Raw genomic sequence first — 51,358 nt, 5'->3', positions numbered from 1 at the left:
ATTGCCTCCAATTTACCAGCATTTTTGTTTTGCAGTCTCTCTCAAAGCTATTAGGATAGATGGGAAATGTAAAATTTCCATTCTTTCAAAAGAAAGCTTATGATGTGGGATTGTAGTATACTGTTCTGAAGTTGAAGCTGAGACAATTGTGTAATCTTTCATATGTAATATCCAGTACCTTCCACTCATTTGTAAAATGCGTTTGACAAATGTCACACGGCACAAAAAGACAAAAGGGCCCCATTTGCCAATATTAGCATCCATTTCCCTTTAGCACGCCAAGGTTCGGAGAAAATATTGCATTTGTATTTTTAAATATCTCAAAACAGACTCCAATATTATGCAATGAGCCTATCCAGTAATATTTTCCAACAGTACAATTTTTATTTTAAACATGCTTTTACATTTTTCAGATGATATTATTCAACTTAATAAGAGGGAAACTGTCTCTACGGCAACTCCATTAAGCCGGGCAAGAGAACAACAGCAAAGGCAACAGAATTTAGGTTTTCGGTGGCCGCAAAATCATTTTGGAAGAGGAGCGCAGCAAAATGTACAAGGTGACCTCAACTTCATCAAAGCTATTAAACGGTAGCACATGCTGACAACTGCAAGCCCAGGAAATATCTAGTCATGCATTTTTATTGCCAGATTTATGTTATCCCACTGAACATTTGATCTCTATTGTAGGTTAGTGACTAAAGGTATTATCAGAAAGGCAGAAGGGGAGAATTTCTTTCTGCTTTAACTGAAGCCAAGTTGCAATCCCATTTATGAAGAACATATTTATGATCAGGCTACAGCGAGCATACTTTCCCCCCCACTATCCATGGAATGAAGGCGAATGAATGAAGTGGTGCAATAGGGAGAAAGATTTGACAGATAATTTTTTTAAAAATCCAACAGAATTGGACCTAGTTTGTTTCTGCTTAAGTTTTCAAAATAGTGCAAAGTACATTTTCAACTTGAAAGCTTCAGCTTGTTTATTAATTCAGTGCACAGAGGAAATTCTCTGTTCGATGGCACAAAAATGTAACCCAGAGGGTGGGACGTTTTAACGCGATATAGACTGAAAAGTTAGGTATAGAACAAAGTAAAATAAGTGAATAAAATTAAAAATATTATAATGTTTATAGGAAGATACCGAAAAGGGAAAATATAAAAAACAAGCAGATGGTAAATAAAAATACAACTTGCAGAGTGGAGATGTGCATTAATATGATCTTTTTTAAGTACTTCGAATTTGACTGAGTATCACTCCAAACTGTTTAACTGTGGATATTGTAAATGTTGTTAACGCTCAACAGTTTTGACTATCATGTATTTACTAACTGTGTGCATGATATCCATTTCTATACAGAGGTCATATTCATGAGTCTCGCTCCTCAAGAAGCCCATTGTGGTACAAGTCGTGTTTGGGCAACAATGCTCCATTCTCTGATACGTGCTCCTATCTAATGTGGTTCCATCCTTTTCTCAGTCGGTCCACGCATTAACCCCAATGCTGAATTGCAGAGGCACCAATTTAGTCAGGTTATTAATAAATTGGCCAAGTGTGCTCAGCAGATTATTTGTTTGTATCAATTTAATTAGGATCCTTTAGGCTGAGGAGAAACACCTCTGAATTCCAAGGGTACGGCAGGACTAATCAACGTTGGCAGACCCAGGTTAGAAATATCAGAACGAGATCAGATGGAAGAAAACCTACTGCAGCAGCCAAAGGAGTGAGCCCGTTAAATCGTAAAGCCATTGTTCGCATGGTAATACAAGCCAATCGGCTGACAATATTAGCCCTTGTTTTTTTTTCTTGATAAGTTACATGATTTTGAAAAGAAATTGATTTCAAATGTTCCTTTATAGGATTTGCAACAAATTGCACCCATTAGGAAAGGAGCTCAATGGATCACCAGGGGAAGACCACAGCAGGCCCAAAAGAGGTTCAGGCTAACAAGACAGTGGCCTCAAATTCCAAAAAGGTAACAAACAATAACTAAATTAATTGACACACAATCCACAATCTCTCCCCCCTAATCCCACCAAGTCCTGCTCTGCAGCAGTGATCTCTCTCTCTCTCTCTCTCTCTTTTCTTTCAACCTCACCAGAAAGCGACAATCTCCGTTCTCCCTCACCACCACAACCCTACCCCGCCCATATGTCTCCAGATTGATATGGTCTTCAGTTACGTAACTTACTTCTATGGTTTTCATGTCCAACAGCCAGCAGATCAATCTAGCTGTCTGACGGATGGGAAAATGAAGAAAAAAAGATACCGAGTCTTTCCTAACTGAGGTGCTCACCAAATCTCAGTTTGAGTTCCACCAGGACCATCTAGTTCCAGACCTCTTTGCAGCCACTTTGATCCACACGTGGACAAACAAGTTGAATTCCTGAAGTTTAGGTGTGAGAGATTCCCCTTCGCAACAAGGCACCATTTGACCAAATGTGGCATCATAGAGCCAAAGCAAAACCAAAGTCAATGGGAATCAAGGGAAAACTTTCCACTGGTTGGAGTCATACCTAGCACAAAGAAATATAGGTGTGATTGTTGGAGGCTAATTATCTCAGCCCCAGGACATCGCTGCAAGAATTTCATCAGCTGCTTTAACCTAGGGTCAGAAGTGGAGATGTTTGCTAATACTCGGAGAGTGTTCAGTTCTATTCACAATTCCTGTGGTGAAGCAGTCTGTGTCTATGTGGTAGGCTATATTAGGGGTATTGCGGTACCTAGGTGGGATGTACCTTAATCTGTAGTATGAGTGGTAGAACCTGCCTGCTGGTTCCGCCCAGCAGGCGGAGCATAAGAGTCTGTGTTTCACCCACAGCAGTCATTCTGTACCGGAGCTGCTGGGGTAACTACTTGTTCATTAAAGCCTTCAATTGGACTACAATCTCGCATCAGTAGTGATTGATCGTGCATCAGTCTACATGCAGCAAGCTTCATGTATGGTTTATTAAGTGGCAAGTAAAATTTACACTACACGCAACTGCCCATCTTCAAGAAGAGATAATCTTATTATCTCCCCATTACCAATGTCAATTCCTTCTTTATGCATCATCAACATCATTGTCCAGAAGATTAAATCAGCCAGCCACATAAATGCTGTGGCAACAAGATCAAGATCTACTGATTCCCCAAAGCTTATTCACCATCTCTAAGTCTTGAGTGTGATGGAATGCTCTCCACTTGCATGTATGTATACAGCTCCAATAGCTCTCAAGAAGCTTTACACCTACCAGGACAAAGCATTCCACTTGGTTGACACACTATTCACCATCTTAAACATTCAATTCCTCCACCACTGTACACAGTGGCTGCAGTGTGTACTGTCTACAGGATGTACTGCAGCAACTCAGGAAGGCTGTTTCAACAATACCTTCCAAGCCTTCGACCTCTACCACCTAAAAGAACAAGTGGAACAGGTACATGCTAGTCCCCCTCCAAGCCACATACCATCCTGACTTGGAAATGTATTTTCGTTTCTTCGTTCTCAATGGGCCCAAATCCTGGAACTCCCTTCCTAACAGCACTGTGGATGTACCTACATCATCCAGACTGCAGTGGTTCAGGCCTGCAGCTCACCACCACATTCTCAAGAGAAATTATGGATGGGCACTAAATGCTTGTACCGATGCCCACATCCCAAGGATGAATTAAAAAATGCAGCACCGCAACCGTGTCCCTGGCCTTCGCAGGATTTTGCTGTCTTTCCGTGGTCCACAGTACTCCTCTCTGAATATATTGAAGCCAGAATTCCTTTCACTTTTATTTTAAAAAGTGCCTGTCCCTCTTATGCAATGCCTGAAATGTTTTGGGTTGATCCAAAGCCAATTTTGAAAGAGATGGATTGTATCATTTTATCGTGGCAAAAGTCTGGTTTTGACCAGAAATCAGCGACTCCTGTGGTGAAGCAGTCTGTGTCTACATGCAGCAAGCTTTATGTAGAGGGACTTCTTTCCCTCTAATAAGGAAATAAAGAGCCTCATAGTGCAGCAATAAGATTGTTGGGGGTAAATTGCTGTATTTTCTGCCTGGGTGATAGCTGGTGAAGTGGGTTTTCTGTCAAGTGTGGAACCTAATTTTAATTTAATTGATGTAGTTACCAAGACGACAGCACAATGGCAACAAGTTACAGGTCAGGGAGAGGAACGAAGAAAACAAGTGTAGGAATGAAGAGTGGTTGGCAGTGTTAGGGGCAGTGTGTCAGTTTGGCGGTGAGACTTCTCTTGTTCCAGGTGCCATGGAGCAGCTATATAGGTCAAATTCCTCCTTCACACCGAGGAGAAAGAGAGACCTTTAAATTAAAATGGTATTGCTGGAAAGTAAAGTCTGAACAATATAAATTAATTGTGGCCTACTTTTATTTCTTTGTGAATATTAGTTGGTATGTTTTTGAAAACAAAAATGGAAGAATGTTAAAATTCAGAAATATATACAACTTCTTATAACATTCAACTTAACACAATAATACATCGTGCCTGCTGAACTTCATACCATTTACATATTACCAGATAAATTGAACTGATAAAACCATTATCTTGTTTTTTTTTAAAAAAATAATTTTTATTGAAAGAGTTTTTCCATACAGACATTTACCCCTACTAATTTTTAAATTATTTACAACACAATCCCTCTAGGCAAATATCCCTCCCTCGCCCGCCCTCTCGCGCGCACCAGTCCTCCCCCCCACCCCCCCCCAAGCAACAACTTAACAAACAAGGCAGCCTACAGTTTCAGACATGAGCAGCGAGCAGACTTGCCCGCGTTACAGTCGTGCATGTCCCCCCACGACCATTGCTGCCCCCCCTCCCCTCCCCCCCTCCCCTCCCCCCCCTCCCCCCCCCTTCCCCCCCCTCCCCCCTTCCCCTCCCCCCCTCCCCTCCCCCCCCCCCCCCCCCCGGGTTGCTGCTGCCACGACCCCGAACGCCTATCTCTGATCTAAAAAGTCAAGGAAAGGTTGCCACCGCCTGGAGAATCCCTGTACCGACCCTCTCAGGGCAAATTTGATCCTTTCTAGCTGAATATAGCTAGCCATATCGTTAATCCAAGTTTCAACGCTTGGAGGCCTCGCGTCCTTCCATTGAATTAATATCCTTCGTCGAGCCACTAGGGACGCAAAGGCCAGTATTCCGGCCTCCCTAGCCTCCTGTACCCCCGGTTCTACCCCGACCCCAAAGATCGCAAGCCCCCATCCTGGTTTGGCCCTGGACCCCACCACCTTCGACACCGTCCTTGCCACCCCCTTCCAGAACCCTTCCAGCACCGGACATGCCCAGAACATATGCACATGGTTCGCTGGGCTTCCCCGACATCTGACACACCTGTCCTCACCCCCAAAGAACCGGCTCATCCTTGTCCCCGTCATGTGAGCTCTATGCAGCACCTTAAATTGAATGAGGCTCAGCCTCGCACACGAGGAGGAAGAATTGACCTTCTCCAGTGCATCCGCCCACGTCCCGTCTTCTATCTGCTCTCCCAGCTCCCCTTCCCACTTGGCTTTCAGCTCCTCCCCCGATGCTTCCTCCGCCTCCTGCATTATTTTGTAGATGTCCGATATCCTCCCCCCTCCGACCCAGACCCCCGAGAGCACCCTATCACTCGCCCCCTTACTGGGGAGCAGGGGGAACCCCTCCACCTGCCGCCTAGCAAATGCCTTCACTTGTAAATATCTGAACATGTTTCCCGGGGGGAGCTCAAACTTCTCCTCCAGCCCTCCCAGGCTCGCAAACCTCCCCTCTATAAACAGGTCCTTCAGCTGCCGTATGCCCACCCTGTACCAGCTCTGAAATCCCCCGTCGATGTTCCCCGGGATGAATCTATGGTTCCCTCTTATTGGCGCCGCCAACAGACCTCCCTTTTCCCCCCTGTGTCGCCTCCACTGCCCCCATATCTTGAGGGTGGCCGCCACCACCGGGCTCGTGGTGTACCTCGTGGGGGGGAGCGGCCATGGTGCCGTTACTAGGGCCCCCAGGCTTGTGTTGCCACAGGACGCCCTCTCCATTCGTTTCCAAGCTGCCCCCTCCCCTTCCATCATCCACTTGCGCACCATCGACACATTTGCCGCCCAGTAGTACCCCGAGAGATTGGGTAGTGCCAGCCCTCCACTGCCCCTACTCCGCTCCAAAAAGACCCTCCTCACCCTTGGGGTGCCGCGCGCCCACACGTAGCTCATGATGCTACTCGTCACCTTTTTGAAGAAGGCCCTAGGGAGGAAGATGGGCAAGCACTGAAATAAAAACAAGAACCTTGGGAGGACCGTCATTTTGATTGACTGCACCCTCCCCGCCAGCGACAGCGGTACCATGTCCCACCTCTTAAATTCCTCCTCCATCTGTTCCACCAGCCTGGAAAAGTTCAACTTGTGGAGGGTCCCCCAGTTCCTTGCCACCTGCACCCCTAAGTACCTAAAGCTCTTTCCTGCTCGCTTGAAGGGGAGTCCCCCAATTCCCTCTCCCTGGTCCCCCGGGTGTATCACAAAAACCTCACTTTTGCCCAAATTTAGTTTGTACCCCGAAAAGTCCCCAAACTCTGCTAATAGTTCCATTATCTCCGGCATTCCCCCTTCTGGGTCTGCCACGTACAGCAGTAGATCATCCGCATACAGCGATACCCGATGTTCCTCCCCTCCCCTAGTCAGTCCTCTCCACCCCCCTGAACCCCTCAGTGCCATCGCCAACGGTTCAATCGCCAGTGCGAAAAGTAAGGGGGATAGGGGACATCCCTGCCTGGTCCCTCGGTGGAGCCCGAAATACTCCGACCTCCTCCCGTTTGTCACTACACTCGCCGTCGGGGCCGAGTAGAGCAACTTCACCCACTTAATAAACCCTTCCCCAAACCCAAACCGTTCCAACGTCTCCCACAGGTACTCCCACTCCACCCTATCGAATGCCTTCTCCGCGTCCAGCGCTACCACTATCTCAGCCTCCCCCTCCACTGCCGGCATCATAATTACATTCAGCAATCTCCGCACGTTCGTGTTGAGCTGCCGCCCCTTCACGAACCCCGTCTGGTCCTCATGGATTACCCCTGGCACACAATCCTCTATTCTAGCTGCCAGGATCTTTGCCAGCAACTTGGCATCCACGTTCAGAAGCGAGATAGGCCTGTAGGACCCGCACTGCAAGGGGTCTTTATCGCGCTTCAATATCAGGGAGATCAGAGCCTGCGACATTGTCGGGGGCAGAACCCCCCCCTCTCGCGCCTCATTAAAGGCTCGTACCAGTACCGGTCCCACCAAGTCCACATTTAACCATTATCTTGTTGTGAATGCATGAACAATCAACAGTTCCACCATGACCTCATTAAGTACACCATCTTAAATGACCGCAAGCAAATCAACAGTTTTTTGACAATACAGGCCTTTCTATATTTCATTTTTTGAATTTGTTTATTTCCTCTTAATTGTCAGACGGCTTGTCTAATATCCAGTTTCACCCACTGACTCCATCCCTTTCCCATTTTAAGCCAAACCAGATCATTTACAGACTTGGTGTTGTTTTTGACATCAAGTTGAGCTTTCATGTACACATCTGTTCCATCACCTGACCTGCCTACTTCCACCTCCATAATGTTGTCCGACCCTGCCCCGTCTCATCTCATCTATTGCTGAAACTCTCATCCATTCCTTAGTTGCCTTTAGGCTTGACCATTCCAAGTGCCCTTTCTGGCTGGCTTCCCACCTTCCACCCTACATAAACCGGAGTTCATTCAACACTCCTGTTGCCAGTATGCCCACTGGCACCGAGGACGGATCACCCATTTTCCTCGCTTTCCTTCACTGATGTCCAGTCTGGCATCATCTCAGTTTTAAAGTTCCCATCCTTGTTTTCACCCCTCACCCCTCCCTATCTTTGTAGTCACCTCCAGCCTTAAAAACTTTCGAGATCTCTGCATTTCTCCAAATTCTTACCTCTTGCACGTACCTGATTTTAATTGCTCCAAAATTGATAGCTATGACTTGAGGCTAGGCTGGAAGCTCTGAAATTTTTACCCTAAAACTTCCACCCTGACAACCTCCATCTCGTCTTTTAATATGCACCTAAAAACCCACCTCTGTCCAAACTTTTGGTCAGCGCCCTAGTATTTCTTCATGTAGCTCCCTGCCAAATTTTGTTTGATGACAGTCCTGTGAAGCATCCTTTGATGCTTCACTATGTTAAAGGCCCTTTGTGATGTCAAATAGTTAATGATGCCTTGCAAAAAAGTGAAGGAGGTGGGAGCGGGAAATAGTGTCCGTAGTTTTGGAAATAAATGTGCTTGTGAAGTGTACATTGTTTGACCTCCCTATTCATCCAATTCAGTACCTGAATGGGGTCACATTGCTCCAATGCCATTCTCAGATAGCCATGCTGCAGCTACAGTCCCCCGTTATACCGCGGTTCGCGATATACCGCGGGGGGGCTTATGGACCCCAACTGTCAATTGTGTCAATTTCAGCGGCCGGCTCACTTTGATCCGGAGAGGGAAGCTGCTCTCTCACTGAAGCAATCAGCCGGCCGCTGAAATTGACACTGCCGGCTGCTCTCTCCCTCCAATCAGAACCCCAGCAGCCACAGCCTGTACCTCAGCAGCCACAGCCTGTACCTCAGCAGCCACAGCCTGAACCCCAGCAGCCACAGTACCCCAGCAGCCACAGCCTGAAGCCCAGCAGCCACGGCCTGTACCCCAGGAGCCACAGCCTGTACCCCAGCAGCCACAGCCTGAACCCCAGCTACAGAGGGGAGGGGCGATGTGAGACAATGCTGGTCTTGTAGAGGCCCGTATGACCTCCTCCTGTGTTCACTGCTCTCTCCCTCCAATCAGCCGGCAGTGTCAATTTCAGCGGCCGGCTCACTTTGATCCGGAGAGGGAAGCTGCTCTCTCACTGAAACAATCAGCCGGCCGCTGAAATTGACACTGCCGGCTGCTCTCTCCCTCCAATCAGAAACATTAAAACTTAAAAGTTGGATTGGAGGGAGAGAGCAGCGGGCAGTGTCAATTTCAGCGGCCGGCTGATTGTTTCAGTGAGAGAGCAGCTTCCCTCTCCGGATCAAAGTGAGCCGGCCGCTGAAATTGACACTGTTTTAATTAGATCCACGATGGGGGTTTTAAATTTATTTACAAATCTATGCTAGCGCTTCCCATTGTGAGTCCTTGAGGGTCTGACCTCTTCCCCCCCCCCCCCCCCCCCCCCCCCCAGACTCTCAATGGGAAGCGCTAGCATAGATTTTTAAATAAATTTAAAACCCCCATCGTGGATATCCGCGGCTCGGATGCAACGCGGGTGGCTGTCTTGGACCCCAACACCCGCGTTATAAAGGGGGACTACTGTATTAAAAATGTAGCTGTGAAAATCCTGCTTAACATTTTTCTTCTGCAATTTTAATTCATCTTTTGCTGTTACAGGATTATGTTCCTGAATAGAGGGGCAAGTCAGCAGAAGAAACAACAAACACCGAGGCAAAGACAACAAACCAGAGTCAACATTAACAGAGGGGTATGTTGCTTGCTGCATTTTTGGAAAATGATTTGGAGATATGCATTTGATTACAGAGACCACCAGTTGGATCCTCATCTCCTGTAAAGCAGAAATAACCTAAATAGATAAACTACATTCTTATTATATTTCTGGAATAGCTCCATCCCACTGAGTGCCATTACGCAAAGATGAGCAGGTGTAGGTTGGTCAGCTCCAGTTCTTACACCGCTCAATTAGCTCTATTTCACTAGCTTTCATCAAGGCTAGAAAAAAAGGAAACCAAAATATGTAAATATACGCTTAGTGGACTCGGCAGGATAAAATCACAAATCCTGCCCACTCTATTACAAGCCATGCTTAAAGGCAGCATTACGGGCAGTCGGTGGCAGAGCAGTATGGGCCTAGCAATCCAAAGGCGCTGGAAAATGTTCTCGGGACCTGGGTTTGAATTCAAGAAAAATATCTGAATTCAAAGCCTAAAGGTGACCATGACACCATTTGCAGATGTCCTAAAAACCCATCTGGTTTGCTAATGCCCTTTAGGGAAGGAAATCTGCCATCTTTACCTGGCCTACATGTGACTCCCAACTCACGGAAATGTGGTTGACTCTTAAATGTCCCTGAACAAGTGCAACAAAGGATAGGCAATAAATGCAGGCCTAGCCAGTGATGCCACATCTCATGAACAATTTTTTTTTAAAGTTCAAAAAACAGCATTATAATGCAGTAGCTCATATCCATGCTCTCTTCGACCACCTTCGATAGTTCCTGGTATAAATAAACATTAATCGTGTTCATATTTACAAATCTGGTGACTGATTATTGGGCAGCCACGGGCCAAAGACTTTGGGTATTGTTATAAGATTTATTGGTTAATTCACTTGTGTTGGGACTCCGGGCCACGTGGGGGTTGGAATTGACCACTCACTACCCCAGGTTGTAACATTAGAGCAACAAGGATAAAGAGTGACGCTTGAGGGCTTTTCAAACGGGAAGGGAATGATGAGTGGGGAGTTGTTCGTGCCCATAAATTTCCCATTTGTAAACTGTACCACTTATGTCTTTAAACTATTATTAATGCTGAAAGAAAAGTGGATCGGGAAGAGCAAGCATTTATCACTGCACGTTAGCGGCAATTTTGCTTTATATGGGGGAGATGAAATGAAAATCGCTTATTGTCACGAGTAGACTTCAATGAAGTTACTGTGAAAAGCCCCTAGTCGCCACATTCCGCCGCCTGTTCGGGGAGGCTGTTATGGGAATGAAACCGTGCTGCTGGCCTGCTTGGTCTGCTTTCAAAGCCAGCGATTTAGCCCAGTGTGCTAAACAGCCCCTGTTGATGGTGGTGGTGATGGAGATGGTGGTGTAGTGGAAATGTCAGAGGAGCAGTCACCCGGAGGCTCAAGCTAATGTTCTGGGAATATTTGTTGTGATCCACCACAGCAGAGAGTGGAATTTAAATTTGATTAATAAAAATCTTCAGTTGAAAGCTGGTCTCAGTAATGGTGACCATGGAACTAGCGGCAGTTGTTGTAAAAAAAACATTTGGTTCATTAATGTCCTTTGGAAAATTTTGCCTTCCTCACCTACATGTGACTCCAGATCCAGAGTAATGTGGTTGATTTCTAACTGCCCTCTGAAATGGCCCAGCAAGCCACTTAATTCAAGGTAAGTTGGGATGGGCAACAAATGTTGGCTTTTCCAACAGCATCCACATCCCAAGAAAGAGTAAGTAAAACAAAAAATACTGAAATTTGGATAGAAGTAGTCTATAGGATAGACCAGGGGTGGGCAAACTACGGCCCGCGGGCCGCATGCGGCCCGCCAAAGGTCTTTATGCGGCCCACCAAGATCAAGTCATAAAAAAAAATTTTTTTTTTAATTAAAAAAAAATTTTTTTTTTATAAGGTTAATGTGGGGGGCTGTTGGGTTACTGGTATAGGTGGATACGTTGACTTGAGTAGGGTGATCATTGCTCGGCACAACATCGAGGGCCGAAGGGCCTGTTCTGTGCTGTACTGTTCTATGTTCTATATGAGGCGCCCAGAATCATAACCGGGTGAAGCGCCATTTTTGAAAAGTAGAGATAAAGAGGGCTAAAGGCAGGATGCCGCCGGGGGAAGCGCTGAGGTATATGCCGCACGCTAATTGGTTACAAACGGGACTATTAATACTATGCGGCCCTTTAAAATTGTGAATTTCTGAATGTGGCCCTTGCACGGAAAAGTTTGCCCACCCCTGGGATAGTCGTTTCCCTGATAGATCAGTTGGTAAGTGGATCTTTTGGCATGCGCAAGGAACTGAGGCAAAATGACTATGAGAGATGTCAGCTTAATTCCTGCAATTATGGTGATATGAGTTGGAATAGCAGAAATATTATAATTGAATTCAATAGAAAAAAATATTCCTTCCCCTGATGAAACTATGGCCTCTTAACTGTTGTGGGGGAGATATCAGAAGATGGCAAAATCAGGCTTGTCAGCGATACCCTGAATAGCCAAATAACTAGACAGAGTATACTCTCCTCACTCAAAGTAACATTTGAGCTGTCAAATGCACAGCATGCTGGATGACTGATGACTGTTATTACCCACAGTGAAAGATGGGTGCGGTTTTGTGGTACTGGCTATATTAAAAAAAAAGACATTGGGATTTGGGTGCCAAACAGGTGTTCCAGTGCAACTCACTGGATTAAGCTGCGCTATCGATTCAATTAAAAATATTGAACCACGAGGGGAGTGTGGGGTGAAAGGGTTGGCAGTAGTTGTGAGGAAGGAGGAACAGAATCATGAAAGGACCCCACAAAAATAATTTTAAGTCTCCCTTTTCCCTCCTTTTTAAATTATAACCAGCTGGATTTCCAGGGTTAATGGGGCAGGAGAGCTATCAACTCGATTTTCAAGGTTCTGACTACTCATTGTGTATTCTTGGCTGAGAGCACAGAAGTTCATTACAGTAGTAAAACACCTGAGCACGAGGAAAAACATTGACAGCTCTGGTTCTCTGACCTTTTCTGTCGATTACACAGTGTTTATTTACACAAGATGAAGGGTTTCAGGTACGTGTAAGTTTCCACTATTGACATGTAAGGGATCGGATGATTGCCACTTCTATTGGCCTATGTAAAAAAGAGGGTTTTCTTTTTGAAGAAAATGGAAAATTATCAACGAATGACTTTTCCCCCACGTCTTATTATCACTAAATGGTTCATTGGTTCTATATAGTGTATTGTGAGTAAAGGGGCATAGAACTGCCATAGTTTGGAATAGGGGACATGAGTAGCCATGAGGAAACATACCTTGAAATGGGGGGCATGAGGGATCATTGGGAATGGACAAGGGTGCACACCTTGGCATGGGGGCGTGAGGAGTACCTTTTGAACTTGCCATTCAAAAGGTTACGCTATGTAGTCTGGTCCATGACACCTCTGAGGTGACTTTTGAAAACTGGTCTGACTCCATAAAAATTGTGGAGGATGAGAGCATAGCTATCCTCATTGCAGCTGGCCAGGTCAGAGAGCAACCCTGATCACCGTACCCGTACCAGCCTCCCTGAACAGGCGCTGGAATGTGGCGACTAGGGGCTTTTCACAGTAACTTCATTGAAGCCTACTTGTGACAATACGTGATTATTATTATTATCAGACCACACCCTTAAAAGGTTCTACTGAATATCTGAAGGCCAGAAATGGAAATCAGGTCTCAGCTGCCTTTCTCACATCTCCATGGAGACAGCCCAACTCCATGTAAATCCATCCCATAAAGTTTTATTTATCCAAATTTTTCAAATTTTTAGTTTCCACCAATGGGAGCAAGAACTGGGCAGCAGAAACAAAGGACTAGAATGTAAGTAACTGCATGTTCAAAAATGTATCCAATGTGTGTATATATGCGTGTGTACTTAAGTGCTCTCTGGGCCCAGGCATGTGACCATCCCACTGAAGACCCAGTCCTTGTCTCATCCATGTCCTACCAACAACCCAATGGCAAAGCCACCATTTCCCTGAATTTCTAGGCTTCTAATTTTCCCACCAAACCTGTGATACAAACTACCCTTCATTGCCAAGTCTTTGAAACCCTCATACCCAGGCCCCCAACACCTTTCTGTAGATCAGCATCCAAAAGCTCACTGAGGCATAGACTTCCCTGGTCCTGCAGTCTTCCCTGGCCTGCTCCTGACCTAACTGAAAGCTAAGCTTGTTTGTTGATCAGGCTGACTTATGGGCAGGGAACCTATTGGTGATATGATATATGTGCTATGGAGTTAAAATTTCACCGCCCTTGGAGTTATAGAATCATGGTAATAGATGTTTACAGCATGGAAACAGGCCCTTCGGCCCAGCTTGTCCATGCCGCCCAGTTTCTATCAGTAAGCTAGTCCCTTGCATTTGGCCCATATCCCTCTATACCCACCCTGCCCATGTAACTGTCTAATTGTTTTTTAAAGGAAAAATTGTACTCCCCTCTACCACTGCCTCTGGCAGCCTATTCCACCTGCTGACCACCCTCTGTGTGAAAAAATTTCCCCTTTGCCCTCTTTTGTATCTCTCCCCTTTCACCTATGCCCTCTAGTTCTAGACTCCGCTACTTTTGGGAAAAGATGTCGACTTATCTATGCTCCTCGTTATTTTATAGACCTCTATAAGATCACCCCTAAGCCTCCTACACTCCAGGGGGAAAAAGTCTGGGCCTATCCAGCCTCATCTTATAACTCAGACCATCAAGTCCTGGTAGCATCCTAATAAATCTCTTCTGCACTTTTCTAGTTTAACAATATCCTTCCTATAATAGGGTGACCAGAACTGAACACAGTATTCCACGTGTGGTCTTACCAATGTCTTGTACAACATCAAGATGCCCCAACGCCTGTATTCAATATTCTGACCAATAAAACCGAGCATGCTGAATGACTTCTTCACCGCCCTGTCCACCTGTGACTCCACCTTCAAGGATCTATGAACCTATATCCCTAGATCTCTTGCTCTGTAACTCTCCCCAACTCCCTACCATTAACTGAATAGGTCCTACCCTGATTTGATCTACCAAAATGCATCACCTCACATTTATCCAAATTAAACTCCACCTGCCATTCATCAGCCCACTGGCCCAATTGGTTAAGATCCTGTTGCAATCTTATGTAACCTTCTTCACTATCAGCTATGCCACCAACCTTGGTGTCAACTGCAAACTGTGGAGGATCCTGGCATTTGGAGAATTACAGAGGTGAAACTCTTCACTGGAGGTAAAAAAAAAAATGACAACTTGAGATATAATTGTGGGAGCCTTTTTATCTTTTTCATTAATTATGTAAAATTAAACCTACACTGGAGTGCACTTCAAAGATGAAATGTTGCTGGTAAGTCAGTCAAGCTTTGCCGTTGTGGTTTGCAATATTATCTGAATCTTTCAACACACTCCAGTTGACGTGCTAATCCTAAATTTGTTTCTCTTTCATCACTGTACTGTCAAAACAGCCGTGCAATATCCTGCCATTACATGATGCCTGCCTGCCGCCGTCTTCTACCTGTGGAATATGATATGCAGTCAGCAACCTCATAACCAGCCAATTGTTCACGTTGCTGGCTTTAGCCTCAGAGTCGTTTTCTGCATGTTTGCACTCAGCATTCAGAGTCACATTGTATTCATTTTGTCATACGTTGGGTAACTGTGGGTGGGAGCAATGGCTTTCTTAAAGCATTTCTTACAATGTTTTAGAAGTTCCCAAAATCAACATAACAGCTATTTTCCACTGCTACATAATAGTAACATGAGTTAAGGCGTGCACCTCAACTAGATGCAAACTCTATAAAGTGTGAATCAGGTTCCTAGAGTGCAATGTAGAATGGGAACTTGGCATTACTTGTCTTAACAATATGCACCTAAAATCACTTCTTACTGAGGCAATAGCAGCCAGTGCCAGTCTGGCAGTGTCAGGGTGTCTATTTGGCACCAGCAATGCCAGGTTGCCACTCTGCCCAGTGGGCAAGCACCTGCGGACCTCCGATCCCCTGAGAGACCCCATGAGTGCCGTTCCGCCTGGTCTCTGTAGGGACCGGCATTAAATGGCGCGTGCCTGAGGTTTCCAAGTGCGTTAGATCGCATGTCTTGGTTCGAGCTAAGGAGCGTATATTAGAATGAGACTAGCCATCTTACTCTAATGTGCAGATTTGCCAGAAAGTGATCCCGCACACAATGGGCAGAATTCACATGGAGATGTCTTGCGGCATCACATTAGATCTTACGAGGTGTGGCTAGCCGTGTAGATCCCGAAAGTGGGATCTCCCGGCATCTACCAGTCGCGTTGTGCCACGCTGCTTTTCGGGTGCAATGTGACCGGTACATCTCGCCCAATATCTCCAGAAGGAGCACTTTTCTATCCAAGGCTTAAAATCATGTCAGAGTTATTTATGATATACTGTAGGGTTATCATCACTCTAAAGGTTAATGTGGGATTGAGGAAAGAGTATATTGTGATGTAGATAGTCCCCTGGGAGCAGTAGTGTGTATTAGTATGTAGCGGTGAGTCTGGTAGAAATCATCACAAAGATAGCACCTAATCAGGACTATATCCTGTGTGCATAATATATATGTGTATTACATACATATACATAATTACATATTATTAATAAGCAGTTATTGTTCGACCATACAAATCTCAGCTTCATGAGACAAAAGGTAACCATATAACGTGGTGGCAGCAGGTGAAGGACCCAAAATCCCCAAGAATGAAGAAAGTAAGAAACTGCAGTCTGACCTGAGAGAAGTGTGCCTTACTTGAAGACCTTATATACATGACTGCAGATTGTCTACGAAGCTACATTACAGGCATGAAGTCTGAGGGCAGGTAAAAGAACCATCGTGCAGTGTAACAGGACTCCATAAGAACATGTGGAGGTCCGTTGCGAGACCCAAACGAAAGCTGAGTCAAAGGACCTAGCCAGGCCGCAAAACAAAAAAAAGCCTGAAACAGCCTTTAAAATCAGGCAGCATTGGCAAACCAATTGTTTTACAAGCACAGCATGAAGGACACTGCAGCCAAGATCCATAACAAATGCCATTACGCACGTTGACCCCACACAAACAAAATATACAAATTTTAAAAACAAATCAGCAAAAAAACCAGTTTCAATTTTATTCTCCAACCTCTCTTCGTTCAAAAGATCTTCTGCAGAATTGCTGAAGCTTTTAAAATGGCTCTGTAACCACATCGGGAGCCCACCAAATCCTGATAATGCAGAAGAAAGAAAATTATAAAGAAGAAAGAAAGAAAAGAAAATTCCCGCACCAGCTGAGAACTCTGAATTCTCCCTCTGTGTACCTGAACAGGCGCAGGAATGTGGCAACTAGGGGCTTTTCACAGTAACTTCATTGCAGTGTTAATGTAAGACTACTTGTGACAATAAAGATTATTTCTTTAAAACAGTACTTCCTGTGCTGAAAACAGCCATGGTTGGTAAACCAACACTGAGACGAATTAAGACATAGGGAAAGGCCAGGCGAGGTGAAAAATTGACCATTATGGAAAAGAAGATTTTTAAGGAAAAGAGCTAACGTTTCGACTCCAGATGACCCTTTGTCAAAGACATGGAAGAGCTATGAAACTTGAAGACTTGTTTGAATCTATAAATTCGGAGACTGAGGGCAGGGGTATTATTGTAGATGCATTTGGGTAAAGATGCATTGTGTGGGCAGGTGCAGTATTAGGGTGTTTAAGACTAAGGATTAATGTGGGACTGGGAAAACAGTTCCGCCACATTATAATGTAGAGCAGTGTTGTTCAAACTTTTTTTCCGGGGACCCATTTTTACCAACCGGCCAACCTTCAGGACCCAACCCGGCCGACCTTCGCCACCCACGCCGGCCGACCTTCGCCACCCACCATTTTCTCTTTCCTTGTTTGCTGCTGACAAAAATGGAGGAAAGGGTTTGGGTCCCTTTGGCCCTCGTACACACTCCTCCAATGGAACCTGGTGGATGAAGGTGAAGCGATTCGGTGTCGGAAAGTATAGAGTCTCCACCTGTCCAAAGTTCTGCATTTTGTTTCCTGTAAAATTTTATCAAATAAAACCCCCCCCCCCGAACTCGTAAAATAAAAATAAAATGATAAAAATAAAAATTAAATGAATAAAAATAAAATCCCCCCGAACTTGTAAAACAAAAAGCTGCAGCTGGTCTTTTTTTAAAAAGTGGCTGCACTGCGCGTGAGTGCCCGATCGTCGGCGCAGTGCAGCCGCATTTTTTTTTTACATGTTCGTGGCCATTTTGAAGGCCGCTTGCAGCTGTTGCACGCAAATTTGCGCGATCTGGAGCACCACGACGGACGGCTCCGCGACCCTCCCAACACCCACCCGCGACCCATCCACAATGCCTGGTGTGGAGAATCCCATGGGAGTAGTAGAGTGTAGTCAGAACATTCTCTTGTCAATTTTTAAAAGTTGTGTGTTATTAATAAACAGTTATTGTTTAGCCATACATGCCTCTAGACCTCTTCAAGAGATAACATACAACCTTACAACAATTTATGATTTCCTGTTAGTGTAACAGAATCTTGAGAATGGTGAAAAGAACAACATTAAGGCACATTTCTAAAGCTAGGAAATACACTGATGGTGGCTGCTGTATTTTCGCATATGTTTTTAAAAAAGTAGAATTGAGAAAAAAAACTACCTGAATCTGATGCCACGATCCATTCATTTGAGATGCAAATCATTAAAGAACTTGCCCTGATATAACACTTTTCATATCTTCACAGTACTTCACAGATAATTAATTTTGAAGTCTAGTCGCTGTTATAATGTTGGTAAACACAACAGGCAATTAGTACATATTAAGGTCCCACAATCAATCTGTGGGATAAGCAACTAGATGATCTGAATTAATGGTGTTAACTGAGGGATTGATATTGGCCAGAATACTTGAAGGCCTTCATGTCTCTTTGTCAAGTACTGACATGGGCAGTAGAACCCACGCCCGTGGGTTTCCTGACAGCACAACGGGACACCCAATGGAAAACCCCAACAGCGAATCCCGCTGCCGCCACGCTGGAAAACGCGGCTGGCGGAACAGAGAATCCAGCCCGTGGTCTTTCACATTCACATCAGAACAGGAGTAGGCTGTTCAACCCTTTGAGCCTGCTCAGCTGTTACGTCATCTGTAACTCATCTCCATAAACATATTTTCATCATATCCCTTGATGCATTAACCTAATAAAAATATATTCATCTCCGTTTTGAAAATCATAGTAAAGGAAAATCTTCATTCTTGTGGGGCAATGGGAGCTCCAGGTTTCCACTACACCTTGTTTTGAGAAAGTGCTCATGACTTTCACTTCTAAATGTTTAGCTCTCATTTTAATATTATGCTTCTTGTTCTTGATTCCCCAAGCAGAGGAAATGGTTTTGCAATTGTATGAATTACTTTATAATTGTAAATCCCAGTTAGCTCACCACCCTCCCCAACTCCAGGGGAATAAAAAAATATATTTTACAACCTGTCATCATAATTTAATCCTTTCAGTCTTCATTTCATTCTGGTGAATCTTCATTGTAAGTTTTCCAAGATCATGGGTGGGATTTACCACTCAGCCCACCATTGGCTGGTGACGGGAACTCCTGGTCCTGCTGGGATTTTCCATTGAATGCACCCCTTGCAGCTGGGCAATCATCGACGGGGGCCCGGTCCCACCGATATGAACAGCCAGGAACGTCTGGCTCCATGTCTTTGCTCATGTCCACTGCCCAAAACTGAATGCATCCAGATGGAGCCTGACCCAATGGTGGAAACAAATGTATCCAAAGCTACTTTAGATAAAGGCCGACATTCCATAGGATTTTGCATCTCATCTGAAAGAGGGCACCGTGATTTGTGCAGAATTGAAATGTCAACCGAGATAATGTCTCCAAGTTTGTGAATTGGAGCGTTGTAGCCACCTGGGTTGGCCACTTCCTCACACAAAATGGAAGAACGCAAAGATTACAGGGTAAAATGGACATTTGCAAAAAAACAAGCAGTTTGCAGAATCCCCTGTATTCTAGCTGCTACAGAAACCAGACAGAATTGTAACTAACGAGCTGTGCATATTAAGTGAGCGATTCACGGTGATTCCCAGGCACAATGGACACAACAGTTAACTGCAATTGAAACATTCAATGGAAGGCCAGACATTCCGGCGCCTGTGGAGTCTAAGACAAAGGACACCAATAAGGTGTAAGGAACCGCCCGGTGACCGAGGAACAGCCCCGTTATTGGGGAAATTCAATCAATCAATTGGGAAGAGACCCAATCGATTGCAGGTTTAGAGAGGGTCCGCCCAGAAGGAAGCGAAGCCCCTGGGACCTATAAAAGTCAGGTCCCAGGACTGATTCTTTCTTCTTGACCAGCCGGCCCTCCCAGCAGAACACCTTTGCAGCAGAAGACCTTGAGAAGGAGAGGCCTGGTCAGCAGCCGCCATCAAATAAGTGTCATACAATGCACGCTACGAGAGCAGACACTCCTGACCCCTTTAGTCCACACCAACTGGAACCCTGCGGATCCAGGACAAAGCTAGAGGCCGTTGTTCCCTGATCCGGCAGTTCCCTTATTCCAGATAAGTATTGGCCTGTTAGTGGTAGGAATAGCCTAGTCTTAGTTTTAGTAGCATAATTAATAGATAACTATTATAATAAACGTGTCTTGTTTGAACTTACTAACTGGTGTATTGAGTTATTGGTTTGAACTTGAATCTTGTGGCGGTATCATAATGATACCTGGCGACTCTAGAGCTAAGGAATAAAACAGAGCCAAATTGAGTGTAAAGCACACTCACCCAGAACGAGCAACAGCGTGAACTAGTAACTTTCAGATGCAGGGATTCTACCAATGAGCCAAAACTGACATTATGCATCCAGTATCCCATAGAAAATGAATTTACTTGGCAAGGCTCAGATAGACCTTGGAAAACAAGATGGTTCCAAGATGCTAGAAAATGATCTTTGGTTATGCAACCATGTACGTTTTGGAAATATAATTCATGTGAGAATCTTGTTATTATATTCCGCTAATCATTTCATACATACATTGATATGGCATTACACTGTACTGATTCTAGATTGATCACTGCATATCTTATTTTGATTTTCTAGGTGGCGGAAGCAGTCAACTTCTAGCTCCATCTTAACAGTATCTGTACCCAATCCACAGGCCACCCAGCAAGCAGTGTAAGTTAACAATACAGAGAATTTGTCCTTGTTAGTAAAATCTTTAAACCTAAAAATATACTTATACCAGCAGCTATTCTGTGTGGGACGTCTGGTGACACAATGGGTAATGTCCCTACATCTGAGCCATAAGCTCTGGGTTTGAGCCCCACTCCAGGACTTGATGGTCATGGAAGGTGCATTCATAATGTGGTCAAACAGGTTGAGTGTCATCCTGAAAATCCTTCCAACTCGCCAGTGGCTGGTAGTAACTGCGGGAGAGACCCCTGGCCAGCCTTGCTTGATGCAAAGTGGAGCCCCTCAAGCTATAAGCGCCTGGTGAGAGTTTGGGATTACTAGCTATGGAAACAGATGAAAGTCAGCCTTGGGTGCACCACTAGGTGAAGAAACAGAATTGGAATATATTCTGAGCCAGTTCTCATGATGAGTCATAGCATACATTGTGTAAAAAAGGATATTACCAGCAAAGTGTCATTGAGAACCTAATACAGCTTCGCTCTATGTGGCAACAGGACTTAAATATAACTACATGTATATTTAGGTCTCTACTAGCTCTACACCAACCTGCAGCAGAAAGTCAGCAGACATTCATAATACTGCAGCAAAATACTGTGGCAGGACTGGCAGCATCTATGGAGAGGGGCACAGAGTTTAATGGCCCAGATCTTCGATCAATGAGGTGCAGTTTGCCGCCGTGCCCGCAGATTTCCCTGACTTGACAGTGTTGAATATTTCTTTCGGAACCTTTCAATCTCAGCTGTCAAAGGAAGGAACAACTCGCCGTCCCTCGGGGAACTCTCAGGGCGGAGTAGAGTCGGGGGAAGTCAGGACACAGCCTTTTATATGCTGTATGATCAGTTTAAAAGGTCCAATCTTTGAATGTTGTTGAATGGGTGTACGAGTTGGTGAGTGGGGTAGATGGGGAGTCGGAACGGGGGTGGAGGTAGTGTGGTGGTCAGGGGAATTTTGGTTCAATTCAGGGGTAGTCGGGTGGTAACGAATAGTGGGGTCAGGCAGACCTGGGTATTGGGGTGCTTGAATGATCAGGAGTGGTGGTCAGGGTGGGTAGTCAGGTCGGGTGGTTGGTAGGTTAGTATGGGATTCAGAGGGTTCGATTGAGGGGGCCGGGGGGCCAGTTTGGAGTTGCTAGGTGTTCGATAGGTTTTAATCTGGCTGGAGTTTTCCGGCCATAGGGACTCTCTGTTCCTGCCAGCAGCACACCCTTGCTTGTGGGTTTCCTGATGGCGTGGAGTGGCTTCATTGAGAAATCCCAATGGCAAGTGGCAGGAGAAGAGAATCCCAGCAGATGGCGTCCTGCCGAGAAACAGGGGGCTGGTGACCGGGGAATCCGGCCCTCTGTCTATTATTTCCAGGGTAACATTCTAGGTAAATGCTGCAGGTGTGTTGTAAATCTCCAACTCCAGCTCAGATTTGGAGACATTCATGAAGCATCTCAAGAAGCAAGGGAATTGTCCATCGACGATAAAACTTCCACAGTTTCCCAGTGCACATCTTCAGTTATACATCGGGTTTCTGACGATCCGGAGATCGGAAGGTTTGGCCAAGTCTCTCAGGTCAATGAAACACCAGAACACTAGAATCATAGAATTTACAGTGCAGAAGGAGGCCATTCGGCTGATTGAGTCTGTACCGGCTCTTGGAAAGAGCACCCTACTTAAGCCCACACCTCCACCCTATCCCCATAACCCCACCTAACCTAAGGGCAATATAGCATGGCTAATCCACCTAGCCTGCACATCTTTGGACTGGGGGAGGAAACCGGAGTACCCGGAGGAAACCCACGCAGGTACGGGAGAATGTGTAGACACCGCACAGACAGTGACCCAAGTTGGGAATCGAACCTGGAGCTGTGAAGCAACTGTGCTACCTACTGTGCCATCCACTAATTCTGTTTCTCTCTGCACTGATGCTATCAGAACTGCTGAGTCTCTGCATTTTCTGTTTTTGATTCACAATAAAGCCCTCTCATTATAGAGAGAGGAACATTCTGCTTGTTTATTTTTTTCTTCCTCATCCTGCATAGGGCAGTATCCCCTTTTTATTCAGTTCTTCCCTCCTATCAAATTCAAATGCAAATGGATTTACACCCTGCAATACCAAGGCACAATATGTTTGCACCTGTATGGTTTATGATTAATGTAACTACAAAAGTTCCTTACTGTTGGCTTCTGGATCAACAGAGCTGAGAGTGGGCCCTGTTAAATATCAGCAAGGCAATGGGATATGGAGCTACAAACACCACTCTGTTTCCTTCTCTTACAAAATCCATTATTGCTTTTCTGGTTGAAACTGACCTTGAATTAGGTATGGCTTTGAGTAGCTTTTGTACTGGTTCAGCAACCCCGAGTCTGAGAGATTAAATTGCGGAATGTAAGTTGTCAAATTCAATACGTTTGGTCACTTGTGAGCGAGCGGCAGAAAATATCTGCAGAAGCTGTTTGAGTGTTGTTAAAATCTGTTGCCAATTCGCACTGGAGACGCCAATAATGTTGCTCTTTTAACTAGATACAGATATGACCGTTATTATGGTGGCACAGTGGTTAGCACTGCTGCCTCACAGCTCCAGGCACCCGGGTTCAATTCCGGCCTCGGGTGACTGCCATTGCGGAGTCTGCACGTTCTCCTCGTGTCTGCGTGGGCTTCCCCTGGGTGCTCCGGTTTCCTCCCACAGTCCAAAAATGTGCAGATTAGGTGGATTGCTGTGCTAAATTGCCTCTTAGTTTCCAAAGGTTAGGTGGGGTTCCTGGGTTATGGGGATAGGGTGGAGGTGTGGGCTTAAGTAGGGTACACTTTCCAAGGACTGGTGCAGACTCGATGGGCTGAATGGCCTCCTTCTGCACTGCAAATTCGATCATTCTATGACGATAACGTAATTTTATCATGCTGTAGGATATGCAATCCTACATATAAACAAATTAATTGAATTAGGTAATGCAGAGATTTAACTTGAGCATTTGCTACCTTCACAGTCAAAGACAAAGAATCCAACGGCCACCTTTAAATGGAAGAAAAAGGATGACAACAACAAAAGCAGTAAGAAATCAACCAAAAGGAGTTTATCTTGGGTTCAACTTTAAGAGCATAGCCAATCAGGTATTAGATTATCTTTGGATCTTCGTTTTCTTTGCTAATGGGATAACTATCGCTGGCAAGACCAGCATTTAGAGTCATGGAGGTCTACAGCACAGAAAAGTCCCCAGTCAAAAACAATCATCTAAATATTCTAATCCCATTTTCCAGCCTTGTATGCCTTGGCATTGCAAGTGCACGTCTAAATACTTCTTAAATGTTTTGAGGGCCTCTGTTTTCACTAGTTTAAGGCAGTGAGGTTCAGACTTCCAACCCTCTAGGTGAAAAGGTTTTTCTCATATCCCCTCTAAACCTCCTGCCCCTTACTTTAAATCTATTCCCCTTGATCATTGATCCCTCCACCAAGGGAAAAGGTTTCTTCCTGTCTACTCTCAATTTTATACATTTCAATCATGTCCCCCCTCCGTCTCCTCTGCTCCAAGGAAAACAATCCCAGTCCATCACTAAAACTCTCCAGCCCAGGCAACATTCTGGTAAATCTCCCCCACCCTTTCCAGTGCTGTCACATCCATCTTATAATGTGGATTCCAGAACTGCACACAATACTCTAGCTGTGACCTAACTAACGTTTTATACGGTTGCAGCAGAACCTTCCTGCTCTTAAACTCTAAAATAAAGTCACCATTGGCTGCTTTCCCCTTTGAGGGGTAGAGCTGACTGGTGGTGATTTAACCTGAGGATCACCATACCTCATGCGAGGTGCAAGGTTGAGAAGATGGGCCTTAATCAATAAGCTCAGCTGGTACGGGAATTGAACCCATGCTATTGACATGCTTTGCATCACGAACCAGCTGTTCAGCCAACTAGTTTACAACGACCCTCCGAAAGAGCACTCTACCTAGGCCCAATCCCCTACCCTGTCCCTGTGAGCCCCACCTAACCTTTTTGAACACTAAGGGCAATTTAGAATGACCAATCCACCTAACCTGCACATCTTTGGATTGTGGGAGGAAACCGGAGCACCTGGAGGAAACCCACACAGTCACGGGGAGAATGTGCAAACTTGGCACAGTCACCCAAGGCCGGAATTGAACCTGGGTCCCTGGCAACCACTATGCTGCCATGAAATATTCCCTTGCCTTGTTTGTCCTGCCCAACTGCATCACCTCACATTTTTACAGATTGAATTCCAATTGCCACTGATCAGCCCATCTGATCAGCCCATCTATATCCTCCTGTAATCTAAGGCTATCCTCCTAACTATTTACCACCCCACCAATTTTCTGCAAACTTACTGATGTTCTCTCCTACATTTATGTCTGTCATTTATCTAAACCATAAACAGCCAGGGCCCCAACACTGTTCCCTGCGGGACCCCACTAGACACAAACGTCCAGTCAGAAAACACCCCTCGACCATCACCCTCTGCTTCCTGCCACTCAGCCAATCCTGGATCCAATTTGCCTAATTTCCTTGGATCCCATGGACTCTTACTTTCACTATCAGTCTGCCAGGTGGAAGAAGTCTTGCAGCAGTCTACTTCTAAGTAGACTATGCCAAATGCATTTGCCTCATCTATACACCTGGACACCTCTTCGAAAAAGTAAATCAAGTTGGTCAGACATGACCTTCCCTTAACAAAACCGTGCTGACTGTTCTTGTTTAAACCCTGCCTCTCCAAATGCAAATTAATTCTGTCTCTCAGAATTGCTTCCAATAGTTTCCTCACCTGTGAGATTATACTGACTGGCTTGTAATTTCCTGGTTTATCCCTGCCTCCCTTCTTGTATAATCGTACCACATTGGCTATCTTCCAGTCCTCTGGTGCCTCTCCTGTGGCCAGTGAGGAATTGAGGCTTATTGACAGTGCCCTTGCTATTTCCTACCTTGCCTCACTCAGCAGCCTAGGATGCATTTCATCTGGCCCTGGAAATTTGTCTACTTTTAAGCACATTTGTCTACTTATAAGCACATCAGCCCACCCAGAACATCCTCTCTGTTTATGTTATTTATTGCCATTCCTGATGGCTCGTGAGAAGTTGGAACTGAACCACCTCCTTGAACCATTCCAGTAGTGAAAGTAAATCTAGAGTGTTGTTAGGAAGGGAATTCAAGGACTTTGACCCAGTGACAGTGAAGCACTGATGATATTGTTCTAAATTAGGATGATGGATGGCTTGGGGAGGAATCTGGAGTTGGTAATCTGCAGAAGCATCTGCTGCCCTTGTCCTCTTAGGTGGCAGAGGATGTGGGTTTGAATGATGCTGGTCATGGAGCCTTGGAGGTTGACGGTTTACGTCCCTTATGTTTGTACGTTCCTCACCTTTGAGCTCAACCTGCAATTTGGCTTCTAATGCTGCACTCCATTTCTTCATATGCACCTGTGCCTCACTGAGTTCTCGGTGAGTTGGTGGTTGCTCCTCCTGCTTCAGAATCGACTTTGCTTTGTGTGTGTGTGAGCCTAAAACTCCAGTTTCATTGCTATACATTTTCCAGGTTCTGTGACAGCAGCTGTTTGACTCTGACGTTCAGGCTCAACCTTCTGCTGCTTTGCAGCTGGTTAGAAGGCACACACTCCTTCAGCTGTTCATCAGTGATGGAGGGAGCGATGTTAAAGTTGGGTGTTGGCATACCAATCAAGCTTTGTCCTGGATGGTATCAAACTTCTAGAATATTGTTGAAGCTGGACTCATCCAGGCAAGTGGAGAGTATTCCATCACATTCCTAACCTATCCCTTGTGGTTGGTGACTAGGCTTCGGTTAGCTCTTTAGCTATATGGATAGGGTGTGGGCCAGAATTACATCAACTGCAAATTCAATCCCCATAGCAGCTGCCGTAGTTCATGTTCATGCTTCATATAGAGAGGTGCCCCTAAAGATTTCTAAGCACTTGTCTCTCACTCTCTAACAGAGTAAGATGCCTATGGTCTTTCATGAACTATGTGATCATAGTAACCACACATTTGGGGAGTCAGAAACTGAGTTACTTGCTGCAGAATTCCCAATCTCTGATCTGCTCGTGTAGCCACAGTTTATATATGGCTTGTTCAATTTAGTTTCTTTTTTTCATAAATATTTTATTGAGATATTTTTGGTATAGTAACAACAACAAAATAAACAATATACATGAAACCATAAACATAGTGCAAAAACCTTTTGTACAGGTCCCACCTTTATTAACCCCCTACTAATCTAAACTACTCCCCCCCCACCCCCGCTCCCCCGTCTGCTGACGATTAATTTTACGCAAAGAAGTCGACAAACGGTTGCCACATCCGGATGAACCCTCACAATGACCCTCTCAAGGCGAACTTGATTTTCTCCAAACAGAGAAAGCTAGCCATGTCCGATAGTCAGGTCTCCGACTTCGGGGGCTTTGAGTCCCTCCAAGCTAATAGTATCCGTTTCCGGGCTACCAGGGAAGCAAAGGCCAGAACGTCTGCCTCTTTCTTCTCCTGGATTCCCGGGTCTTCCAAAAATCGCCACCTCTGGACTCAGCCCACCCTTGTTTTTAACACCATGGACATGCCGTCCGCAAACCCCTGCCAAAATTCCCTAAGCTTCGGACAGGTCCAAAACATGTGGACATGGTCCGCCGGTCCTCCCGCACATTTTGCGCACCTGTCCTCCATCCCAAAGAATCTGCTCATCCGGGCCACTGTCATGTGAGCCCGGTGAACAACCAAATTGTATCAGGCTGAGCCTGGCACATGTTGTGGATGCGTTGACTCTACTCAACGTGTCCGCCCATAGACAATCCTCTATCTCGCCTCCCAGTTTCTCCTCCCACTTGCGTTTCAGCTCCTCGGTCTTCGTCTCGTCGACCCCATCAGCTCCTTATAAATGGCCGAGACGTTCCCTTCTACCCACCCTCTGGAAACTACCCTGTCCTGAATCCTCCTTAGCGGTAGGAGCAGGAAGGTTGACACCTGTTTACGAAGGAAGTCCCGCACCTGCAGATAACTGAATTTGTTTCCCCTCGCCAACCCAAACTTTTCCTCCAACGCCCTCATACTCGGAAAGCTCCCCACTATAAACATATTCCCCATCCTCTCAATCCCCGCTCTCTGCCATAACTGGAACCCCCCGTCCATACTCCCCGGGGCAAACCGGTGATTACTACAGATTGGGGCCCAGATCGATGGTCCCACTGCTCTCACATGCCTCCTCCATTGGCCCCAGACTCTCAGGGCCGCCACCACCACTGGACTGGTGGAGTACCATGCCGGCGGGAACGGCAGAGGCGCAGTTACCAACACCCCCAGACTGGTGCCCTTCCATGAAGCCGCCTCCATACGCACCCATGCCAACCCCTCCCCCACCACCCACTTCCTGATAATGGCTTTATTAGCTGCCCAGTAATAGTTGCTAAAATTTGGCATCGCCAGCCCGCCCTCTCCCCGACTCCACTCAAGCATTACCTTCCTTGCTCATGGGATCTTGCCTGCACAGACGAAGCCCGTGATCACGCTGTTGACCCGCTTAAAAAAGGACCGTGGAATAAAGATGGGGAGACACTGAAGTACAAATAGGAATCTCGGGAGGACCGTCATCTTCATCATTTGCACCCTCCCAGCCAGAGACAACGGAAGCGCGTCCCATCTCCAAAAATCGTCCTTCATTTGGTCCACTAGCCAGGCCAGATTTAATTTATGCAGCTGGACCCATTCCCATACCACTTGGATGCCTAGATACCGAAAGCTTCCCTCTACTAATCTAAACTGCAACTCTCCCAGTCACCTCTCCTGTCCCCTCACCTGGACCACAAACATCTCACTCTTTTCCATATTAAGCTTATACCCCGAAAACCGGACAAATTCCCCTAGCATCCTCAGGATTTCTTTCATCCCCTCTATTGGGTCCAAAACGTACAGAAGCAGGTCATCCGCATAGAGCGAAACCCTGTGCTCCATCCCCCCGGCCCAGTCCTCTCCAGCCCCTCGAGGCTCTCTGAGCAATTGCCAGCGGCTCTATAGCCAGCGCAAACAACAGTGGGAAGAGGGGGCATCCCTGTCTCGTCCCCTGGTGCAGTCTAAAATAGTCCAATGTTGTCCTATTCGTCCGTACATTCTCTGAATACATTGTTTTGATATTGATAACCAGCAATGTGGAACTTTCCCAGCTGGTTGAAACCATAATAACATGTCAAGTACAAGTGCTGCTTGCACGGATGTTATCATGCATTGAAAATTGCTAGGTTGTTGATACCTGGTTTAATCCCAGTGGAGGATGCACATACTGAATCCTCGCTATTTCAAACCTCTGCAGTAAACCAATTTGCAACCTGAAAATGAGCCACACGGCACACGTATATCCTCTGGGATTACTATGCTGAGCATTTTTTTTTTGAAGTACTTTTATTCTCCTTTTTCAGATTTTGTCCTAAATTTACACCCAACAATAAACCATAATCAGTAACAAATGTAAGCTCAATCCCATATCAATAACAACAATCCCATCCTACCACCAAATCCCAGACATTAGCCCGCATGTTAACATCAACAAATGACAAAAAGGAATTGGGAATCACCCATAGTCACCATTAACACATACAGTCCCCCTCCCCCCTAATGTTCGATGTTATCCAATTCTCGAAAGTGCATAATGAATAACGCCCGTGAATTGTAGAACCCCTCCATCCTTCCCCTCAGTTCAAATTTGACCTTTTCAAGCATCAAGAATTCCAGCAAGTACCCCTGCCACGCCAGGGCACAGGGTGGAGAGGTTGAGAGCTTTCCATACTAAGGCTGCCTGTCCATGTGTAGTCCTCACATCAAGGTTTCAAATTGGCAACCTACAATTCCAAGCTGCCATTTTTCGCTGTTGTTTTAATGAATATCGACATCTCTGGCTATCAGATGGACTTTGTTGCCCCTTTTAACAATAGTAAAGTTAACTACGAGTGACGGTGTTTCTTCTCATAACCATCTTCCTGTTCTGCAGTCTCTTGCTTTTTCACCACTGCCTGGCCAGGTTGCAGTTCTTGCATATCAGAAAGGAGAAAGGCAATGTTATGGTGAACGGAGAAGATAGGGGAGGTGGGGGGGGGGAAGGGGAAGAGTGTGGAAAGTTCAGGTTAAAAATCAAGAGGTGAATTTACATCATCTTCAGCTTGAAGATCAGAAGAAACAGAGTAAGTTGCGGGATGAGTGGGAAGGAGAATGTGAGGAGGATTAGGCAAGAAGACAGCATCACCTTCAATGATTCCAGCCCTGCTGCTGACCACAGACCCAATTATGGCCATACCAAGTATGAGAACCACCACCTCGTCCTTCTTTGAGGACATTCTTTAGGGGCAGCACGGTAGCATTGTGGATAGCACAATTGCTTCACAGCTCCAAGGTCCCAGGTTCGATTCCAGCTTGGGTCACTGTCTGTGCGGAATCTGCACATCCTCTCCGTGTCTGCGTGGGTTTCCTCCGGGTGCTCCGGTTTCCTCCCACAGTCCAAAGATGTACAGGTTAGGTGGATTGGCCATGCTAAATTGCCCTTAGTGTTCAAAATTGCCCTTAGTGTTGGGTGGGGATACTGGGTTATGGGGATAGGGTGGAGGTGTTGACCTTGGGTAGGGTGCTCTTTCCAGGAGCCGGTGCAGATTCGATGGGCTGAATGGCCTTCTGCACTGTAAATTCTATGATAATCTATGACATGCAGTCTGCCTGTGGCTGTATGCCACCTTGTCCACCAAAAGAGAGATGGAAATGTGTCAATGAATGTGGTGCAATGTGTTTGGGTGATGCGGCTGCTTGGTTGAATAGCCGGCATTGCATGAAAGCTGTGGGATGTGGGTGTGAGGCTTGCAGCAATGGTGAATGTGTTGGGGTGAGTTGTGGCAATGCATGTTAGATAGTAGTTGTGAGCAATTGTTGGTAGGTGAGAGATTCGGTGGATAATTGTGAAGTTATCCACTTTGGTAGGAAAAACAGAATGGCAAAGTAAAAGTATTATTTACATGGTGATAGATTGGGAAATCTTGACATATAAAAGGACCTGGGTGTCTTTGTCCACCAGTCACTGAAAACAAGCATACAGTGCAGCATGAAGTTGGGAAGGAAATGGAGGGGGCGATTTTGGGGGCAGCACAGTGGTTAGCACTGTTGCTTCACAGCTCCAAGGTCCCAGGTTCGATTCCCGGCTTGGGTCACTATCTGTGCGGAGCCTACACATTCTCCCCGTGTCTCCATGGGTTTCCTCCGAGTGCTCCAGCTTCCTCCCACAGTCCAAAGACGTGCAGATGAGGTGGATAGGCCATGCTAAACTACCCCTTAGTGTCCAAAAAGTTAGGAGGGGTTACTGGGTTACGGGGATGGGTGGAGCTGTGGGCTTAAGTAGGGTGCTCCTGTGCAGACCTGATGGGCCGAATGGCCTCCTTCTGCATTGTAAATTCCATGAGCCTAAACAGTGATGTGCGCAAAATATTCGACAAAGGAGATTCTCGCTGGCGGAAACCTTATTTAAGTACATTTTAATGAATTTGCATATTATTAAAGAACCGACCGGTCGCATGATTTCCCCCCAACTGAATCGGCAAAGGTTCACAACAGCTTTATGGAGACTGGAAACAAAATCAAGGAGGTCCCACCAGGGGTGCCATGGTAATTACCTCTGGGGGTGAGGGTCATGCCCTTGCAGAGACAGACTGTGCCAACAAGGGGCAGTGCCAAGGCAGGCCCTCTGGGGAGCCGAATTTGGGAGGATTCCTGTTATGTGTGGTGTGGGGGAAAGTGCCAAGTCCTTTGAAGGAGGGTCTTGTAGTGACGGGGGGAACGGGCATTGGGGGAGGGGGATTTGGCAGTGAGGGGAGGAGTGCCGCCGATACAGCCACAGTTGTTGTGGGCATGGAGATGAGTGTGTGGGGGAGGGTGGGAGAGCCCCCGATAATTATGCATGGAGGGTGGGGCTGGGGGAACTAGCGGGTGGGGGAACTAGCGGTCGGGAGAGAGCTACTAATATGTTGCGGTGCTGGTGGAACCGGCTGGGGGAAGTTTAATCTCGGTTCTGATTGAGGCGCCCTTTGAAGATGGCATCCCATTCTTTGTGGAGCCTTGCCGATTCTGCTGCATCCCGTCCCACCATACTGACAGCATATAACACGCTCCCCTGATTTTCTTTTGTCAGAATGGCTCAAGATCTGGTGTGAAAGCTCAGCAGTGCATCTGGAGGCATGCGTGCCGGTCTTCAATCAGGGCTTGACACTCTGACAAATTATGGGATACTTCCGCTCGTTATATTGGCCTTCACTGCAAAAGGATTTGAGTACAAGAGCAAGGGTGTCTGACTGCAGCTGTATACAGCCTTGGTGTGACCACACCTGGAGTATCGTATACAGTTTTGGTCTCCTAATCTAAGAAAAGATATACTTGCTGAGGCACGATCAATTGCACAAAGACGAGATACAACTGAGTTGGATACAACTGAGGCTTTATTGCTCTAAGATGTGTGGCCTTCCACAGCAGCTGGTGAAATGGCTGCAGCATGGAGGACACACACATTTATACTCCGGAGCCAGCAGGCAGGGACTACCGACGTACCTGTAGTACAGTTCCTACCATACATCACCTAATATAGGTGCAACAGTGGTTTACCACATTCACCCCCTGTTAAAATTGAGTCTGGCGGGGGTGGTGGAGAACTATATATAACAAATGAGTTATACATTTGCAATAGTAGAGAGGAAAAAAAATGTCTTTTGAAGTCCAGTGGACCAGTTAGAGGTTTAACCGGTCCAGGGCCTTGATGTGCCGCTGGGAGCGACGCAGTGGTGGCGGCGATGCCGATGCTGATCTGATCTTCGGTGACTCCGGGAGCGTGCCAAAAACCTCTTCATCCTCTGGCTTGGGCAGGGGGAGGACGGATGGTCCTGGGGGGGTTGCTGCTGGGAGCGCCAGGGGAGGGGAGGGTGGCGCCGGGCCGGGGTGGGATGTGTGTGTGTGGAACCTGCTGGTGCCAGGTCCCTGAGAGAGACAGTATCTTGGCGGCCGTCGGGATACACCATGTAGGCATACTGGGGATTTGCATGGAACAATTGCACCCTCTCCACCAACGGGTCCGCCTTGTGGAGTCGGACGTGCCTGCGGAGCAGGACGGGACCTGGAGCTACGAGCCAAGTCGGGAGGAACACCCCGGATGTGGACTTCCTGGGGAAGGCAAAAAGACGTTTATAGGGTGGATTGTTAGTGGCGGTGCACAGTAGTGACCGAATGGAGTGTAGTGCATCAGGGAGGACCTCCTGCCAGCGGGAGGCCGGGAGGTTCCTGGACCATAGGGCCAGTTGGATGGACCTCCATACCGTCCCGTTCTCCCTCTCTACCTGCCCGTTCCCCCGGGGGTTGTAGCTGGTCGTCCTGCTGGAGGCAATACCCCTGCTGAGCAGGACCTGACGTAGCTCATCACTCATGAATGAGGATCCCCTGTCACTGTGGATGTAGGTGGGGAGGCCGAACAGAGCGAAGATTGTGTTGAGGGCTTTGATGATGGTGGCAGACGTCATGTCGGGCCATGGGATGGCGAAGGGGAATCTGGACTACTCATCGACTACACTGAGAAAATACGTGTTATGGTCGGTGGAGGGGAGGGGCCCTTTGAAATCCACGCTGAGGCGCTCAAAGGGGCGGGAGGCCTTCACCCGGCACGCACGGTCCTGCTGGTAGAAGTACGGCTTGCACTACGCACAGACCTGGCAGTCCTTGGTGATTGTCCGTACTTCCTCGATGGAGTAGGGCAGATTGCGGGACTTTATAATATGGTACAACCGTGTGACTCCCGGGTGACAAAGGTTGTCGTGCAGGGTCAGTCTACTTGTGCGCTGGCACATGTACCTCGGGATAGGGCATCTGGGGGCTCGTTGAGCTTGCCGGGACGATACAAAATCTCGTAATTGTAGGTGGAGAGCTCAATCCTCCACCTCAAGATCTTATCATTCTTCTTCTTGCCCCGCTGTGTATTATTGAACATGAAGGCTACCGACCGTTGGTCAGTGAGGAGAGTGAATCTCCTGCCAGCCAGGTAATGCCTCCAATGCCGCACAGCTTCAACGATAGCTTGGGCCTCTTTTTCGACGGATGAGTGCCGAATTTCTGAGGCATGAAGGGTGCAGGAAAAGAATGCCACGGGTCTGCCTGCCTGATTGAGGGTGGCGGCTAGGGCGCCGTCTGATGCGTCGCTCTGTACTTGAAAGGGCAGTGTCTCATCTACTGTGATGTGGAGATGCCGGCGTTGGACTGGGGTGAGCACAGTAAGAAGTCTTACAACACCAGGTTAAAGTTCAACAGGTTTGTTTCAAACACGAGCTTTCGGAGCACGGCTCCTTCTTCAGGTGAATGGAAAGGCTTGTTCCAGAAATGTTTATATAGACACAGTCAGAGATGCCCCGGAATGCGAGCACCTGCAGGCAATCAAATCATCAAAGATGCAGAGAGAGAGGTAACTCCAGGTTAAAGAGGTGTGAATTGTCCCAAGCCAGTTCAGTCGGTAGGCCTCTGCAAGTCCAGGCTTGTTGGTGGGGGCCGAATGTAATGCGACATGAATCCCAGATCCCGGTTGAGTCCGCATTCATGCGTGCGGAACTTAGCTATAAGTTTTTGCTCAGAAATTTTGCGTTGTCGCGTCTCCTGAAGGCCTCCTTGTAGAATGCTGACCCGGAGATCAGAGGCTGAATGTCCTTGACTGCTGAAGTGTTCCCCAACTGGAAGGGAACAGTCCTGCCTTTTGATAGTCGCACGATGCCCGTTTATTCGTTGTCGCAGTGTCTGCATGGTCTCGCCAATGTACCACGCTTCGGGACATCCTTTCCTGCAGCGTATGAGGTAGACTACATTGGTCGAGTCGCACGAGTATGCGCCGCGTACCTGGTGGGTGGTGTTTCCACGTGTAATGGTGGTGTCCATGTCGATGATCTGGCATGTCTTGCAGAGATTACCCTGGCAGGGTTTTGTGGTGTTGTGGTTGCTGTTCTGAAGACTGGGTAATTTGCTGCAAACAATGGTTTGTTTGAGGTTGCGCGGTTGTTTGAAGGCCAGTAGTGGGGGTGTGGGGATGACCTTGGCAAGATGTCCATCCTCGCTGATGATGTGTTGGAGGCTGCGAAGAAGATGTCGTAGTTTCTCCGCCCCAGGAAAGTACTGGACGACGAAGGGTACTCTGTCAGTGGTGTCCCGTGTTTGTCTTCTGAGGAGGTCGGTGCGGTTTTTTGCTGTGGCGCGGTGGAACTGTCGATCAATGAGTCGAGCGCCATATCCCGTTCGTACGAGGGCATCTTTCAGCATCTGTAGGTGTCTGTTGCGCTCCTCCTTGTCTGAGCAGATCCTGTGTATACGGAGGGCTTGTCCATAGGGGATGGCTTCTTTAATGTGTTTCGGGTGAAAGCTGGAGAAGTGGAGCATCGTGAGATTATCTGTGGGCTTGCGGTAAAGCGAGGTGCTGAGGTGACCGTCCTTGATGGAGACGAGTGTGTCCAAGAATGGAACTGAATTTGGAGAATAGTCCATGGTGAGTTTGATGGTGGGATGGAACTTATTGATGTCATCGTGTAGTCGTTTCAGTGATGTCTCGCCGTGGGTCCAAAGGAAAAAAATGTCATCGATGTATCTGGTGTATAGCATCGGTTGAAAGTCCTGTGTGGTGAGGAAGTCCTGTTCAAACTTGTGCATGAAGATGTTGGCATATTGAGGTGCAAATTTGGTCCCCATGGCTGTTCCGTGCGTCTGGATGAAGAATTTGTTGTCGAAGGTGAAGACGTTGTGGTCTAGAATGAAACGGATGAGTTGCAGAATTGCGTCTGGAGATTGGCAGTTGTCGGTGTTGAGGACTGAGGCTGTTGCAGCAATGCCGTCGTCATGGGGGATGCTGGTGTAGAGTGCCGAGACATCCATTGTGACGAGGAATGTTCCTGGTTCAACTGGTCCATGGGTGCTGAGTTTCTGTAGGAAGTCCGTCGTGTCGCGACAGAAGCTGGGTGTACCTTGTACGATGGGTTTCAAGATGCCCTCGATGTGGCCAGAGAGGTTCTCACACAGGGTCCCATTGCCTGAAACGATAGGACGGCCTGGTGTGTTGGCCTTGTGTATTTTCGGGAGGCAGTAGAGATCTCTAATGCGGGGATTACGTGGGATGAGAGCACGTAGGGTGTTCTGAAGGTCTGGATCTAAGGTCTTGATCAGTCTGCTGAGTTGGCGGATGTGTTCCTTGGTTGGATCTGCGGGTAACTGCCTGTAGTGTTCCTGGTTGTCGAGTTGTCGGTATACTTCTTTGCAGTAGTCTGTTCTGTTCAGTATGACGGTGGCCCCTCCTTTGTCTGCTGGTTTGATGACGATGTTGCGGTTGGTCTTGAGAGTGCGGATGGCGTTGCGTTGTGCTTGGGTGACGTTTGAGGCTGCCTTGTGATTGCGAGTGATGAATCTGGCATTGACACGACTTCTGACGGCTTGAGCATACATGTCGAGTCTCGGGCAGCGGCCTTCCGGAGGGGTCCAATTTGACTCTTTCCTTTTCGGTTGCTGCACTGCAGATCTCGGGGTCTGCTGTTCCGGTTCATTGGTCGTGTCCCTGGGTTCGCTGTCGGCCTCTTGGGGTCTGTGGAAGAATTCCCGGAGCCTCATTCGCCTGATGAATTCCTCCGTATCTGCCGCGAGACTGATGGGGTCCATTTTGGTGGTGGTGCAGAAATTGAGCCCTCTGCTGAGGACTTCGATTTCGTCTGGTTGAAGGGTGTAGTCTGACAAGTTGACAATGGATTTCCCTGTATTGTTTTCGACTGTTGTACCGGGAGAAGCTTGATTGCTGCTGGTGGTGATGCCAAGTTTCTCAAGCTTCCTGTTCTTGGTGTGCATGTAGGTGGCATAGTATTGCTGTCTCATCTGTTTGGCAGTGTTCCGCAGCTGGTCTGCTGTGTCCTGAGCGCAAGTTGAGAATATGGCCTCTCTCTTGGTTTCCAGGTTGCATCGACTGCTGTAGAGTTGGTGTATGAGGTGTTTGAGGAGTGTGACAGAGGTGCGGTGGCAGAGTCTTTCAGCGTAGTCTGTGTTGTAAGTCGACTTGAGTGGGTTTTTGATCTGTAGTCCTTTCGGGATCTTGTCTGCTTTTTTGCATCTTTGTAGAAACTGAATGTCAGTGTCTATATGCGCGATCTTCCTGGAGATCCTCTCCACTTTGAGCCGGCAGTTTGCGGTGTCAATGGTAGCCATGATGTGGAGATGCCGGCGTTGGACTGGGGTGAGCATAGTAAGAAGTCTTACAACACCAGGTTAAAGTCCAACAGGTTTGTTTCAAACACGAGCTTTCGGAGCACGGCTGCTTCTTCAGGTGAATGGAAAGGCTTGTTCCAGATGATCTCATCTACTGTGTGCATCCCAGCCTTGGCAATATCGGCTCTGATACGGGCGAAGGCCTGTTGTGCCTCGGCCGTCAGGGGAAAATGGGTGGACTGTATGAGTGGGTGGGCTTTGTCTGCATAGTTTGGGACCCACTGGACGTCGTATGAAAATAACCCAGTTTTAACTACTACCAGTTGGGCTCTCCAGGAGCTGTTGGTGGCCTCGATGAAGCCTTCCCAAAGCAGCCGCTGGACCTCGGACGTATAGAACATAGAACAGTACAGCACAGAACAGGCCCTTCGGCCCTCGATGTTGTGCCGAGCAATGATCACCCTACTCAAACCCACATATCCACCCTATACCCGTAACCCAACAACCCCCCCCCCCTTAACCTTACCTTTTAGGACACTACGGGCAATTTAGCATGGCCAATCCACCTAACCCGCACATCTTTGAACTGTGGGAGGAAACCGGAGCACCCGGAGGAAACCCACGCACACACGGGGAGGACGTGCAGATTCCGCACAGACAGTGACCCAGCCGGGAATCGAACCTGGGACCCTGGAGCTGTGAAGCATTTATGCTAACCACCATGCTACCGTGGTACGTGATGAAGGTCCTGTCCTAGGTGCTGTACCGTCTGCTCCTGGTGGCAACGGGTTTGAAATCCGGGGTTAGATTTGCGATGAGGGAAGGCGGATTGACCTTTAGGGTCGCGAGGCCGTACACAGTAAGGGGTGGTAGGGGCCCGCCGAATTTCAGGGTCAGGCTCTGGATGTTACACTGGAGGTCCAGGCCGAGTAGTAGGGCAGCGCAGAGGTTAGGGAGGACGTAGTGGCGGAAGCCGCTGAATTCTACGCCCTGGACCATGAGTGTGAACGTACAGTATCCCCGGATCGCCACGGAATGGGATCCGGAGGCCAGGGAGATTCTTTGGTTGGCGGGGTGTACCGCGAGGGAGCAGCGCCTTACCGTATCCGGGTGGATGAGGCTTTCGGTGCTCCCGGAGCCCAGCAGGCAAGAGGTCACGTGTCCGTTGATTTTCACACTGGTCGATGCGGTGGCCAGGCTGTGCGGACGAGACTGGTCGATGGTCACTGAGGCGAGACGTGGTCGGTCGCCGCTGGTGTCGGATGATGGGGAGCCCGGGGGGCACTGGCCCTGGAACGGTGGCGGTGCCCATGTGCCGTGGGGGAGACAAGGTGACGGCGCCTGAAGATCTTGAGGAGAACAAAATGGCGGCGCCCATGGGCCGCACGTGGCGGGGGTTGAACAAGATAGTGGCGCACATGGGCCGCACATATTGTGCGGAGGGGAAGATGGCAGCACCCACTGGCCACGCTTGGTCTGAGGGGGAGAAGATGGCAGCGCCCACTGGCTGCGCGTGGTCTGAGGGGGAGAAGATGGCGGCGCCCACTGGCCACGCGTGGTCCTGGAAGGTGAAGATGGTGGTGCCCATTGTCCGTAAATGAGGGGGGGTGGGGGCGATAGCGGCGACTGCACGGGCCTGACACACCGCGGCAAAGTGCCCCTTCTTTCCGCAAGCCTTACAAAGGGCAGCGCGGGCTGGGCAGCGTTGGCGGGGGTGTTTCTGCTGGCGGCAAAAGTAACATTGGGGACCCCCATGGTTCGCTGACTGGCGCGTGACGCAGGCATATTGGTTGGGTAAGGCCCCCGCTGAGGCAGCCGTCTTTGGGGTCCACAATGCCGTAGGAGGGGTCGGCCGCGCGGCTGGCGGTGTAGGCCTGAATGTTGCGCAGGGCAACCGTCATGAGAGCGCTAGCTTCTTTGTCTCTGTGAGATTGAGCTTGGTCCCTTTTAACAGTCGCTGGCGTATGAGGTCCGACCCAATCCCCGTAACAAAAGCGTCCCGCATAAGGAGGTTTGAATGTTGCTTGGCCGTAACGGCCTGACAGTCACAGTCCCGGACGAGTGGGATTAAGGCCCGCCAGAAGTCTTTTAATGACTCGCTAGGGAGTTGAGAGCGAGTGGCGCATACGTGCCTGGCGAAGAGCGTGTTCGTCTTCTGAGCGTAATTTTCTTTGAGAACCATCATGGCTTTGGCGTAGTTTGGCGTGTCCTGGATCAGCGGAAAGACATTGGAGCTCAACCTTGAGTACAGTGTCTGTATTTTCTGAGCCTCCGAGACTGAGCTTGGTGCCGAGTTGATGTACGCCTCGAAACAAGCTAGCCAGTGCTGAAAGTCCCTTTTGGCGTCGCTTGATTGCGGATCCAGCTGCAGGCGATCCGGCTTGATACGGAGGTCCATCTTTTGAAAATCTTAGAGCAATAAATTGATGCACGATCAATTGCACAAAGACGAGAGTTGGATACAACTGAGGCTTTATTGCTCTAAGATGCGTGGCCTCCCACAGCAGCTGGCGAAATGGCTGCAGCATGGAGGACACAGAAATGTATACTCTGGAGCCAGCAGGCAGGGACTATCGATGTACCTGTAGTACAGGTCCTATCATACATCACCTAATATAGGTGCAACAGTGGTTTACCACACTTGCCATAGAGGGAGTGCAGCGAAGACGCACCAAATTGACTCTTGCTGTTGTTGACTGAGGGCAGATTGGGTTGACTAGGCCTGTATTCACTGGAGTTTAGCAGAATGAGAGGGGATCTCAGTGAAAGGTATAACATTCTGACAGGGATGGACAGACTGGATGCAAGGTTGATACTACCCCTGGCGGGGTGGGAGGGGAGTCTATAACCAAGGGGTCACAGTCTCAGAGTACGGGCTCGGACATTTAAGACTGAGATGAAGAGAAATCCTTTCACTCAGAGGGTGTTGAACCTGAGGAATTCTCTACCACAGAAGGCTGTGGAGACCAAGTCACTGAATATATTTAAGAAGGAAATAGATAGACTTCTGGATATTAAAGGCATCAAGGGGTATGGGGAGAGAGCGGGGGTATGGCATTGAATTAGAGGATCAGCCATGATCAGATTGAATGGTGGAGTAGGCTCGAGGGACCAAATCGCCTACGCCTCTTATTTGCTTTGTTTCTTTATGAATGGGATGATAAGTCATAACAGCAAAGTGGGACTCGACTTCCGGGCGGCGAGCGAGGAGGTCGCAGGGAGAGGGGCTCCCGCAAGCGCCAGGAAGGAACCCCCCGACAGGCCGGACGGCGGAGGAGGAGCGGGCGGCAACGGCGGAGGAGGAGCGGGCGGCAACGGCGGAGGAGCGGGCGACAACGGAGGAGCGGCGGGCGGCAGCGGCGGGCGGCAGCGGAGGAGAAGCGGAGGAGAAGCGGAGGAGGAGCGGGCGGCAGCTGAGGAGGAGCGGGCGGCGGCGGAAGGCGGAGGCGAGGAGCGACGGCGACAGGGAGGCCCAGCAGCGGCAGGTCCAACCCCTCTCTCCCCCCCCCCACCCCCACGCGGGCCGGGAACGGTGCGGTAGCGGCGGGCCCTCTTCCCCCCCCCAAACCAGCAGCGGGACACCACCTTCCCCCCCCCCAATCAGCAGCGGGGACACCAACCTCCCCCCCCCCCCCCCCCAACCAGCAGCGAGGACACCAACCCCCCCCCCCCCCCCCCCAACCAGCAGCGAGGACACCAACCCCCCCCCCCCCCCCCAACCAGCAGCGGGGACACAAACCCCCCCCCCCAACCCCCCAACCAGCAGCCCCACTCGCCCCTCCCCCTCCCCCCAACTGCAGTGACCACCACGTGGCAAGGACAAAGGGGGACTCTCTCTCTCTCTCCTGGGCGAGTGGAGAGAGAAAACAAAAGAAAAAAGAGACTTATATTTCTGTTCCTTTTTTTTAAAATAAAAACCCAAAAGAAAACTGGTAAAGAGAAAAGGGGTGAAATAAAGGGGTAAAGGAAAGAAGGGGGGAAATAAATTTTTCATTTAAAAAAAAAATATATACATATATTTTTATATATATATAAATAAAATTAAAATAGGGTGCGGAAAAGGGGGAAAAGAAGAACAAGGAGAGAAGAAACGATGAAGGGGAAGGGGGAGAAAAAAATGCCAGAAGGGACCCAAGAGAAAGGGGGCACCGGAGGTGGACGGGGCAAAGGGCAAACCAGCTTGGGCGAACGAGTCAACACGCGAAGCAGCGGGAAGAATGTATCGCCGCATCCAAAAGGGCTGGACGGGCGGGCAACCTCTCCCCTGGGGTTAGAGGGGGGCGTGAATTGGAAGGAAGCCATTGCAGAGGTGGTGAGGGAGCAGCTGCAGGCAATCAAGGCAGAGTTAAAAGCAGACACAGAGGCCGCAGCACAGGCAGCAATGACCAGGGCCATGTCAGGGGTGCAGCAGGCTCTGACCAGAATGGAGGAGAAAGTGGATGCCCAAGGGAAGATACTGGAAGCCCACGGGGCAACCATTAAAGAGCTGGAGAAGGCAGCGACTGACGTGAGCGACCGGGTCATGTCCCTGGAGAGGGAAATGGCGAAACTGAGTGCAACACAGGGGAGCCTGAAGGGCAGGGTAGACGACCAGGAGATCAACTCGAGAAGGCAAAACATTAAGATAGTGGGCCTGCCAGAGGGGATAGAGGGTAGAAATCCCACAACATTCGTGGCTGCGATGCTGGGCTCCTTAGTGGGGCGGGAAACTTTTCCCACCCCACCGGAAATGGACAGAGCTCATCGGTCACTGCGCCCGAAGCCCAAGGAAGGGGAAAAAACCGAGAGCAGTTATAGCCAGACTGCACCGGTACCGGGATAGGGAGACAATCCTGCGCTGGGCCAAGGAGAATAGAGCCTGCAATTGGGACGGGCACGCCATCAGAATCTACGAGGATTTTGGAGCGGACATAGCTAAGAGACGGGCGGAGTTCAACAGAGCGAAAGCAGCTCTCTATAAGAACAAAGTACGTTTTGGTATGCTGTACCCAGCAAAACTCTGGGTCACATACCAACACAAGGAATATTTCTTTACAGCCCCTGCCGAGGCGAATAGATTCGTTGAGGAGCACGGGCTGGAAAAACGCCATGGGAAGTAGGGACGAGGGGCCCATGGCAAGGAGATACGTCATGCCGACGGGGGGGTGGGGAGGGGCGAGGCAAAGCCAGCCCCCTCCCCCCTGGCAGGAGCACCCAGGAAAAACAACCCAATGCCCAAGGGCCCGCTCCAGGTGGGAGGTCAGGCCCCGGCACGAGGGAACGGGAGTACTGGAGAGGGGAAGGGGGACAGCAACCTCCGAGCGGGGAGCCACCGTGCTAGCAGGAAAGCTAGCGAAGGGGGCGCGCAACAGAGCAGGGCCGCAGCGCACCCCCAACAGGGGGAAGGCGCCAGGCAGGGGAGGGGGGGGATCACCCATCAAAGGTGGGAGAGCAAATGGGGACAGGAATGGGGGAGAGAGGGGCAATGGAGGGGTACACAGGGGTATCCCCGAAAGGGATAGAGCGGGGGGGGGGGGCACTCGGGGGGCGAGAGACCAGGGAGGGGAAATGCAGGGACGAAGGGACAAAAGAGGCCAGAAAGGGAATAGGGCCACAAAGTGCCACAGACAAGGGCTCGAAACAGGGAACTGCTGCAAACACCCACCCAGTACGGTCTGTGGGTGAAGGGGCCCCCCGGAGTGCAGGGGGCTACCCGCGTGGCGGACACACAGTGGACGGCCATGGCGGGTGTCCCCGGGACAAGGGGGAACCCCGGAGCGCAGGGACCCGACCGCATGGGGAGAGCAGTGATAGTGGACATCCTGGACGGCCCCCTAACAAAGGGAAACCCCAGAGGGCAGGGGCGCGTCCACCGGACAAATATGGTTAACCCCACAGGAGCAAGGGGGCAGAAGCCCCCCACCAGAATAGTCACCTGGAACGTAAGGGGACTTAATGGCCCAGTGAAGAGATCTAGAGTCCTCACCCACCTTAGAAACATGAGGGCCGACATAGTCTTCCTCCAAGAGACGCACTTGAGGGAGCAGGACCAACTGCGGGTAAGAAAGGGCTGGGTGGGACAAACCTATCATTCCTGTTATGGGGCAAGGGCCAGGGGGGTGGCGATCCTGATTGGCAAGAGGACAATGTTTAGGGCGACAAAGACGGTTACGGACCCAGGGGGACGGTATGTCATGGTCAGCGGGGCCCTGGATGGGGCGCCGGTAGTCCTAGTTAACGTGTATGCGCCCAACTGGGACGACACGAGCTTCATCCAAAAGACCATGACAGAAATCCCGGACATAGCGACGCACCGACTAATCATGGGGGGGGACTTCAACTGTGTACAGGACCCAACGACGGACAGATCAAACCCCAGAACGGGGAAAACCTCAAACATGGCAAGGGAACTCAGTCACTATATGGAGCAGATGGGAGCAGTAGACCCCTGGAGATTCGCCCACCCGGGGGAGAAAGAATTCTCTTTCTTCTCCCCAGTACACAACGTGTACACCAGAATTGACTTCTTTGTGGTGGGGAAAACGGTGCTTCCAGAGATAGACAAGGTGGAATACTCCGCAATTGTGATATCAGACCACGCCCCACACTACATGGATGTGCGGCTAGAGACGGGAAGGGCCCAGCGCCCCAAATGGAGGTTGGACGGTGCCTTACTAGCTGACAAGGCCTTCAGCGAAAGGATAGCGCGGGCCATAGCGGAGTACACTGAGATCAACCAAAACGGGGAGGTCTCACCCTCCACGTTCTGGGAAGCGCTTAAGGCCGTACTAAGAGGGGAAATCATAGCCTACAAAGCGCAAAGAGATAGGGAGGAAAGGGTGGCTAGGCAGAAGCTGGTCGACTCCATACTGGAGGTAGACCATAAATACTCCGAGGCCCCGACCGTAGAACTCCTGGCGGAGAGGAAAGAATTACAAAGGAACTTTGACCTGCTCTCCACCAGGAAAGCAGTACACCAACTCCGCCAGGCACGCGGGGCCCTATACGAACACGGAGACAAAGCCAGCCGCCTGTTGGCCCACCAGCTGAGAAAGCAGGCAGCCAGCAGAGAAATTGCGCAAATCAGAGATACCAGAGGCACGTTGGAAACAGAACCAGAGAGGATTAACAAAACCTTCAAGGCCTTCTACCAAGAGCTGTACACCTCAGAGCCCCCAACGGGGAAGGCTGGGATGAACCGGTTTCTTGACGGACTGGACATACCAGTTGTGGGAGAGGGCAGAAAACGGGATCTGGAAGCACCACTAGCACTGGGAGAGATCATGGACAGCATTAGCTCCATGCAGGCGGGGAAGGCGCCGGGACCGGACGGATTCCCGGCGGACTTCTACAAAAAATTTGCGACAGCGCTGGCCCCGCACCTGCGGGAGATGTTCACAGACTCGCTAGCTAGGGGCACATTGCCACCCACGTTAGCACAGGCCTCAATCTCGCTGATACCTAAGAAAGACAAAGACCCAACGGAATGTGGGTCATACAGACCCATATCTCTGCTGAATGCAGACGCCAAAATACTGGCCAAAATCCTAGCCAAGAGGCTAGAAGACTGTGTACCTGAGGTGGTCACAGAGGACCAGACGGGCTTTGTCAAAGGTAGACAGCTTACCGCGAACATCAGGCGCCTGCTGAACGTGATAATGACCCCCTCCGGGGAGAGAACACAAGAGGTGATCGTCTCCCTGGACGCAGAAAAGGCCTTCGACAGAGTCGAGTGGAAATACCTCATAGAGGTACTGGAGCGGTTCGGGCTTGGAACAGGGTTCACCGCTTGGGTAAAGCTCCTGTACAACGCACCCATGGCGAGTGTACAGACCAACAATACCAACTCCCAATACTTCCAGCTGCACAGGGGCACCAGACAAGGATGCCCACTGTCCCCGCTGCTGTTCGCACTAGCAATTGAACCGCTAGCAATCGCGCTCAGGGCAGCAAAAAATTGGAGGGGGATCCGAAGGGGAGGTAGAGAGCACAGAGTCTCACTCTATGCGGATGATCTGCTCCTCTATATCTCGGACCCACAAAGCAGCATGGACGGAATCATCGCGCTCCTGAAAGAGTTTGGAGCCTTCTCGGGCTACAAACTCAACATGAGCAAAAGTGAGATCTTCCCAGTACACCCGCAAGGGGGGGGGGGGGGCAGCACTAAAGGGGCTGCCGTTCAATCAAGCCCGACATAAATTCCGCTACCTGGGGATCCAAATAGCCCATGACTGGAAAGGGATCCACAAATGGAACCTCACCAGCCTGACGGAGGAAGTTAAAAAGGACCTGCAAAGATGGAACACACTCCCGCTCTCCCTCGCGGGGAGAGTTCAGACGATCAAAATGAACGTACTGCCCAGGTTCCTCTTCCTGTTTAGATCCATTCCGATCTACATCCCCAAGGCCTTTTTCAAAGCGCTGAACAAACTCATCATGGCGTTCGTATGGGGGGGTAAAAATGCTAGGATCCCAAAGAAGGTCTTACAAAAAACAAAAACCAGGGGAGGGCTAGCCCTCCCGAATCTACAATTCTACCACTGGGCAGCAACAGCCGAGCGAGTAAGGGGATGGATCCAGGAGCCAGAGGCTGAGTGGGTGCGTGCGGAGGAGGCCTCCTGCATGGGAACCTCCCTCCGGGCCCTCGCCACGGCAGCACTCCCATCCCCACCCAAAAAACACTCCAGCAGCCCAGTGGTGACAGCCACCCTCCAATCCTGGAACCAACTGCGGCAGCAACTTGGCCTGACCAAAATGTCGAACAGGGCTCCCATCTGCAACAACCATAGGTTCACACCAGCACTGACTGACGCCACCTTCAAAAGGTGGAGGCAGGACGGGGGGACACTGACAGTCAGGGACCTATACACGGACGACAGGATCGCAACACTGGACGAACTGACAGAGAAGTTTCAGCTAGCTGGGGGGAACGAGCTACGGTACCTGCAGCTCAAAAACTTCCTACGAAAGGAGACAAGGACGTACCCACAACCGCCACGACAGACACTACTGGAAGACCTACTGGACGCAAGTATCCTAGAGAAAGGGAACTGTAGTGACATGTATGACCGACTGGTAGATAGGGACGACACCGTACTGGACGCAACAAGAAGGAAATGGGAGGACGACCTGGGGATGGAGATAGGGTGGGGACTCTGGAGCGAAGCACTGCATAGGGTCAACTCCACCTCCACGTGCGCAAGGCTCAGCCTGACGCAACTAAAAGTGGTACATAGAGCCCACTTAACAAGAACCCGTATGAGTAGGTTCTTCCCGGAGGTGGAAGACAGATGTGAACGGTGCCAAAGAGGCCCGGCCAACCACGCCCACATGTTCTGGTCTTGCCCCAGACTCGTGGAGTACTGGACAGCCTTCTTCGAGGTTATGTCCAAAGTGGTGGGAGTGAGGGTGGAGCCATGCCCGATAGTGGCGGTCTTCGGGGTTTCAGAACAGCCAGATCTATTCCTGGGGAGGAGGGCGGACGCCCTTGCCTTTGCCTCCCTGATCGCCCGCCGTAGAATCCTGTTTGGCTGGCGGTCAGCAGCACCGCCCAGAGCTGCGGATTGGCTGTCCGACCTCTCGGAATCTCTCCAAATGGAGAAAATCAAATTTGCCATCCGAGGGTCGGACGACGGCTTCCACAGAACGTGGGAGCCATTCATGCAACTGTTCCGGGACCTATTTGTGGCCAATGTACAAGAGGAAGAATAGTCGGGGGAAGGTAGCGGGAGGGGCTACAGGTTCGGTACGGGGGTTCGATGGCTAGCTAAGGCCCAAAACCAAACTAAATAAACATGTTGGGGGGGGGGGGGGGGGGGGGCGGGCGCAGTTACTACTACGAAGATGCTTACCTGTAAATATGTATGTTAATTTTTGCGTGTTTGTTTGTTGTTTTTTTTTCTTTTTTTTTTTTTTTTTTTTTTTTTTTTGTTCTTTTTCTCTCCTAACAATTTGTAATTTGTTCAATATAAAATATGAAAACTGAATAAAAACATTTATAAAAAAAAAATAACAGCAAAGTGTTTTTTGTGCACTCAACACATATACGCTTGGGTAACATTTATGATGCGGTGAAATGTGACAGCTTTACTGCAGCTGTACATGATTAGTTTCTGTTTTATTGTTCCAACTTTTGAATTTATATTTCAAAAGAATTGATGGCAGGGAAATTATGCCCAGCATTTAGATTGACTGATATCAAAACTGCAACAAAAAGAAATTGGGTGACAGGTCATTTATTCTTCGAAAACGAACTGAATCCCTCTTAATGCCCTGCCTCTGTAATAATCATATTGCCAGCTGCGTTTGACCTCCGGCTTCTACAGTTTGTTCACCTGTGTTACGCAGTAAGTACCTAATGCCTTACGGAAGTCCTTGTAGCCACGTCAGTAGATACTTTTCTAGCCGCCACCGGCCGAAAAAAATTAAACTGGATTTTTCAGATGACCTACCCTTCGCGAGCCCACACTCATTCTCTTTGAGTAATTTGTATTTGTCCAACCAGTCTATTTAATTATAACAGAATGTGTTTCATTGCAGACAAATGTGACCCTGAATGACCGTTTCTCCTCCATGAAGATACGTCGACGTCCTTCAGCAGCAAGAAGAGGAGGCAGAACCGTCACTCTGGGCTAATGATTGCCTTCATTGCTCTGCTTATTGTTTCAGTGCAAATATATAAAAAGAGACATAGGGTGCGATTTACCGGCCTCGCCGCTCCTGACTTGGTGTTGGAATGAAGCCGTTGAATCTCGCGAGAGACCTCTCACGAGATTTGAGATGCTCGAAGCACTCGCGAGACTAAGCCGAACCTTGCAAGACATTGTGATCTGGATCTCGCCATTAGGTTCATTTAAATATGCATGCGCCGGATTCTTTGGGCTCCTGGGAACTAACAGCCTCCCTAGCAAGACCTCGCTTGGGTGCCGTTTTAGACTGGTCCACAAAGGTGAACCAGGCATAATAGCACCACTGGGTTTCCCAGGCCAATGGAGTGCCCAGGGTGGTTGGGGACATGGCAGGGTGGCACTACCCACCTAGCACCTAGGCACTGCTACCCTGGCACTACCAAGGTGTCTGAGTCGCACTGGCAGGGGCACTGCCAGGGTTCCCGCAGGGTGGCACTGCCAAGGGTCAGGGCCTGAGAGGGGTCTTGCCCATGAAAGGGGAGGAGAGGGTAATGGTAGGATGGGGGGGGTTAAGGGTGGGTATGAAGAAGCCTCATATGGTTAGGGTGGGTGGTGAGGCCTCAACAGCCCCATAGCAGGGTATCCTCACTTGTGGAGGGTTGACGCCCATATGGGCAGGGGGTGAGATGTCTATGAGTGGGGGTGTGGGGTACTCAATCTCACTTAGTGATCGGGGCACCGACATCTTAAGGAGCCAATCTGGCCGGCGGGTTCAGACCCCAGTGATCAAAAATATCTAAGTGTGGGCTCGACCGGGAAGAAACTCCCACAGTCCCAGAAAATGACTAAGGGCACGATTTAACGGAAATGAAACAGAGTCCTGTGCCGAGCCGGTTTGGCTGGGTGTTTCCCAGCGCTGCAGCTATTAAATGGGACTCTGTTCATTTCTGGGCCCCGGTGAGGAACGTCCCACTGAGGTCACACTTAGTCCCTCTCGCCAGTGTAGGAAGAGATCGGAATGCATTTTTTCAATGGTGAGCGATCTCTAGATCCCCCACCGTGACCTCCGATTCTCCCAATGCCCCAACTCACCAACAACGGGGGTCATCAAGCCTCCTGCATCGCACATTCATAAGGGCAGGGCACCTGTCGCCCCGATCGCTGTCACAGGCATGATGCTATCTGGGCATCCTGGCACTATCAAGGGGCACCAATTTGGCATTTCCAGGGTGCCCAGATGGCAGTGCCCAGGTGGTGTCAGGGGTGCCAGAGTACAACCCTGCCCAGAGCCTGACCACCCAGGGAGCCCTGATTGCCTGGGAATCCCCCCGCCCCACAAAGTGCCGGGACGCCTGGTTCATGTTTGTGGGTACCAGTGTTAAATGGCATCCGCTTAGGGATTCCAAGGGTAGACCATTCGATCCTGGGCACTGAGTAGATCCGGTGTAGACATATTCAAGTGAGACTAACTACTCACTTGAATATGCAAATCTGGTCCTGACCTCAGCGGATGGGATCCAGATCACGACGCCTCATTAGATCTCGAGATGCGTGAAGAGGCCGGTAAATCTCATCAGAGGCCTCTCGCAAGATTTACCGGCCTCACCAGGTCCCGAGGTAGGCATAGCGAGGCCGCTATATCGCGCCCTAAGTGTGGGTGAATACTGGTGTTGGTGTCACCCAAAAAGCTGGCAGGAAACACACTGCCAGACCTGCCCAAAATGACATATTTTGGAAATTGTTTGATTAAATCGCGTGCATAATTTATTATCAGCAATGCTTTCAGATGAACTATTTAAAATGCAAACAGAGTGTTTAAGTGCACACAGAACATCTCAAACGCTCTCATTTTTTAAAGCAAATGTGCTGTCCACTCTTAATTTAAGTAATTTTTCCTCAAGTTACTTTGAATTATCGAGTTATTTAAATTAAACAATTTAAATAAACCAGTTTATGAAATAATTCTTGCTTTTAAAAATAAATAAGTGAACAGATAATTCCCATTGACGTTGGAAGAATAAACTGTATCTTGAAGTCAAAGTCAGAGACTTGCTTTGTAATTGTTAGATGAGAATGGCCCATATAGCCAAGGGTTTGATCTCCCTGTTAATGTTGAATGGGCGTCCAGCTTTAACATTGCATTTGACAGTCGAAAAGTGAAGATTTTACATTATTGCAAGGAGTTGAGTGCAAAGAGAATGGTTTTGTTGGGTCATGAATAACTGAGCCTCAGTCCACGATGTATCAAACAGTATGGATACAGAAGTATCAGGGGCACTCGTAAGAGTAACTTATTAACAGTTGCTGAGTGATCGACAATGAGAGGGGCAGTAATAGCTCTGATGCCAAGAGTAATAAGGATGCTTTGTTTGAGATGCCGACAAAATGCATTAAAATCGACCTTGTAGCATAGTCACAGCTGACCAATACATATTTCAATCGATTGGTGTTAACACCTACACTGATTCAGGTCCAAAGTTCTTTAATTCTGCTGGAGCGCACAAATTTAGTTTCATTAATTTTGCTGTGAGTTTATAATTTAACTGAATAAGAATTATGACCAGCGCCTTTCCAGTACAAATGCTTAATTTAGAACAGCCATTTTCTTCGTGGTTTTGTTTTTAAATGCAGCTGATAACCTAAACAAGTTCAGAATAGTTCAGAGTGTAACTTGGTACAAGTATATACTGTCGATTGCAACTTTATCCTGATAAGATAATAGCGTGACTGTAGTCGCAAGAGTTCTGTTCCTAGAAGATGTATGAAAATGAAATGGTCTTCAATTTCTTGGATCTGTTTCAAGACAAGACAGGAATCCTTTTATAGATTTATTTTTTAAAGTAACGGCTATTCAAGTTAAATTAAATGGCTATTTTGTTCACTGCATCACACAGAAAAAAAACATACTTTAAAACATAGCCGCTATTCTATTTGTCAGTACAAAGCAGTGCTTTGCAGGGCCAAGTAAGTGGCAATGTGTTAGCAGTGTATCTACAGTTTTGACAGATAATTTAACAATGCTGAGGCTGTATCCTCCACAGGATAGAAGAGCAGCCACAGAGATAGGTTTAAATCTTTAAAAAATAACTACTTTGTTTTGACTTTCTGATGTACACACTTAAACTTACACAGTATCAAAAATAAAGATGGACTGTAATGAATATAAGTTATATTGCACTCAAAGTCCAAGCACTATATCCTATACAGTTGGAACTATTTAGCAGTTGTCAAGATTTCTGTGATGACACTGTTGCTTTTGTTTCTTCTGATTAAAAACAAGATAATTGTTCCAGAAAAGTGCAGTGAACGGAAGATAGTTACATAATAGAAATTTTGTGCATAAAACCAATCCCAGTTTCTTTCAGCAGTGCAGTCTCTGGGTGCGATTGACAAGAGAATTAAAATACACAGAAGCTGAAATGATTCTTTTCCCCCTTATGAAGTACAAAAGTCTAATGTTGTGAATAATAAACACCAACGATGCATTGATGCATGAAATGGTACAACAAAGCATCACCACTGACTTTATTTTTTGATATTTAAAAATAATTATTTAATAGGATAATTCTGGAGGTAAATCTCTGAGCCATTTTCAATTTTTATTTTAGGTGAAACAGACTTATTTTTAAATTCATTTTTATGGGATGTGGGCAGCATTTGTTGCCCATCCCTAATTGCCCTTGAGAAGGTGGTGGTGAGCTGCCTTCTTGAACTGCTGCAGTCCATGTGGTTTAGGTACACCCACAGTACTGTTAGGGAGGGAACCCCAGGATTTTGACCCAACGACAGTGAAGAAATGGCGATGTATTTCCAAGTCAGAATGGTGAGTGACTTGGAGGGGAACTTCCAGATCGTGGTGTTCTCACATAA

The 51,358-nt window shown here is 48.4% G+C and overlaps 1 protein-coding gene across 1 annotated transcript; it reads left to right on the top strand.

The window, feature by feature from the left end:
- The first annotated feature begins 419 nt into the window (after nucleotides 1-419).
- On the top strand, nucleotides 420-47,992 carry LOC119952310 (UAP56-interacting factor-like). The gene is made up of 7 exons (XM_038775966.1): nucleotides 420-1,760; nucleotides 1,861-1,976; nucleotides 9,383-9,473; nucleotides 13,251-13,300; nucleotides 20,575-20,649; nucleotides 23,640-23,763; nucleotides 47,400-47,992. The coding sequence occupies exons 1-7, from the start codon at nucleotides 1,758-1,760 to the stop codon at nucleotides 47,493-47,495; spliced, it is 555 nt and encodes a 184-aa protein (XP_038631894.1). The 5' UTR covers nucleotides 420-1,757; the 3' UTR covers nucleotides 47,496-47,992.
- The last annotated feature ends 3,366 nt before the right edge of the window (nucleotides 47,993-51,358 follow it).

This window comes from Scyliorhinus canicula, chromosome 17, assembly GCF_902713615.1.
Source record: "Scyliorhinus canicula chromosome 17, sScyCan1.1, whole genome shotgun sequence".
NCBI lineage: Eukaryota > Metazoa > Chordata > Chondrichthyes > Carcharhiniformes > Scyliorhinidae > Scyliorhinus > Scyliorhinus canicula.
Note: the sequence above shows the minus strand (reverse complement) of the source record. Positions and strands in the feature narration are given on the sequence as shown.

Bases quoted from the DNA above. Each gene is read 5' to 3' on its own strand.
- LOC119952310 (XM_038775966.1), top strand. The intron at 1,977-9,382 runs GTAACAAACAAT...TTGCTGTTACAG, and splicing joins TGGCCTCAAATTCCAAAAAG to GATTATGTTCCTGAATAGAG. The intron at 13,301-20,574 runs GTAAGTAACTGC...TTGATTTTCTAG, and splicing joins CAGAAACAAAGGACTAGAAT to GTGGCGGAAGCAGTCAACTT.